The 72089-nt window shown below is 44.6% G+C and overlaps 1 protein-coding gene across 3 annotated transcripts; it reads right to left on the minus strand.

Annotated features, from left to right (window-relative positions):
- Positions 1-18916: 18916 nt before the first annotated feature.
- Positions 18917-45803, minus strand: TOB2 (transducer of ERBB2, 2). 3 transcript variants are annotated; one of them, XM_086963514.1, is made up of 2 exons: positions 45575-45803; positions 18917-25025 (listed from the first exon to the last, which is right to left on the minus strand). In XM_086963514.1, exon 2 carries the CDS (start codon positions 24965-24967, stop codon positions 24032-24034), a length of 936 nt encoding a protein of 311 aa, XP_086819640.1. In that variant the 5' UTR covers positions 24968-25025; positions 45575-45803; the 3' UTR covers positions 18917-24031. The 3 variants fall into 3 exon arrangements, with proteins under 3 accessions (XP_086819640.1, XP_086819643.1, XP_086819641.1); XM_086963517.1 differs by lacking the exon at positions 45575-45803 and adding an exon at positions 32263-32330; XM_086963515.1 differs by lacking the exon at positions 45575-45803 and adding an exon at positions 32216-32304.
- Positions 45804-72089: the final 26286 nt, after the last annotated feature.

The raw sequence follows: 72089 nt of genomic DNA on the forward strand, positions 1-72089 counted from the left end.
AGACGAGCTGCAAGAAGACAACAATGTGGAAAGTGTGGGAAATTCAGTTTTGAGGAGGAAAGCAGCACAAGAAAGAGCAACAAAACCAAAGCACACTTATAGAGGGCTGACATGTAAAGTAAAAGTCGCTCTATCAATGTAAGCAGTGAAAAATTACAAGTCACCCATTAAACATTATGGTCAGGAAGCTATACCCCTGGGGAGAAACAAGCAAGAGAAAAGAAAGCCATCAAATAAGTGAGAAGAAAGCCAACAAATGGTAAGCAAAGAGCTGGGTCCAATCTTACTTAGTTTGAAAACGGTCTGTAGGAAAGACCAACAAAAGTGACAATTTGGCGGTGGTGTGTGAATGTAAAGCAATAACCTGGGCTCCTTCAAACAACTGCACTTTAAACCACTCTATATAGTAATAGCTCAAGACTCTTATTGTAGTTTGCAGTCACCATTCAAACGAACAGTAAACTGCACATCAGGCATGTCCTCCAAGACTAGCAACAGTATCAAAGCATGTAAGGACAGAGGCTGTGAGAAATATGCCAGCCTCTTCTAAACTGCAGACGGCCAGCAAGTTGCACAGTTCACTTTTGCAAAGGGACCGTACTACACTGCATCATGTGTAGGTATTTTTTAAACATGCGTTTCACTAAAAAACATGTTGAAATATGCAAATTATGCAGCTGATTTTAGATTATGTAGCAAGTGTGGCAAACCCCTAATATTACGGTAAACACAGCAGAATTGTATAATTCTTGTGCCTGTAGATGAACCATTAATGTCAGTCAGAAGTAATTACTTGTCAGCCAAAAGGAGTGAAAAAATTAAGAAAAGCTTAGGCAGTAGTGAATGCTTGCAACTTGGTTGCTTTCCCTGCTATTGAAGGTCTTAACTGGATGAATAAAGGAAAAAAATGAATGAATGAAAAAGTTTATTGCAGTTACTTAAAACCATTTGCAATTATAATACATCAATGAGATTAAAAAGAAAAACACTATTCCTTAAAATCCTTCAGTGTATCTTACTTCTAAAATAGTTCACATAAAATTCTAACCAATTGCAGTTACGAGGAAAATACCATTGGTGTAAAAAAATAAGGCGGTACAAAAGGGGGTGGTGATGGACGGAGCATCTGAACCAATCAAACACTCACACCCAGTTAACAGATCTGGGTTTAATCCATCACCGTTCTTTAGCCCACTCTGCCACCCCAGTTCAGACATGGCCATATGCAAATCGGTCTGACCCTGTGCCTCTTGGGGTACAGTCCAGCCCGAACTGCCAAGCCATGCCTTCCCTGGACCGGAAACAAGCTTCCGAGGACCAGTTTCAGGCATTTCAGCGGTCTTCAGCCCGGCTTGATTGAATCCAGTGGCAAAGTGAGCAAGGGACTCACGTAGGAGCATACTCTGCCAACTTATGGCGAATAAAGTGGTACAAAAGGGGGTGGTGATGGACGGAGCATCTGAACCAATCAAACACTCACACCCAGTCAACAGATCTGGGCTTAATCCATCACCGTTCTTTAGCCCACTCTGCCACCCCAGTTCAGACATGGCCATATGCAAATCAGTCTGACCCTGTGCCTCATGGGAAATAAAGCGCTTTATAAGCATTACGACATAGTTCAATGTGTCGTTTTAAAATGTGCCTTATTCAATTTAGCAACAAGTCTGTTTTCTATTGAATGGCTTGCTGCAGTTTAAAACTCCTCCAGTTTTGTCAGGACCTTCTTCAACAAGTCTGGTGCGCAGCTCGTCCATATATCTCCCAAATCTGGCCAAGTCGGTCAGTACTGTGCAAGAGAATAGAACCAAAGCTGCTTTTTTCACTGTCCACACTCCTTTGCGTAGCCACATTTGCTTTAGAAACTTCTGACAACACTGTAATAGGCCGGCAGCACATCAAATGTAGCAGGAATTTTTTTATTAATTGCAAAATCAACAGTTGGTTCTAAGATCAAGGGATTTCCACCTGGGATTTAATTCTTTAATTGGAAGGGGCACTAGTCTGACCCACAGAATATTTTTGGGGACATTCCTCCCCAATGCTTGGTTTCGGTAGGGCTGGATTTTATGCTCCATGTCATGTATGTTGAAATCAGTCTGGAATGACCTCCTATTTCATAATGTGCTAGGTCAGTTTTAAGTGACAGTTGGTTGATTTGATTACTTATTGCATTTTTGATAGCGGGGAAGTTTATGTCCTCCTGACCCAAGTTCTGTATTGCCAGGTCCATTGTTTCCACCGCTTTCTGAGTGTAGATTTGCAATGGGTTGGTTGTCCCATCATAGATCGGTATTAGCATGCTCCTCATGTTTCCAGCAGGGGTCTTAAATACTTGGTAATAGTATTTCGCCTGCATACCCAGGCATGCTTCGTTTTGTTCGACCAGACCAAACTCCAGGGGAATCAGGCTTTTACGAGTGTATTTTGGTAGCTTGAATATACGTTTGATGCCGGACATTGTGCTTTTTCTACCATACTGTCCAATTGCCCTTATTTTGGATTGTAGTACCCTTTTGATTGGGAAGGTGGTTGGACTTCGCATTTTCTCGTGTAATTTGCACGGAGTGTAAATTGTCAACATTTTATGTAGATGTAAAGTCGCTTTTCCAGAATCGCTGAGCCAAGCACCAAGGAAAGTATAGGATTTTGTGGCTGAGATTATTTCTTTACCCACGTGCCATTTAAGCAGTACTTTTTTGCGCAGAGCCCAAAGATCATTACTTTGGTCTTTTGTGAATGTGTTAGTTCATTTATCTCGTAAGTATTTAAGGAATTTAGACCCCTTTGTAGTCCAATTTTAGTGTGGTCCATCACCACTAGATCATCCGCGTATTGGAAACTTGTTTGCTCCGATTTTAGGGGTGACAAGGATGGCATTTGCTTGCTGGCTCAGGTACAATATGGCTACGATATTATAAATTGTTGACCAGTCTTTACTAAACAGTTTGGTGAGGGGGATTTCATTGTCTTGGATCCACCTATTCAACTCAATCAATAAGGTGCCTGCATAAGCTTTCCCCTTGATGTCCAGAAGGGCAATCAATCTTTAGTTTTTTGGTTCTATACAGTCTCCTTTCTTGAATATTGGTTGTAAGAATGACCAGCGCCATGAATCTGGCACTTTGGCTTGTAATCGGCACTCAGTGAATAGGTTAGATAGAACTCTACCCCAGTATGCGACCTTCATTTTCCAAGTAGATTGTGGAAACATGTCTCAACCATGCAGCAGCATGGACAGAATTGCACCAGTGCACTATTGTTTTCCAAACGAGGTATAGATTGCCAAACTTGTCGGTGTTTATGGGGGCTTAGTTAGCTCATGGATCTTGATACATTCTTCCTCTAGTTTATTCTGTTCGAACATCCATAGCAGGCGTTTGCGCTTAGTATTTTTGTACTTGTCCCTTGTGGTTTGAGTGCCAACAATTCTGTAAGCTCTTTTTGCCTGTAGACTGTGTTAACTGTGACCAATACTTAAAACCCACAACAACATACGCAACACCATAACTTAAGAATTAGGGAAAAAATAAAGTAATACAAAATAAAGTCTTCGGAAGAGAGCAACAAAATAGATTGAAAATACTAAGAGTGCCTCACAATTAGGCGTCACCAAATAAGGTCAAAAATTGAAAGACAAAAGTTCTGGCTTGCTTACAGAGCCCTGACTAAGATCTATTTTTTAAAAAGCCTACTGCAGTGAAAGAAAACACAATTACTTTCTTGTTTGATTGATGCATCTAGGACGGTGTGTCCCAAAAACTGTTTGTCGTGACCCACTGGTAGGTCGCAAGATTACTTTTTTCCCCAATTATTTGTATTGCCATTAGGAAAGAAATTACAGAAATACAATAACACCATGAAGAATCGAAGTAAATAAATCAAAAAGAGCAGGGTGCAAAGGAAAGCAAGAGACAAGAGGAATAATAAGGAGATGGCAGAAAAACAAGGACAGCGAATGAGGTCATGACAGCATGGAATCAGTGTAGGCTATTCATTTACACAACTTGTGAAGGCAAATGAGAAAATATCAGACTGCATCAAATACAAGATAACAACCCACCAACAGTAGGCAATGAAGGGCTTGGGGGGTGGGCGTGACCGATGCGTGACTAAAGGATACATCAATCCAACACAGATTGCAGGTGAAAAAGTGTCAGTCGCCAGGAGGGCCTGGTGGTATAGGAAATGAGACCGCTGGTGGCAAGTATGCCGGGAAGTCTCTGGTGAACAGTTAAACAAAAAGGTTCCCATTTGTCTTTGGGTTGTGACTGCAAAGGCATTAATTTCCAGAAGTGGGAGAACTGTTCAGAGCAATATGTTGACCCCTGCAATCAGGCATCCACCAGACGCCTTCCCCAGTTTATGGCCACACTACGTTTAGCGAGGAGGAAAAGCATAGCTATAAGTCTGCAGTTTGTGGCTGAAATGTCTTTGACCTAACCCAATAATCTGATCAAGAGGGTACAATGAATTCGCTCTCCAGTTACTGCATGTATGGTTAAAAATACTTCCTCCCAGAATTCTGCTGCTGTAGGGCACAGCCACATCAGATGGCGGAAGGCTTGTGTCACAGCCCAACAGCGGCAGTTGGAGTCCGGGGCAAGACCCATCTTGAATAACTATGCTGGGGTTCTATACATACATTAGGTAAAAAATTGAAATGCATCAGCCGCAGTCTATTGTTAGGGGAAAGGAGCTCCAAATTCCCACAGCAAAAGGACCTCTGTGGATCTGAGTGGCGAGCCATAGACTATTTCCCACAGTGCGCAGGCTCTTGCAGTAACCGGTGTGCTGCATAATATTGTACAAACTGGTTTATTTGCATGGGGAAACTGTAGTTAGAATATGTTGCAGTGCCTGCGGTTGTGGGGTCGGGAAGGTGTCCTGAATGGTGCAGCAAGGTGCTTTGATGGAAAAGGTCCAGTGAGGAGGGTGTTAAGTATTAGCAGCACGGATTGCATGAAGTTGTGCTCTGGGTACAGATCAGAGAATGTGATGTTATGTCAGCGTGCTCACAATATAGCACCCATGTCTTTTAACGGCAGCAAAAGAGGTTTCTGGCTTAGGGGAATAGGAAAAGAGCTAGATTAACTTGCATTATGCACCTTCTAAGGCCGTTCCAATTCCAGTGAACACATGCCACGGTATCAAGCTCATCCCACAGTGCCCAATAAGGGGGCATATAATGCCATGGATCGGGGCAATGGAGCTGTGGTGGTCCGTTTTGACTTCGTGGTGGGGACACCGACTATCCAACCCACGGAGGCATAACAGACCAGGCGTTGCTGCACAAGGCGAATCGATCCACTTCTCGCCGCACCCGCTCCGCGGGTGCCGCTTCGCACAGGAGTGTGTGGGGCATCGTAACTTAAGGAGGAGGAACAGTAAGGCGGCCAGGGCGAGAGGCTCGGCAGGGCTGCGAGCGTGCGGGGACTCCAGCAACCAGGAGTCCCTGCGAGACCAGGTAAACCGGCATCCGGTCCGCTCTCCCTGCTGGCCCGCCCCCCCGCCCAGCTGAGGCTTGTAAAGGCACCCTCCACCTTCCCTTGCTGGGACACAGACTTTCCAACCCACGGAGGCATAACAGACCAGGCGTTGCTGCACAAGGCGAATCGATCCACTTCTCGCCGCACCCGCTCCGCGGGTGCCGCTTCGCACAGGAGTGTGTGGGGCATCGTAACTTAAGGAGGAGGAACAGTAAGGCGGCCAGGGCGAGAGGCTCGGCGGGGCTGCGAGCATGCGGGTACTCCAGCAACCAGGAGTCCCTGCGAAACCAGGTAAACCAGCATCCGGTCCGCTCTCCCTGCTGGCCCGCCCCCCACCCAGCTGAGGCTTGTAAAGGCACCCTCCACCTTCCCTTGCTGGGACACAGACTTTCCAACCCACGGAGGCATAACAGACCAGGCGTTGCTGCACAAGGCAAATCGATCCACTTCTCGCCGCACCCGCTCCGCGGTGGCCGCTTCGCACAGGAGTGTGTGGGGCATCGTAACTTAAGGAGGAGGAACAGTAAGGCGGCCAGGGCGAGAGGCTCGGCGGGGCTGCGAGCGTGCGGGGACTCCAGCAACCAGGAGTCCCTGCGAGACCAGGTAAACCAGCATCCGGTCCGCTCTCCCTGCTGGCCCGCCCCCTGCCCAACACGCCCCCTATATTACAGCCTCTAACTCCCGCAGCTCGGGGCGAAGACCGGGCTAAGAGCGGGCCGTTTGAGGCCATTAGAGGCTGGGAGAGACTGGGCTGGGCCACCCCTTTTTGGCCCTAACCTTCGGTCCATTTGACTACCCATTATGTCATCCCGTGAGTACAAAGAGAGGGCAGCCAAGTCCAAATTGAAAAATGGTACCCTAGATGATTTTATCACCAGGACCCACACAGCTATAGACACAGAGATTGCAAAAATGCAGCACCGAGTTTCTATAGAGCTAGATGCTGCAAGGAGACTGTCACAGGAGTTAGCAGCGGCCAAAAAATCTTCATTATGGTCCATAGCCTTTGCTAAAACCCCTGATCGTCTAATTGGCCCATCTCTTTCCCTGATTGAAACCAAGGCAGATATTCATCAGCCATCAGTACCCACTATATCCATATTAAAGGGGGGCTCACCATTAGTAGCCTCTAATTTTCTTCAATCCTCTATGGTCGGGTTAGATGGGAAAGAGAAGGAGGGTGAGGGTGGTCCCCCGGAAATGGCGCTAAGACCCAAACCCATAGAACCGAGCGAGGGAAATTTTGGCACAAAACAACGAGGGCCACATAACAAAAGGAAGCGTAATAACTTAACAACATACGCAAGGAAAAAGGCTAAGATTGCTAAGGCACAGTTATTTACCAATGTACCGTCTCCGCTACCACATGATCCACCCCCAATGATCAACACGCAGCCTTCTGATCTACCAGAAATTGACATAGAATCGCTGGTGGTAACTCATGAAAATAAGAATAAGAATCTCGTAATAGAGGATGAAACTAGTGGGGTGCCAACCTGTGTCATAAAAGGTGAAGACGTTGAATTCTTGACTGTGGTATGGGAAACACTCAAAAAGCTTTTAAATCCCTTTGAAGAGAGACTTTCACAGATAGGATCCCAGCTGTTAAACATGGAAAAAAGTATTTTAAACTTAGATAAAAAACCAACCCATAAACAAGATAAGGAGCTCATGGCCAGTCTTGAGAAGCTGACAAAAAGCCTGCTGAATCCCCTGATGGAAAAAACCAAAATCATTAATCTAAAACTAGATCAACTAGAGTTTTTAACATCTAAAAACACCGCTCTACTGGAGAGTCTTGCAGGTAATAGCAAACAACCCGTGGCTACCGGTGGTAATAATACTAGTTTAGCAAAAAAGGGTCCTAAGAATAATCAGACACAACCTCAGCAACCTAAAACTGCAGTGTCTGCAGATTCTAACGGTATTATCCCTTGTATAGCACCAGCTACTGCTACCTCATCCAAAACTAAGCCGGCGACTACTGCAGGCTCTAAGTCAAACAACTCTATGATGGTGGCTACACCAATAAACACAGCTGCCCCAACCCTGCCAAATATTGAAGGGAAAGAAACTCCAGTTAGCAAACATCTAGTCCCTAGTAAAAAAAACCCTTACATTGTAAACAGATCTATGTAAATATACCCCCTGAGTCTGCCCCGTACATGGCAATTTTGACAGGTGTTCCACCAATTGCAGAGAACAAATATGAGAAAATGGAGGACCTTTTAAATAAAACAAAATTTTGGCTAAATAATAACAGGCCCTTATCCGAAGGCACTGTCACAAAAATCTTAAGTGTGCGGAGGGTCCCTAGGGTTGGGCCAAGTAAAAAAGATCTGGAGGGAGACTGCATCCTGATTAACTTTAGAGACATCTGGGTGAAGGATATTATTTGCAGTAAAGCGAGGTTTGGTAGGATGCGGGATATTCAGTGTGTGGGACTTGAATATTTTTATCCCAACCTTTATCATACTGCCCCAAATCACAACCAACGTGGGTATAGAACAAATGGTAAAAATCATCTGGGTTGGGCACATAACCTGAACATGAATCAAGGCCCACAAAATTATCATGCCCCTTGGTATGAGACAAATGGCCCGTTTATGAGACCATCAAGTATGGGCCCTTTTACACAAGTTCCTTTTAACCCACGAAGACCAAGGTTTCAAGATGTAGACTACCCAGGATGGATCTCAAAAAATAATAGTATCCCATTGTTGAATCGTTTTGACCCATTAATGGGTATGGACGGGGTAGACTGACCATTAACTGGGTCTGAGGGCAATGTGCCTAACATTCAAAATTTGGGAAAGAAGGAAAACTTGGGGATACCTCGTAATGATGACCCAGCGTCGGTGATTGTTGACTGTGATATTGTGAGTATTGGCCCCCCTCACGTAGAGAATGTTGTCACGTTTGGGGGAAATACCTCCTTGGGTTGTGAGAAACCTACATCATTACTGCCTGAACAAATCTCCTTGGGTTGTGAGAAACATACATCATTACTGCCTGAACAAGATTCCTCCAGTATAAGAGATGCTTTGGGAAGCAACCATTGGATACAGGGGCCATCTTTAATATCCTTAATATCTTGGAATATTTCCGGACTAACAGGCAGACTGGAAGATGAGGCATGGCTGGATTTTGTGGGAGCCCAGGGAATCCTGTGCTTACAGGAGACTTGGTCTAGGACCACTTGCGACATAGAGGGTTTTCAATCATTCACTGTTTTGGCTGTACCATCCACATCTGGGAGGGCAAAGGGTGGTATAACGACAGCGTTGTCTATAAAATTACAGAAGTTGAAAACTTCGAAACTGGTGGATATAAACTGGTTCCAACTGCTGTTGTTAGAACATCTTTTCCCAGAACCTGTGTTGTTAATCAACTGGTATTATAACATCTTTAATGGACATGACACTTCGATAATTCAAAGCTTGGAGGATGCCGTGGGTAAAGCACGCAGCAGGCACCCTTCATCGTCTGTCATTTGGGTTGGCGATTTCAACTGCACTTTGTGCAGTTTTGGAGGATCAAATGTGTGTGGACTGGAGGACTCGAATGCTCAGCCCTTGACCCACTTTAAACACACACCCCAGGGGGATGCTCTGAACAATATTATCATCATGAATGATTTGTGTGTGGTAGATCCTTGGTCTCCCGCTGATACACCGCATTTACCAACCTTTCAGGGTACAAGGGGGGAAGATGAGCACAATTGATTTTGTCCTGGTATCCAGCAGCTTTCTCAAATATGTTGATAAGTTGGAGGTGGTGGCCAATCCCGCAAGTGACCATAATCCTCTAATGTTGTCATTGTGCGTACCAGTACAAGAATCACCAAAGATCTGGGAACAATCAATTAAGTATAGTAAGAATCAGGGTGTTACATTGAAATGGGGGAAGGTAAACGTGATAAAGTTGGAGGAAGATATTCTTGTTAATTGTAAAACGGCAATGGAATCATGCCTAGTCCCAGTATCTGACCCCCATCAGGTAATTGAAAGCTTTGAGAAATTGTGTGGCCATGTAGCAAAGCACCTTAGGAAACCCAAGGGGAAGGGAGAACAAAAGGCCTTTAGATGGTTTGATTCTGTGTGTTCCGCTACACACCGATCGCTAAAACTAGCTCTGCGTCAAAAACCAAGAAACAAAGAACTTGTAAGAACTAGCAGAAAGGCCTATAGGGATGCTATTGCAAAAAGAAAGCAGGACCTAAAAAACAATGCCTGGGAAGATCTTGAAAAGGCTGCAGAACTAAAAGATAGTAGACTCTTTTGGGAGGTCCTAAATCGACCCCTTTTTAGGAGCGACAATAAAGAATCTATAGTTATGCAGGTCACCGCTGAACAATGGGCTCAACACTTTACTAAGATTTTTAATCCCAATTCCATTTCAATAATGGCATGTACGGAAAGGACAGGGGTTTTTGTGGCACCTCCCTCGGCTTTGACCCTCAGCTCTTCACTCACATTGATAGAGATTGAGGAAGCCTTAGGGAAGGGATTATCATTAAAAGCTCCAGGCCCAGATGCTGTCCCCTTGGACCTTTTTAAATCTAATGTTAGTTTGTGGGCACCTATATTATTGAATGTCTTCAAGGCTGTTGTGGTCGGGCGCATCCCTGGTACATGGGAGGAAGCAATCGTGGTATCGATCTTTAAGAAGGGTGATAGGTGCGACCCACGTTGCTATCGCCCTATTTCCTTAATAGATGCCTCATGTAAAATTCTGGGTAGGGTAATCCTTGCGAGATTAGAAAGTTGGGCAGATTCTACGGGACTTATAGTTGACTCCCAATATGGTTTTAGGCGTTGGAAGGGGACCAACGAGCAGTGCCTCAATCTGGCATTAATTCTAGGCAAGTACATTTGACACTGTTTGTAGACATAAGTTGTGGAGAATGATGGATGACATGGGCTTTGAGGAACCTTTGGTCACATTGCTCCGTAGGTTACATGCAGCAACAACTGTATCAATCAGATTTGGCTCTGGAGGGGAAATGACAAAACCAATTCCCTCTACTGAGGGTGTGCGTCAAGGATGCATTTTGGCACCTTTTCTCTTTCTGGTTTACACAAATGGGCTGGAACAGTATCTATTAAACCAGGGTTGTGACTTTCCAAAAATTAAAGGTAAAAGTATTCCCATGCTTTCTTATGCAGACGATAGTGTCCTAATGACATTAACAGGAAATAGCATGCAAGTATGTCTAGATGCCTGAAATACATTCATGCTTGACCTTGATTTAAAGGTGAATTTTGATAAATCCTTTGTAATGTCTTGTGGCCCCAAAGGGTCAAACATTAGGAAGTTCGTGGTAAATAATCGCATAATTGGAAAAGTGGAAAATTTTAACTACCTTGGCAATTTGTTTAATAGCAAATTAAGCTGGACGCCCGTCATGAAGGTTCGAGCCCAGAATGCAACACGGGCCATAGAGGGCATCTTTCGTTTCTGTAGTAAATTGGGGCAAAAACATGTCATGCACCTTAAAACCCTCTACACTTCAAAATGTCTATCGGTGGCCACCTATGGGGCAGGGGTGTGGGGGACCGAAACACCATCTGTGATACAGGTGGTGGAAAACAATTTTATAAAAAGGGTTTTATCGGTTCCCAAAGGCTGCTCAAACATCTTCTGCCACAAAGAAATTGGTATGGTCAGTGTTTCTGATACAATTCGTCTGTCCCCCTTATTGTTATGGGGTAAAGTTTGGCAATCTGAAGACCTGCAACTCACTAAAGACATTATCACAGATTGCATGGCTTTAGAAAATTCAAAACAGATCCCCTGGTTGTCTTATGTTTGCAACATGCTAAACAAGATTGGACTGGGTTCCTATTATGACAATCACGAAAAAATAGAGGGAAACTATAAGGCGGATATAAAGGCAATGTATTGGAAATCATTGAATCAACCATCTTTGGACAATGCTAATGTCTATGCTCGTAAACCCCAACCCCAGTTTTACCTAACATTCACCCTCAATGTTCAATGGCGATTCTTATTAACAAGGTTTAAACTGGAAATTTTGCATTTTTTGCTTGCCTTCCCGAAACAAGGGGGTTGGTGTGAGAGGCTGCCCCCTTGTCCATGTAATAACAGGGATACCCAAAGCACTATACATGCAGTCCTTTTTTGCTCCTTATATCAAGAGCCAAGACTCCGGTTTATTAAACCCATCTTGAAGAGGAGGCAACCTTGTACCTATAAGGAAAGGTATGATTATCTGTTAGCACTATCCTCCATAGAAACTTGCTGTGCCATGCTAAATTTTGTTAAGAGTTTCGCTAAAGATCAGGAAGGCCTATGGGTAATATCACATTGCATAGAATATCCTTCTGTGAAAAATCATGTTTTATATATATTTTTTATAATGGCCACTAATATGTCTTTTACAAATTTTGGAAAACTGTGTTTCTTAAAAAAAAAATCTTATCTTATGAGGTATGATGAATTGTATGTTTAGTACTTTTATGATCCATTTTATGAATCGAATAAAGTTTTTGAAACTAAACGACTTCGTGGTGGGGCTGGTATGTGGCTGGGTGAATCCAATAATGTGATAGTTGCACCTGGGCTCATAATGCATATAACAACATTTGGGACACCTAGACCCCCCCCCCAGAGTGAGTACGTCCCAAGAAATGAGAGGCCGCTTGCCAGCCCAGACCAATGTAACCAGGTCTGACAGAAGACGATGCAGGAAATTAGTTCCGAGTGGTAGTAAAGGGAGGGGAGGGGGGGGGGGGGGAGGAGGAGAGAGAATAGAGGAAAACATAAAAGAAATTGGGAAGGATCACCATTTTGGCAGTGGCTATCCTGCCAGCTTGGAATTCTGTCCTCCAACCACTCAATAGCACAGCCATAATTAGCAGCCCAGATCTCCAGAGAATTGAGACTGAGCCCTATTCCCAGAAAGCAAACCGTGTCGGTGGCCCACCTCAAGGGATATTTTGTGTGGAAAGAGAGTGAGTCAAAGAGAATTACCTCCCATGCAATTGGTGCAAGATTTTGCAGGGGTTACAGGTGTACAGTGTAATGTCAAAGGTATACACTGAGCGCATCAACCCCCTCATAGGGGGAGCCTATGCCACGATTTATGTGATGTTGCCAGAGTCTAGCAGCCAGGGTCTCCATAGTCACCACATACAGCAATGGCGAGAGGAGGCGATCCGGTCGCATACATAGGGTGATTGAAAAAGGGTCTGAAATCAACCGGTTAAGACTGATACATTGAACTTTTATACACACTCCGCAAATCATGTATCAGATAAAAGTAGGACTGCGTCCCGATCGTGGCAGGAGTGGGAAAAGATAATTCCATTCTAGCGAGTCAAAAGCTTTAAAGTGTTGAGTAGGGCAGCAACAGCAGAGATCTGAGGATCAAGGTGGTGCATGACAGCAAAGATGGCACGTACATTATGTCAAGTAGATCAGCAGGAATAAATCCAGACTGGGCCGGTTGTACTATGTTGGGTGCAGAGGTTCTAGATAGTTTGCCCGGATTTTGTTACTTCCATTCATCATAGACAGCAGTCTACAGGAGTCGCACTTGGAAGCTGGCTTGTCTGGTTTAAGGAGTGATATTATAACAGCCCCTTTAAGCGTGTGAGGCAGACAACTTGTCCTCAGGGAGTCTTCATATATAGCTAAGAGAGGGGGAGGGGGGGGGGGGGGAAATGGGGGTAATAAATGCAAATTCTTTGTAAAAAAAAAAGTGGTCCTGAGGCTGTCCAGCTAGGGTGCTTTGTCCCATGGGAGCAAATTATTTATCCATTAATCAAAAATAGAATGGACACTAGTTTCTACAAAACCATTGGTTTGTATTCGAAAACCCTCATAGACATCCTGGTATTGTCGTTTGCGGTGCATCTTTTGTCCGCCCCATCAGGAGTCATGGCGTATTCATCGGGTGATCGATTGACTGAGAGTCAGCACAAGGGACACCTAGCTGTACCTCATGGTAAATTACCACATGAGACTCTGGTTCCCCTGTTGAAGTACTCACCTTGCGCAAAACAGCATGGGAAATCCCCACTCTACTAAATACTGAATCCCACACAAGTTGTGTGAAGCTCATGTCATAATTTCTTTTTGTTTGTCTGTATACACGTTTTCTTGTCCTGACGAAAGCTCCATAGACCCGACCGGGCCGAGCGAGCTGAAACATGTCAACACGTACCTTAAAAGATATGGTGATCCAGTAACCCGACCACCTTGTATCGCAACTCCTTTTTAACCATAGTGCCTAAACTACCCAGAATAAACAACCTTTTTTTGATTAGACACTATTTTTAGTCTACTCCTTCACGTACATAATTTTGATCTCTGGACACTTCTACTATCACCAGAGGTAGCCTCAGGTGAGGCAGGCACCCAGCACGTCAATCGATCACCCGATGAATACGCCATGACTCCTGATGGGGCGGACAAAAGATACACCGCAAACGACAATACCAGGATGTCTATGAGGGTTTTCGAATACAAACCAATGGTTTTGTAGAAACTAGTGTCCATTCTATTTTTGATTAATGAACATTTACTCAGGGGAAATGAATGGACTTCTAATCCTCTTCCCTCCTTTTTTGATATAAGCAAATTATTTATCTGCACAATTTCTTCCACGGTGATGGGGGAATCAAGGTATTCCCCGTGTGCTCAGTCGAGCCAGATCATCTGGATAGGATCTAAAGATTCAGCTAGTGTTGCCTGGTTGTGTACAGGTGTGGCAGTGTAGAAGTGCGTATAAAATGCTGACATTGTTTACAGGAGACCTGTGGGAGTGTCCAGGCGTGAAGCTTTCAAAATGTTCTACCACATATGTGGAAGCATGGGGTGGGCGAAGTAGGCCAGCCAATGTTAACATGGGCAGTTTCCCTCCCCCATAATGGCAGACTTCAACGTCTCGCCCCAAGCAGTTGGTTTAACAAACTGCCTTATTGGAATATTCTGCTATTGTTCCCTGTATAGCAGGCAGGATCACAAAATTTGAAAATATTCAAGCTCTAGGCCGCGCAATTCTTTCTCCAGCCTGGTCACATATAGCCCTCAACTAGACTTTCACGATACACATTGCGTATCACTGCATTAAATGCCTCACGAATCGTGGATGGCGAGTCCACGAGCCCTCTGAGTATGCGATTATCTGTGCACATACCTCCTCCTCGAAGTCTCCTTCCCATAGCTCCAGCGATGGAATAAGCCATAAGTGTGTGCAAAGGGAGGCCTGAGGAATTGTGAATTCTAAAAGTACTGGGCCATGATCTAACAGCGCTCAAGGTAGGTGTGTTACTTTCAACCCCTAGTTTTTAACATCCTTAAATACAAGCCAATAGTCAAGCCATGACCAGGTATTGTAGTGCGATTTGATGCATGTGCCCTCCTGAGTCTCCAAATGGGTCTTTCCCCTGACATCTAGCAAGTGATTGTCATGCATAAGTGTTTTGAGCGTCAGTGACGCGGGAGGGTGCAGAGGCCCCAAAACGATCTAGCTTGTCATCCAATGTCACATTTAAGTCCAGCCCCCCCCACAGCTCACCACCCTCCAGAGGATGGCCAAGGGATCGAGTACAGCCACCAACCTCCAAAGTTCAGTGAGGAATTCAGGCACGTCTGTATTACGACCATGGAGCTCAACTAAAAGTAAGGGCTGTCTGTTTAGTGGGTCAGCTAATATAGCAGACTTCTTTGTCTGCAACGCGGTTTATGAGATGCCATGGAAGGTCCTGGTGTATTAAAATGGCAACTTCTCTGGCACAATTTAAGTATAGGGAATCCAGTATCTCAGCACACCACCTAGCATGCAGACTTGGAGCGGTGTGTGAGGAGAGATGTAGCACTTGGAGGAAGAATATGTCTATTTGATGGTGGACTAAGTAGGCGTGAAATATGCAGGCTCTTCGGTGGTCATTAAGTCCGCAAATATTCCAAATGAGGCAAACTCAGTAGTTAGTGTGGTGCAAGAGAGTTGGTTGTGTAATAGCCAGAATGTGAGAAGATGCTATTATGTATTTGCCTAGGGGATCCAAAAGAGCTAAAGAAAAGCAAAGAGATGAATAAGAAATAACCTAATCCATCCACTCCAGCCCCCAAACTTGGTCAAGTCGTTAACCAGCCGCCCCCCCCCCCCCATCATAAATGAAATACATCCCTGGAGGGGAGGCGGGGCAGGGGCGAACATTCATCCCTGCCAAAGTGGCTAGGTGGCCAAATGAGACCCAATAGTAGGTCAGTTAACACAGCAGGCACAAATACAAGGCAAATTTCAGTGACGGTACATCATGTAAAAGAAGAATTGGGGGCGTACCGCTCTCGAAACTGACCCAAGAGAGGGTTAGTGACTGATAAAACGATCAATCTCATGCCATCCCAGACACTTCTCTTAAATGATGGTCATTTAAAGAGCTTCCACTAGAGTGATCTGGTGATCTATCAGGAGAGAGTTGCTCTCGTGTGACATGCTTTGCAAATTTGAGATCTAGTTTAGTATTGGTGAAGAAGTGGGAGTTACCGTCAGGGGAATTATGCAGTTTGGCTGGATATATTAAAGCATATGGGATTTTAGCCTTCTGTAGGAGTCTCTTAGCCAGCAGAAACGCTAGTCTGGCAGCTTGTACCAACATGGGGAAGTCTGGGTAGAAAGTTGCCCTTAAGGTATACGGACTGGTGCTTGTGTAGGGAAGCAGGACTGTATTGCGATCTATTTGAAGAGGCACGCTACAATGGGACGCACCCCAGGGAATGATGGGTCCTATCTACAATCAAGCCCAGTGACAGGGCCTCCCCAAAGAGCTCACAGAGTAGGGTTTCTACAAAGCCCTCCATTGTGGTGATAGCAGTGTATTCTGTAATTCAGAGATAGTTGTGCCGTGAGCGCGTCTCAAGATCCTAGTTTTTAGCCTTAATCAGTTCTAGAAAACGGTGCATACGCAGTATGTGTAAACTGGACCCTGCCTGGTGCAATTTTCAATATGTTCCAGGTGTGTATTGTGTTGATCAACCCATTGTTTCATATGGTCGAGGTGGTTGGCAATTGTGTATCATTTTGGGTTTAAGGCCCTTAAGCTTGTTAGGATATGGGAGCAGGGAGTATCCAAAATAGACCCCACTTTCAATATCAGCCTTGGGTGCAGACACACAAGGGTCAGAAGAGAAGCACCCTCGCGGCAACCAGCCAGAAGGTTGGGCGCAGCAGTGGGCAAGGTAGCACCACGCACACACAGGTCCAGGCGAGCAGAGAAGAAGCATAGTCATGGCTCCGTAGGCTGCGATCTCAGGCCACCACTACGAGCCAGGCAGCCGGCCATAGCTCACAGGTATGGCAATTGCGTCCTGATTGCAATAAGAATGTTTAGGAAGGTGAGTAACCCAATATACCCTTGCGGGCTCGGGCAGAGTTTAGTATAATATTAAGTGGCCAGCAAGGGATTTCATTTATATGAGGTTTCAGCACTAATTAGGACTTGTTGAAAAGCAATCAGAGTACCTAAATCTGAGTTCAATCAGCGGCTGTTCAGATAAGTTAAAAACTTACCTGAACAGCCGCTGATTGAACTCAGATTTAGGTACTCTGATTGCTTTTCAACAAGTCCTAATTAGTGCTGAAACCTCATATAAATGAAATCCCTTGCTGGCCACTTCATATTATACTGATTGCAATAAGGCAGGCGGCCTCGAGAGTGGGCAGTCCAACTGGGGTGCGAAGCTCTCCACCCGATGCCAGCCCAGCCACAACAACACCCAGGCAGCAGTCCGGTCCCAGAATGCAGCAAAGCTGGAGCAGGTGTCAATGTCCCTTATAGTTGCCAGCACTTGGTCGCTCTCCTGGCCACCGCAGCATAAACCAATTGTGTGTCACTCCCTTAGGCCACACTCAGGCGCACCTCTCCAGGCCAGTCATCTTCACTCCAGCTCACCTGCACAGCAAGGGTGCCCACATATGTCAATACAGCAATGGGGGGGGGGGGGGGGGGGGAGAGAGAACTGGGAGAATGGGTTTACTGCGTCGCAGATTACAGAAGATCATAAAAACCGTCCGGCACAGCCTCTCTAGAGGTCGACCATCTAGCAGCTCGACTAGGCTCCACCGAAATTAGATTTATTATGTATCGATTCTTGTGCTTTTAAGACCAAGGTGAAATGTCAGCTAATGTCTTCTGACTTTTTTTTTTTTTAAAACATTGCATTTGGTGTTCCCAGACGCCCCATTTTGCAGTCAGAGAGAAAAATAAAGTGAATGATGTGACAATGTAGCTAAGGTATATATATATATATATATATATATATATATATATATATATAATGGTAAAGCTGTTATCATTGTTTTAACAAAGTAAATACTTGTAAATGAAGCATTAAATCAGCAGTTACAAAAGCAAAAAAATGAGGCACCTTTAAAAAAAAATTGAAAAAAAAGCTCAAGTGTGATGGAAGCAACGATTTGAATAGGTGAAAAACAAATCAAAAACACTTTACTTACTGATGTACAAATGATAAATATTCACAGAGGGCAAGATTCACAATGGTAAACTTACACTGGAGTGTATTTTTATGTATTCACAAACTACAAGTTACTAGTAAGTATACATCTGAGCAGACTATAGTTGGGGCGGAGAACTACACATATAAAAAGATAGGCAGGTCTTCGCAGTCAAACTATTAACTTGCAGTTTGTGAATAAAAAAAATTGTAAACTTACACAAAAGTGTAAGTTTACCTTCGAGAATCAGTACCTACAACCTGATTTCCACACATCATTGGGGTGCTATTTTGTTTTATAAGTAAAACTTTGTCTCAGCAAATCTAGTGTCAAGTTCAACGGAAAACCTACTGTAACAGAGTGCGCTAAGTGGGTCCTGAAAGTCTGTCATTCTAAAAAGTGGGGTTAGGGAAGCACTGATCTATCGAATTAATTTGTTGATTTAGTGCATTTTTGATATGTAAACTAGTACCTTGTGAATTGAGATGCAAGTACTCCATAAGAGGGGCGATTATACACCAATCAGCTAATTGTATGAGGAGAGATGGTTATACTCCTGGGAGGCAAAGTCCTTACCTATTTACATAGCAGAATTTATACTAAATTCGTCACACAGTTGCTCTAGCAAGCCAAACCTAAAAAGACCAAAACCAACCTCATAGCAGATGGTAAGCAACCTGAAGGGAGAATGCAGTTTCACCTTCCTAACGCCAAGCCAGAGGTAAAATTTGAGATATTTTGGCTGAGGTTAGAGCTCTTGTAAGTACTTAAAACAATAGCTACTGTATAGGGCGAATAAACTAATGGGATCTCGAAGACTATTACCAGAACGGGTGGACTCAGCAAAAAGGAAGACAAGATAGCAGAGACAGTTTTGGAAAACTGACAAATTGCCAAAGGAAAATAAAATATAAATAATAAGGACAAACAAAGGCACAGCTTACATCATGCTTTTTTTAATACAAACTTAAAAAAATCTGCGACAATAGAAACTGTACAACTTGAATCAATCTTTAAACTTAACCAAAACACTCCCATTCCCCCATCAAAATATTGCACAATGTTTCAAATAAAAATAAAACTAAAACCTAAACTAGCTTTGTTTTCATTTCCTTTTCATCTCTGGTAAAGAAACTAATTTCCTTTCCCAACATAGCCCGCCCTTCGCAAAAAAAGATAGAAAAAAACCTAGGATACAGTCTTTAGAAAAACATTCATAATTCCAATGTTTTAACTATCAAATTTCCTTAGCTGTACAAGATTACACATTGTGTTGATTGAACTGAGAGACCAGAAGGAAGGAGGGGTGGGCACAGGGGAAACAGGGAATTTTCTTACTTAGCTTAAACTAAATTTTTTCAAGTTTATTTTATTGAAAAAATATTTTTTTTAGCTTTTCACTTTTTCTTATGAAAAATCTGGAAAGAAATTACAATGTACGTTAGAAATATATATACACATAATATATACCTCTTACATTTTTACCAATGTATCAAATAATTCATACAAACTGAAAGGAAGAAAGGAACAAGGAAAGGGCAGGACAGGCTGAGGAAACAGGTTGGACTTGGAGGGCGAAGGGGAAGCAAAATAAAAACTTAAGAACAAGGCAGTAGTTAGTGCCGATTTTTTGTTTTAAAAAAAAAGTAAAAATCAAGCAGGTGTCTTTATAGCTACTTGAAGAATCTCACTTCAATATATTACTTTTAACACCCTTGTGAAGTGCATTCTTGTAGTTTCATATAAAAAGGACTTTTTTAATATTTTTGGTGGCTATGTTTTTTTTTTCCAACTTGCTGATCACCTAATGTGCTAGTTCAATTCAATACTTCTTCAATCCCCCCACTCTTTGTGGCGGGTCGTCACAATGCTGATTAACCAGAAAGAAAACCTTTACACTTAAAGAGAACTGAAAAGTTGGAATGATGGGAGGAGTCTTGCGTTCCATCTCAGCGAACATTTAAATAACTGAATTCATTTCTCTAAATACTTTGACAGAATTTGCTTGCTTGGGGATATTCGAAAGTAACCGTACAGGTTGACCAGAAAAAACATTGGGCTGCAGGGCTTGAGCACAGAACATGTAGAATTTAACCTTTCCCATGAGTCTAACAGCCCCCGGCTGCCAGACGTCACGGTGGGTGTGTGCGCCGGAGGGCGGGGGCTGTCCGATCGGTGCACCATCAAATTCTGCCGCATCACAGCGGAATGTGCACCACGGATATTGAAAATTATCCAATACTGAAGCTCTGGTTACTCAAGGATCAGGCCAACTGCCACATAACTGGGCGTGGTTAGACTTTTCTTATATGCCACAAATCAAAAGTTGATCATATACAAATAGCTTCTTCACAGCAGTCTGCATCCCCTCCATAAGAATCAGGAAAACCTCAAAGCATTTTCAATCAGGATACCCTGGTCCTCAACCACAGGGCTCCCAGTTACAGAATAAATGTCAGGGAGTGCCTTGCAGCAGTCAACACTTGGGGCTACATAAATATTTTAGACTGCTTTTGGTTTTACCTCAGCCGAGCACCCCAGATGTACAATCATTACAAAATAGTTTTAAAAAAAACGAGTTTTCAAGAAGGCTGAAGGATTGGACACATGCACAGGCCTCCTTGGACACACATCGGTTGAGGGTGAACATGCAGGTTGCATAACTTTATGGACGCACACCAGAAGGGTGTATACTCTTTCTGTACGTTTATAACCAATTAGTTAAAATTATTTCTGTTTGCTCTGCAATAGTGACGACCTATTATCAGGTAGTTGCATGAAAGAACGTCAGCACAAAGCTTTAACCAAACTAGGTCATTGATTCCCCCTCCCAAAAAAATCTTGTGACACAAGCTGAGCTAAGCTGCCTTTCAAAAGCTTTGAGAATAGAGACTAGCTAACTCCAAGGTGGGTGTTTCTACGTTAGGCTTGGATGAGTTAAAGACAGGAATTGTATTGATAAATTTCCAAACTTGTGGAATTCTGTAGACCCAACCCCCATACCCACTTCTAGGAGCACTCAAACCTATAGCCAGCTAAAAATTAGAGTGCGCAGCAGTAGCATTTCAGTGGAATACGTATTTTGAACCTGCACAGGGCTTTACGGCTGGCAGAGTAGTTTCAAGGAGCAATATGGGTAAATTCTTCCCATTCTGTTGTTACGTTAGCACCAATTACGCTAGTTCATAGCTGGCAGAGTGTGTAGATGTAATAGCTATAGTCTGAGTCAGCAGAGCAGTGGCTCATGGTATGCAAGTCTTCCAGGCTCGCAATGAAACGAAATTTCAGAGTTAAAGAGGTTTCAAAAGCCCTGCTACGCAACAGAGCCACCAAGATCATGTAGGTTTCCGCTTCACACAACAGCATTCCTGAGGTTAGAGATTTTCAAGCCTCAAACAGTACAAATATCCCTTAGAACGCACCAGTCTAGACAGCAGTTATCTGTCAAGAGTATCATTAAGCAACATTTTGCCAGGAACTGGTATTGAGATGAGACTGCAGAGCCATCAAATGTGACATAAGCGAACACCCTTAGAGGTAACCATCATTTGTTTGTGTATCGTTTATATCCTTCTATAGGCCTACAAATCTATGCCCTACCTTTCATCAATGTGCAGTGTAATGTCACATTTCGCCTCACAGAAATACAAGTCAAAACTAGGCGTTTCAAAATGCACAGGCCACTGCAGCCAAAAGAGGGTGCCAAATACAAAACACGCACTATGGCTGTGACCTTCAATTAGCTTTTGTGCACAGTTTAAACATTGATCTCCCTCACTTCTGCACCCCTTCAGGGAGAGCTTAAGGCATCACTCAAGGGAGCCCAAGTAAGCAAGTCCAACAAGTGGAGATCGCTGGCAAGGGCAACTTTGCCAACAATGGCATCCAGGCTTCAAACCTTAAAACGTTTGTGCACCTATCTCACTGAAAGCCAGTGCGGAGGAAGAAGATAGATACTTAGGGGTGGGAGGGTGGCGAGGAAGGCTCGAGGTAAGAATGGGTCCATGGCTCGTTTAGGGCCTTTATCAGAACCAAGTAAACAAAAAAGTGCTTTTGTGGCAGGAATGAACATTGGCTGGCATTAGAGATGGCATATGTGGCACAGGTGTTTTAAGAAGGGGTGGGTGGGCACAATACTGTCATTTGGAAAGCGCCACATTCCATTCACTTCTTAGCCCTGCCAACATGCCACCCACCCCCTTCTTAATGGGAGAGCCCCACAGGAAACAGTACCATGGACCCTAGCCCGAGGCACGTAATGAGATTCAAAGTGCTGCATGCCCACCCCACCCCAAACAGTGAGACAGATAAGACAACACACACCGAGTACCTGGGGAGGAAGGATAAGGACAGTTAACAATACTGGGGACAGAATAAAAACACCTAACCCTGCATTAATTTGCACGCAATTCCACCAAGCTCTCTTAAATGTTACTATTTTAGACCATCCCAAACCCTCGCAGCCCCTTTCAACAAAAATGTAGGGCATTTACCGGGCCTGAAACGTGTTGTGATAGATAAGAGTAAAATGGAGCAGAGAGACCAAATAAGGCACCTGTGCAGTCTCAGTGTACCCAAGGCACCCAACTCCGCAGGGTCAATTTGCTTGCCAGAACTCTGTTCATTAATGTGCTCAAAGATTAACTTATTATTTTGCCATAAATATCATTTTGGCTTTCATCGCCCTCATTAAGCAGCTTGGCTCATCTTCACCAATACCTACACGAATCAGCTCAAAGCACACTAGCAAACAGCTTCGGAACGGGGACAAAACACGTAACCAGTCAGAGACTACATTGGCAATGCAGTCTCAAATTTCGCCCCACACCCATTATTCAAGCTTATACACTGAACCATGGAAAATAGGTTGAACATGAATTTCCTTATTTTGGAAACCGCATGGCCAAAGCATTCTGCACTACAACCAAAAAATACGGGATTATACCAAGCTGTTTAGAACAGAAAATACTGGTGGTTATGTGCCAATAACAATTTCACTACCCCAGAAGGCAGGAGGACTGAGGCGGGGAATTGACTGTATAGAGGAGAACTGCTCCTAGACATCAATAAATGCCTCCAAGAAAATAAATTGGTGTGGCAAACGACATCTAAGACCACTTCAAGGAACCTTTGGTGGCAAAATTATTTTAGCAAGTCAATGAGAGAGGTAATCAGAAAATAATTTTGGTATATCCCCAATAAAATAAATGGATAATTTTGTGAGCATGGTGGAGGTGAACTCTGGATATTCAAATAGAATAAAATATCAAAGAAGTTTGCATTTTGTTGTGCGCTTTAGGGTGCAATTGTCAGAAGTAATCCACCTGTGCAAAAACACATGAAAATAGAAACCAAGACCTTTCTAAGCAGCTGGAATGGCGACAATGACTTGTACTATTTCCCCAATCTGATTCCAAGAAGTCAAAAGTTGGGGTGGTGGTGGATCAGGGGTCACAAGAGGCAGCTCAGATAGGGAAATAGCGATATCTGTTCCAGGCCTTTCCCAGGTACACCAGTACACGCACGTTGTCCTAAACGCTTACATTTTTCTACACCCAATTTTCATTGTGGCCAACTACGGAAAACCTTTCCACATGCCTGCTGGGTCCAGTGGGGGTGGGGGGCAGATGGAACAAGGCAGTCACATAGTCCAGACGGGCACACTGGGCTTTCAGATTCCAGAAGCAGTTTAATTCTGGCTCACCGCCATGACAGACGGCCACCCAAGTCATAACAATGGGCTATGCCCCAGAGGTACAAAAAAAATATATATTTGTGTGTATAAAGGCAACACTAGTTTCAGTCTTCCCGTTCGGATCGCCGGGGAAGTGGCAGAAAAAAAAAAATACACAAACACTCGCCACCTGTTTTTCTTCTTTGCTCTGTTTAAATATTCTACTTAAAGATTCGCTTCACAGGTGATCTACAGCAAAGTAGAGTAAAAAAAATAATCTGGTTTGTAATAATTTTATCTTCCAGTAGCTATATTTATAGATTTGTTTTTCCTCTTCTTTTAATGTATCTTCACAAAAAAGGTATAAAAAGGATTTGTTTCTTAGTTAGCCAAAACCACAGGCTGGAAGGGCTGGCCAGGATACTGCATGGAGTTTAGGTTGAAATTAAGCCCTTCGACAAACTGGGACTTTTCCATGAATAGGGCGCCGCCAGTACCGCCAGCATTTCCTCCTGCCAGGACCTGTGCCATGTCGAAAGTGCTGCCAAAGGCGCCCTGCCCCGCCTCACCATCATAGAATAGGCCACCTGCCCCATTGTAGACAAACTCCTTGGCATTGGGTGACAGTTGGGACTGTGGTGGCGGGTTGGTGTTGCTGACGAAGTTCAGAGAGTGCATGGACAGAGAAAGGCCCTTGTGCTTGGGCAGGCTGCCAGTGGGGGAGCGGGCCACCCGCTGCCCACCCTTCTTCATCTTGGTGGAGCCAAACTTGGTGGCGGCAAAAGTGGCAGTGGTAAAAGTGATAGGTTGGGCTGAGCGAGGGATGAAAGTGGGGCTAGGTGACTGGCCAAAGGAGGGAGATGGCGAGTTGGACAAGGAGTTGTCCTGGCTGGTAATGGGGATGAAGGCCTGTGCCTCTGGGTTGAAGCTGCTTTTGATTTCCTTGTCCAGCTCCAGGCTGTTATCAAGCTCATCCAGGTACAGTACCTTCACGGCCCCCTTCTCACCAATCTGGTAGGACACTTCGAAGGGGTCGATCCACACGCTGAGCTCCTCTGGCACGTTAGCTCGCACGTCGTCAATGTCCAATCCGCTTCGGCGTGCTGCCTGCTCTACTACCGGGTCGACAGTCTCCCCAATATGCACACAACGGTAGCCAGAGCCTTTCAGGGGCTTCTCAGGGTACCAATGGCCGTCGTACTTTGTCTTCAGCAACCTTTCCAACTCCTCACCAAACAGGTCAGCGCGCCGGCGCGGCAGCTTGTTGTACAGGTACGAAATGATGAAGTTTAGAGCAACTTTTATCTCTAGATGCATACTCTCCTTCACAGCAACGAATCAGGGCAGTGTATAAAATATTTGGTTCCAAATAATCCTGCAATAAGAGAAAGAAAAAAAAATAGACAGCTTAGTGTTAACGCATCAAACTTTCGAACCCAAGCCCCCCCCTCCCAACCGCAGGGAGAACCAGACACATGTTATTAGTTTACAAGTACCCAAAACCATTCACAGTCTTGCTCTGTAAAACCTAAAGATAGCTAAACACGTTGGGGAACTTCACTGTTTACACTTAATTAAGTCCTCGCAAAGCAACCATTGCAATTTACAAAGCATCAGAGATAGTAGATTAGGTTCCTCCTGGAACATTATGGTCCAGCATAACCGGGAGACAGCAACCTCTGTAATACAGATGCTATCACAAATTAAGATATCAAAGTACAGCAGGTGCTTTCCTCCTAAACCATTAGGTCCAAGCCCTTTCTCCGCTAAGCCAGCTTGTAATGCTCTAATGGTCTACCTAGTGTCTCAGTAGATAGAGCAGAGTATGCCTGGGTCCGTGTGCCCCACCCTTTGCAATCTCAAAACCAGCAGCCTCTGCCTATAAAGGGTAGGTATCTATGGGGCCTACATTTAGCACCCTGCTTTAGTACAGTTATCTGTATTATTGTTTTCATATAACAGGTCTGTGGCGGGAGCAATTGGCCTCTTCGAACACCAGGGCCCTGAGACCAGCCCACAGACTGATCACAGCCTACGCATTACCTCTGGCTTCGCTATTTATAAATGCCTTGTTCATCCATCTAAATATAACACTCCCTGCACCCTCGCCATCTCGGGTTATGTTACAGTTCATGTCATTTTCTTCATCAGTTTTTATGTCCTGGTTACTTCGAGCCAACTCCCCCTGCACCAGTTTAGAGCACATAATGGGGCCAGCTTCAGCAGCCTATACCCCTCCTGCATCGAACAATCGGATTGAAACGCGAGAGATTAACAATTTGTCTCAGAGGCGCTGGCCAGTGCAGCTTGGTATCAATGTAAAACGGCTGGAACAGTTGGCCAGATACTCAAGACAGCCATGATTTAATACTGCTGTACAGCTTGTAAAAGTGCCTCCTGTGCTGCTCAAGTTCACCATGACTGTGCTGAACGTGGGGCGCACACTTTACACCCTTGGCCAGACAAAATGAATCTCAAAATAATCAAGCCAAGTAGCCCACAAGGTCATTGGCAAGCCCAATAGGTCTGGCTAGGCAAGTCGGTATGATGGTTATTTTTTTTTGCAAGCATGTGCCAACAGATTAACCCCTTCCACACTCATGACGAGCTGGGCTCGTCATGGTGTAGCCTCCTCGTACACTGATGACGAGCCCAGCTCGTCATAAAACAATGAAATATAGCAATTCCCAGCACAGGAGGGGAATTGCCTTAGCAGCCATGGGGTTAAGAGATAAAACATGCCACAATCTAAAATGTATGCGCTTGCAAAGGTAGCAATTAATTTCCATTTAAATTATTGGCTTTTTTTGTTTAATGCCAGTGCTTTTCCATCAGACAGATGAACATGCAACAGGAGTATAACGCCCTTTTTAGTTTCAATGCACATCACATAAAAATGTGCTTATTAGCAAAACGAAAGGGTTCTATTTGATTTAAATTACTGTAAGCTAAAGATACTTCAAACACATTAGACTATTAAAAAAAACAAAGGATAGAAAGAGAAAGGGCATTTTTCAAGTAAAGGGGTAACCCAACAGCGCTGAGTGCTTATTGTAATGTGGATGTGTGTCTGACCACCAGAAGCAAAAAGTGCATGAAAGCCAAAACAGTCCAATAGATGAATAAGGCTGAACTTACAGTCCCCAAGTAAGTACATATGCATTATTTATTTCATTGGGAAAGTAGCTAAATGTGTCCCTAGGTTAGACCGAATGACGATGCTTTGAAACGACTGAGGTGGGCTTTGGGTACAGAGCACAGTTAGGGCCTTCAGGAGCCAAAGGTAACAATGCTAGGTTCCTCCCAGAGCATGGACATTTATAAATGGCCTCTCATCTACGCTTGACTGAGGCCTGCAGTTTGGCCCTACAGTCGAAATGGCTCTTACATGCGTAGGCAGTTTAACTTCCTGCCAAAGTGCTCCATGGTCTTCCTTCAGAACATGTACCTTTCACCTGCTTTTTCTTAAACCTGTGCAATTTAGCGTCCTTTGAACTTTGTGGTGACTGTAGCGTACATTTAACATGCCTGTGAAAGACTTTACCCTGAGCTGTTGACATTTCAGACAAATGAGCGAAAAGGATCTGGTGAACTCCTGTTTACACACGGACTTCTGGACGGAATCCTACCACTCGTCAAGACTTTCCAGAATTGACAATGTACTCCAGGTAGGTACGGCGTGCCACCGAAGATTCTCAAGTCTTTCAAACAGAATGGCAGTGGAAGTAGACAATGGCCTGCCAAGCCACCAACCGTCATCCGTTTTTGCAGATTGCAACAGAAGTGAAAGCGCAATATCTGGTAACCAGCACTTTGGTCACTCCTGGTCTGCATGTGTCACCGAATCGGAGGACTGTTCTCACGTCAAGGACATTAGGCTGCGCAGGTCTAAGGTGGCAACAAACTTAAGAAGATTCAATGCACAGGGGATTGTTTACCCAAATGCCATCTGGTCACATTTTTGAACAACCGGTTTCTCCATAGAAATTCAGCACGACTTTGGGGAGACAAACATGCAGCCAGTCAGCTCTTCCAGTGGAGTACCTTAAGAGGTCACAATGGAAGAGTTCAGAAACCGGGCCTGAATGGTCCACTGAGATATAAAATAAATTATAAATATTAAAAACTAGATAGTGTGATGCATAATTAACAAATGAAATCCACTTAGTACAATTAGTCAATGCAGAGTGAATCACACTTTTGTAATGACCCCATGACCAAAGTGCATTTCGGATAACACCATTCCTCAGGGGGAAAAATACGCTGAAAATCAAATCTTCAGTGGCCTCCTGGCGGAACAGAAAAAACAGACAATGTCTTAAATTACAATCCACGCTCCATTTTATACAAATGAAATGACATCACTTTTCGCAGGCATATTCAACTAGCCAAACACCGAGACGTGTGGAAAGAAAAAAAGTATATGAACAGAAGTGCCCTGCACGTGGTGCCATGAGTTCAACACAGCTGCAGCCATGACGTGTGTAACAGTCTAAATTCTTGTAACCATGCACGTTATGTAAGTGTATTAACCCGTGCGACGGTGTGTGGCGCACAAATGCGCCGCATGAAGTACATGAAGAAGAATCATGGTGATATTTTGACCAGGCATGCTGCCCGCGCCACCCTTGCATGCACTAATTTACTAGTTGTTTACTCAGTCATTAAATGTCGCATACCTTGTGACTACGAGAACTGACGTAAGCCTAAGCAGGAGGCTTCCAGGTCTATCGGACTGCTCCGGTCCCCCTATCATGAAAATGACTTAAAATGATCCTCCGCAATGCGATAAACTCATAAAATTATAGCAGTAAAGTGACCGGGTATCTTACCTCAGTCATGTGTTGCAAGTGAGCAATTGAGAGTCTATCTGGCACAATCTGGATGGATAACAAAAGTGACAAAAACAAGAATGTACTACCGCCGCTGGCCCGAAAACCGGAAGTTTGGGAGCGTGAAGCCGGTCGTGGGGCGGTACTGCCGCCTTCTGCGTGAAGCCCGCGCCCACGGAGTGCCTGGCAGAGAGCAGCAGTGGTGACGCGGGGCTCCCATGAGTGAGGGAAGCCCCGTGTGTGCCAGGTGATGCGGCGGAGAAGACACCAGGGGAGTCCTGAGCATGACTGAGCCTGTAGCCCGGTGAGTGGGGCTTAGTTGTAGGGGGGGGGGGGCGCTCTTGATTGCAGGAAGCTGATTTAGCTGTACCATGGCGGGGGGGGGGGGGGGGTTGTTTGTGTGTGCGAGAGGGAGAGTTTGCAAGAGGCTGACTTGCCTTAGAAGTGGGACAGGAGATTTGCATGGCGCGTGGCTGTACGTGCGCGTACACCTGCTGAAATCGTTGAGGGCTCTGCGCGCGTGCCCATCCCCTGTCCCACTCCCAGAGCAAGTCGCTAACAATAGAGCTTGCTGGAGACGGCAGCGCTTCACGCTGCTTACGCCAGCTCGACCTAAAAAAAACTCCCAGAAATGTTTGTTGACCACTGACGTTAACCCCTTGCATGTTGCCGCGATTCTGCTCCTGTGCGGGAAAATCGCGAGTGGGCGGGTTTATGACGGCCCCCAGCCGTCATCAGCACACGAGCGCCGTAGTGCATGACGGATGTGGGCCATCATCAGCATGCAAGGGGTTAAAGGAACTGCTACTTGCATTCTGTATTGTAGCTTTGCACAAAAAAATTATCCAAGCACAGGACTCAAAAGTTCTACCTGAAATGCAGCTCGCATTTAAAAAAGTTACCCAAAAGCAACATTGTTTATTTACACATCTCCCTGAAATGATACTTGGTGGCATAATCGCTGTCATTTCACTAATTCAGTTATGTGAAATTGCCAAAATGATGTAATTACACTAGGATAATTAAAGTTTCGCCCAGACCGGTCCGTGCGAGAGCCACCAGTCATTTCAAATTGCCCTGCAGGTCTGGGAGGTCGGGTCTCAAGCTCCATTAACCATGCTGTTAAACAATCTCAAAACCAAAAACCATGGTGATGGGCTCCCAGAATAATGATCATCAAAGCAGTTTTAATGGCTGAGCGCAAACCTCTCTAAATGGCTTCTGTCCAGAAATATCACACGGCAATAAAGTAGATGTGTGAGAAATGGACTATCAACGCCGACTTTAGAGATGAGAACTTCACACACCGAGCAGGTGTCTGGTGAAAGGCCTCATGTTCAAGTCTACACACCAACGGCATCCTTTCAGTCGATGGTTACTAGAAACCAATCAAGACTAAATGTAAATGGCAAGCCATGAATGTATATTCAGGCTTCAGCCAACAGATTAGCTCCTTCTGTTTTAGGAGGAGACTCGCACACAAACATAGGTAAACTTGAGTCACTTGTAGTAAAATCGAACACGTGTGGCCAGAGCCAGTCCTGGTAAAGCATAGACTGCAGGCAGCAATTGCTGAGTGGGTCTGGCCCCTACTTGCACATGCATTTCCATCCTCTGGCAAACTAAAAAGGTTATTCGGAGCCTTCTGGTAGGGGGAGGGGGGGGAGAAATAAGGCCTCGTGGATTTTTGCAGTCATTCGTGGACTAAACTGGCATGAAACCTTTTCCGGATATCTTAAATCCCAATACATTATGTAAGTAATTAACTGCCATATTGTAAACCTTATTCCTTAGTCCTGGTGTGTGCATATACCAATAATAAAGGCAAAGACACTTGAGGGAATATTTGGGAGTCCGGTACACAAGCCGAGCGGGTTAAACGGACAATAACTTCCATTGTATAGCATATGTTACAGCGTGCTCGGGCAGGTTGTTCCTCGCTTCACAGTGCTTTGCTAAATAAAAGGACATTTAGCTGGACAGGTACTTGTTTCAATTTAAGGGGTTATACTAAAAAAGGTTTCAACAGGCAAGCCACGTGGGCAAATAACCTAATGTTAAAGTGTTGTGCACCCGCTAATTTAACTTCTGAAACAGGACGGATAAAGGAGCTGCATCAGATCTCCCGAGCGGCAGGATCCCCCCTGTACCCGGGAAGGTTAGCGCTTCCCACGCAGGCAATGTTTTAAGAAGCCCTGGAGGAGCCTCGAAGAGGAAGAGGAGGGGGCGGGGGGCGGCAGACCTCGAGGCTCATATCCCTCTATGGAGAGAGGGTCAGTGAAGTGCAAAGGTTCCTCATGAATACTTGCCGTGCATAAAAATAGACAAATCCATCTGCTAGAGGGTGGAGACCGTATCAGCCAATAAGCATAGGGGGAGGTTGCCAGGTGACCGACATTTTTTTTTTATCTCGGCGATTCAAGGTGATTTTACCAAGGATCCCAATCCCGTGGGCACAGAAGGGGGCTGTGGAACAATAGGGACGGGTATATTAATCCGAAACCCATTAAGGGGGCAGCGTCGAGAAGCGAAAGGTATCACCGGAGATTGTGAAACATCGGCACCCATCATTTTACGAAGGCCAATTCGCACTCCCTGCCAAAAATATTGACGAGTAAATATGCAGAGTTCTAATACAAAAATGACACCGGTTTCTCAACACTTGCAATTCGGGACCGAGGGTGCAATGCGCGCATTAACAAAATGACGAGAAGCAGAGATTAGAACTCAGAACAGACACTCACCGGCGGTCCGAGCCCCACACAGACTCATTCCGTGAATAGGCTTAACTGGCAGCACCCATGCGGCGACGGGCCTTTGAAGTCCAACCCGGATACAAGCGGACATTGCAAACTTGACGGAACTGGCAAGATCTGTGTAGGCCTGTCAAAACAGAATGTAGTGCCAATCGTCGTTCGCATGTTCACACTCTGTCCAGGTCATAACGTTGCATTCCACCTCTGTAAAGAACTATGGATAACGCCAAGCTTACACCCCATCGACAGCGCTTACTACTAGCCAGAGGAAAGACAACGCAAAAAGTAACCTGGATTGTCGAATCTGAAATCAAACAAGCATTCAGGCACTTCGATTAAATGAACCCAAGTCTCCAAGCACTCAAATGTGACACTTTGGCTGCCGCATCCCAACCCTCTAACTGTGCGAAACCTTACATTGCACGTCACGGTGTTTGCCATATGTCACCAGGGTCTCCTCGGAAAATAGAGATTTACTTTGAGACGCGTCCTTTCTGTTGCGGTGAGTGTACACGCGTACTTTGAGGATTTCATCGAATACTACATTCAACCCCAAATGAATGCGATTTTATGCAAGCCGCTCCGACGGAATGGCACCCAAATCTGTATCTACGAGATTCCAGGCTATTTATAATCAGGTGCCTGGTTTTAAACGGACTGGGGTGTAACAACATTTATTTTCCGTGTTTTGGTGCGCACATAACATGCCACACAGCCATCTTCTGAAAATACAAAACACGTAGCACATTTTTGGAGCAGAGAATTTACCACATCATGCCAGCCAGGGGGCACTTCGGAAGATCAGAGGAGACCTCTAGCCTGGACAAGACGCCCCCGCCCACCTTTGCGAAGGCCAGGTTTATACAATCCGTTGCAGAGTATTCCAATAAAACGTTGGTTTCTGCGAGGCACCCTTCTTGCCGTCAGGGAGTGCCCTTACCTACTTTAGACGGGGGGCGATGGATCGCACTTATTACCTTCACAATCTTCATTTTAAAACGAGTAGAAAGACACCGTGCATTACCGAGGGTGGAGTTCACGAAGCCGCTCCGGCTGTACACATAATGGCTCCTCGGCAAACTCGGCTCAAGGATTATCGCCCGCCCCTCCTAAAGCCGCTTTCTGCGCGTCGAGAGCATGCAGGGAAATGTAGTCCTGGCAGCCCACCGCACCCGCCCGCCTGCTGACCCACTTTCCCCTGGACTTCTTCTACCGGCATGCTTAGGGAGAAGAGGTGGTAAATTCCCAGTGAACGCTGCACACGTCACACATCCACCCTCCTCCTCCTCTAGGGCTATTGCTCAACCTGAAAGGGGGAGTCAGAATTAGGCCTTCACGTCCCTTGCTCGCACGACCCTGTAGCGGATTTGATCCCGTCTGCACCTGGAGTCGATCCAAAGAACCTTTTTTTTAAAAAAAAAAACAATACGGGGGGGGGTTTAAAAGCTATGTATTGGAATCTTTCAAGTCTCTACCCCATGATAAGAAAAGGCACAACAGCCACCCCCGGTTCCGGGCGGATCCCTTTAACTGACGAAAAGAGGGGGCGCAAATCTCTCCGACACCCTATCCGGGGCGCGTTCTGGATTATGGGCCGTGCACAGCCAGGCGACAGCTGGCTCCACAATAAGGACATTATCCGCCCCTTGTAGAGGCCCTCCACCCAGTAGCGTGAACCCTGGGCGTCGCCCGCACCCCCTTCCAGGACAGATACTACTCACCCGGCCAGACATCACAGACTACCGACCGCTTGTAGCTCGGGCGCGCTCATTTGCACCTCTGAAAAAAAAACACGGCTAACAAGAGACACGCATCCCCGGAGCTCTGACACAGCCGCGCCGCCCCCACAGCCCTACGACCTAGTACACCCCTTCTGCGACCTTCACGGTCCGTGGCCTGGTGCTTCGCCAAACCCAAAGGGGGAACAAGCCACTTACGCAAGCTCTGAACACAGCCAAGCGCAGCGTCAGCCACAGATAAGGCGGTCCAGTGGTGGCCATCTGACCCTAACAAAACCACCCCATATTACCCATACCCAACCAAGCCATCCCCCAACTAAGCTCTGCCAACTCTCCATATTCTACAAAACCAACCTCGCATCCGCCTCGAAAAAAAAAATGACTGACGACCCCTTCCAGCCAAATGTAATACTCATCCACACCCCCTCTCGACAGACCCAAACCAGCCTACCCACCCCCTCCTCCATCAAAACCAACCTCAAACTATTCCATTCCCCCACGCTCCGACCATAGGAAAGTCTCCACGCTCCAATAAAACAACCCCTCCCTAACTCCAACACACAGGCTAATCTCGGCCAAAACCCTCCCATAACACAGCCAACTCACTTCTCCCTAAACATAACTTTGCCTGCCCCCCTCCCCCCCCCAAACTCAAACCTCGCCCCAAAACAGGAGTATAAGAAAATCAACTCAGGTCAACGTCCCCTTGTCCCATCCCACAAAAAATGAACTGCGACCCCCCCCCCCCCCCCAGTAGTTGAATAGAGGTAATGATCCGCCCCAAGAGCCGGTGCATTACACCATTTTTCCTTGCGAGTGGAGGGACGCCAAGTCCACTGCTCAAGGACAACGCCGAGTCCAAAGGCTTGGAGGCGTTTGCTTGGCAGTACCTTTAACAAGGGCCTCACAAACACTTACACCAGAAGAGTACACTTGGGTCACGAGAGAGGGAGGGTCAGGGGTTTATTGCCCACAAGGGAGAGGAGAAGGACTTTATCCACCTCCGGGGGCAGAGGAATGGGGATACGCCTACCTTACACAGAGCGATGGGTCGCGAACAAAAACATTAATACATTTAAACCAGTGACCAAAAAAAGTCACCCGAACCTCAACACTAAAAACCGTACCGGCATCAAGTTTTTTTTGTATTTATTTTTTAGAAAACGTACAAGTAACATACATTTTAGCTACATGTGGTACTAAGAAGCACACCCTGAAAAAATACAAAATATACTGGCGCGTAGTTTATTACAGGCAGCGCGCAAACAGCACCTGGGAGCCAGTGAAAAGATTGAATCAATGAACCGTACGGGAATCACCAAAAGACAAAATGCGTCACAGTGGGTTGCTGCCGAAAACTACAGTAAAACACGCTGCACACAGTAAAGGACCAGAAAGCAAAACTGCCCGAATGACCCCGGGTTATAGAACATGCCTGAGCAGGTAACCACACTGCATTAAGAAACACCAGCATATGGTACAGAACTTGGCCAGCTCACAATAGGCAAAACGAACCGTGGCATATGGTGCAGTCTGCTATCCAAAATAATTAAGTCCACCACCTTCGAGACATAATCACAAGCTTACATAAGCGACCACTACAACAACCAAAACTAGATTACGAATCACAAGGCATATGGTAAAGGACTAGGCCTGCATCCACGACGACTCAATACAGTCAAACGCTCTTAAAAAAACAACAACAAAAAACAGGTGGCAACTAAAAGTACCACGCAGTAAAGGGGTCAACAAGCGAAATTACATAACCGTCCCAGATAGTACGGATCTGGACCAGCTATCAACCAAAGCTGTTTAACAAACCGCTCCATATGGTACCAGATTAGGCCGACATACATAGTAATTTATCAATATGAATAATTTCTTAACTAAAAGGAGACAACCATGAGACGTTGACACCTAAAATACCAAATCAAGAATGACAATGTAACAAAGCAACGGTCTGCATACCAAAATTACAAAAACAATAGAGGTCCATGCTAATAGACACTCCAAAATGCAAACAACTGCAAAACAATACAGGATGGTTTTCCTCACACAATTAACATACAAAACTCAATCCTATACTAAGATATAGAGCAGTTGCACATGCCACCCAAAACCCATAAAACATATGTATAGGTAGAACACAACAGTCCACTGTTTCCCACCAGACCTACGATACTACGCAACTGTACCCAGAGAACACGCCAACTTATAAACGGGTAAAAGCACTATAACACTAAAGAAAAATCCATAAGGATGGAGCAGGCACATCAAATTACACACACCATCATAGAAATGGTACAGGATCAGCACAAGAATACTACAAATCAGCCCATCACGCATAGGAAACGCAAATACCCTGAAATACATACTCCTACCCTGCATATATTGTACCCCAACCAGCTATACAACTGACCCCAGTACATGGGGAGGGGTTGACAACTACAGGAACAACCCTGGCATATGGTATTAAGAGGCTAGGGTTAGCACCTCCATGTGAAAACTGGTACATGTTAGGGCCGACACAGAAAGATATGTGAAAACAAAACATACCACACAACCGAGAGCACCTCAGAACATATCCATACTGGTTTGGCAGGGGCAAAATTGTATAAAAACAACATTTATCATACGTAGAGCAGTCTAGTCCGCAAGAATACAAACAAGCAAAATGAACGCTACAACTCAATATGGTACAGAACCACAGAGACACACACGCAGAATTCACGGGACGGATGGAAACATAACAAAATACACAAATAACAGAGAAAAAAAGTTGTACAAACCAACTCATGGTTGCAGAGAACGGTGGGTACAAGAGGAGTTATGTATGCGGTACAGCAAGATGAAGGGACATCTTGATCAACTGAGGCGTCCCATCTGCACCTTAATACTGAAACCGTGTACACACACACACACACTGCATCCATTACCCTGAAAGTATATATGTCAAAGATAAATGAAGCACACATGAGCCATTTACAGAGACAGGAGACCACGCAACTAACCTTTAAAAAATTTTTTTTTACACAAACTAAAACATTTGTTTCCGCCCAAGTTAAATGTCGCTCGCTTATCCTAAAAAATAAATATATGTTGGAGCGTATTTAGGCAAACAATGTCCAACTATCACAGTGCTGTTCGAAGGTCATCTGCAATTGATAACTACACCTGGAAAGTTACCACATATTTGCCTCAATGCCGTCTCCAAAGCCATATGGCAAGCTGCGTCCAGATACTCGAGGGGAGTAGCAGACCAAGTAACATCCCTTGTGTATTTTTTAACGACACTCCATATAAGACGGGCCGTCTTAAAACAGGGTCATAAGTTGACAACTCTAATTTAGGTATCTGGACCACAGGCGGATAGCTTAACACCAATACACTTCCTACCACTGTTAATGTGCCCTAAAACCCACCTGCAAATAACATGTAGGTATTTGTGTAAGCCCGAGGAAGAAAAATTGAGGCCTGCATAGGCACGGAACAGATAAGGGACAAAATGGGAGCCAGAGAAAAGTGAGAAACCTGAACACAGGAGAGCTGTAGTGGAGCCGGGGTTATTTACACAGGAACAAAGAAAAAGCCACATATGGACGACGACTCTAACTAACCTTTTTTTTCAAAACTGGGCAAAGGATGAGTAAGGCATAGGCGAGCAATATTACAGAGCGTGGATTCAGCAAGGGGCGAAAGAAATACAACGGAGTCCATACCTGAGTGAAATACAAGGGAGACAGACGTACACAGTAAGAACAGCTGCTGACTAGGTAGCGAAGAGAAAATAGTGCTAAGCTGTGGGACTCGAGAAAGCAACAGGTGCTGCTAGGAACAGGGTGCAATAAAAGAAAAGGTGTAGCGAAAGCAGCATAGGAGAAGACACCAATTAGATAGAGCAGATGTAAAGCTGGGGCCCAGAAAGTAGCCTCGTCGGTGGGTGCGAATAGTGCTAAGCTGTGGGACTTGAGAAAGCTGCTAGTCAAAAGTAAAAGGTGCTGCTAGGAACAGGGTGCAATAAAAGAAAAGGTGTAACGAGAGCAGCATAGGAGAAAGCACCAATTAGATCGAGCAGATGTAAAGCTGGGTCCCAGAAAGTAGCCTTGTCGGTGGGTGCGCCTGCCAACTGGCCCCCATGACAGACACGTTCGGCCAATAAACCCGGTTTTATTTCTTCAAACCAACTGCGCTTTGAACGCGGCTAAAAATGACAAGATTTATCTTCTTTGGTACCAGTGATCCCAATTTAAGCAAGCTTCAATACTGGAAAGGAGAGACCTGTTTCTTTTAAGGGGGGATTGGAGAGGTATATAACCCAAAAAGCCGAACACTAGTTGCAATGAAGAAATATAGGCTCAGATTCTCGCCACTAGTGACCTATTTCCTAAAGCTGGTTGTTGAAAAGGAATGATTATATTAACGTTAAAACAAGTACAGGGAGCAATAGCTGAAATGCAGGGAATATATCTGCTCCAATGCCGGTGGTAAGGGATATTTGTCACATACGGACTCCAGTACTTACCTTACAATGAAGGAGGAATATCTGCTATAACACCAGCTGGAACGGTAAAGATTTCAAATACTAAAAGGGTCACCCCCCCCCCTCTCACACAAAAAGAGACAGGACCAGGAATTACAACAAAAAATAGTAAGGCTGGACAAGGCTTTTGAAAATTGTCTGGCTCCTGTCTGGGTCCAAGACTCAATGGGACACCAGGACCCCCATCACATGAGTCATTTCCAATGCTAGGACACTGATAAAATTCTCAGGCGTGTCATGCCTCACATTTACTATTTTCATGATAAATATTGTCTCAGGCAGCCTATGTGGGGGGGGGGGGGGGGTCACACTGAGTCAGTCCTTAAAGGGGAGCAGCAAAGTATGCTTCTATACTAGCAGCCATGGTTGGGGACTTTATCCACTTTGGCAATAATGGGGAGAAGCTGTACCAGGACAGTTTATGAACTGCAACAGACACACAAGGGGGCTCTCAGCAGGTTGGTAGAGTTGGTCTATTGGCTGAAAACAACAACAGCACCTGGGGGTGTCCTACTGAGGCACAGGGTCAAGACTGATTTGCATATGACTGGGTCCAAACTGGGGTGGCGTAGTGGGCAAAAAAAAACAATCGATTTAACCGAGGTCTCTTGACTGGGGGAAAATGTTTGAATCATTCAGCATTCGGTCCAACATTTGTTGCAGTTACACTGACCACCGCATGAAAAGTTTGTGGAGGGGATGTTCTAATAATCCTTTTGGCTATGGCAGTCACAAAGCAGATCTGTCAGCTACCACAAACAATAAAAGGGTTCCTCAGCTCAGACAGCCATTTAAGAGGTATGGGGTAAAGAAGTCATCTACCAGTTCCATCAGCCCGAGGTACACTATAGGCTACTGCAAAACATCTGCTTTTGTAGCGGCAGCCAGTACAAGTCTATCGGCTTATACACCAGCAGCAAGGGGTGGGTGACTAACGGCTCCAGCAGCTGGGGCGGGAGTTTAAGTCTTATGAAGGAGCATAGTCAGTCTACTGCAGGGGTCTTCAAACTGGGTGGACTCAAGTGATCGAGGTGCCAGGCTCTGGCCAAAAGAAGCATTATGCTGATAACAGTCCTTTGTTTTAAGCAGCAAAAAAATGAGCAGCAGTAAGCCTTTCTACAATATGGCCATCGGTAATAACTTGTCATTTATATCCTAGCTGGGGAAGAGTCAAAAGGGAAGTGACTCCAAATATTCTTAAACCCCACCCCCATTTTGAATAGTCAAGATGCGGATACATTTACACGTTAGTAAGGACTGCCCGACCAAAATAGTATGTTTGCCAATCAAGTATTTGGTTGCATTTTTAAAAAGGAACAGAATTTAACTACAGTGTTCAAATAGGTTTTGGGGTTAAATAAGTTTAGAAATATCAAACAATTGTTATGTTATGGCTCGGCTACTCCGAAGAGTGTCCCGGCGCTTTCTAACCCACAACAGACTGCAGAGGTCAAGCACAAAGGAGAAAGAGCGAGCAAATTACTGACCAAAGAGCCACGTCTTCAGACCCTTTCTGAAGGCCAGCAGATTAGATGTACTGTGGAGCGGCAAAGGAAGGGCATTACAGGGGTGGGGCTCCAAGCGTTTAAAGGAACACTCCCCCCACCCTTGCTTTCCTAACAGCAGGGACAACAGCAAGAAAGAGATTCCTATCTTAAGGCTCTAGCCGGTTTATAGAAGGCCAGCCGTTTCTGGATATATTCAGCTCCCACAGCATGAAATGCCTTATGCGCCAGCGTAAGTGCTTTAAAAACAATCCGCTTCCGAATAGGCAGCCAGTGTAAAGAATGTAAAAGGTCCGAAGCTCTCGCTCGGCGATGTAGGCCAAAAATGGCACGTGCCGCCGAGTTCTGGACCACCTATAGTCTTTGGAGAAGGTATTCGGGCAGACCCAAATATAAAAGACGTTCGTATAGTCCAGCCTCGAACCAATAAGGGCCTGGACCGTGATCTTCCTATACGCCAGCGGGAGCAGGGGAAGGAACTTGCGGAGCATCTTAAGGAGGCCAAAACAGGTGCCGGCCAGTCCTAGGATCTGGGACTTTAGCTTCAAGCCATTGTCAATCTTGACCCCTAAGTTCTTGGCAATCAAAGAAGATGACGCGGGAGGGAACATATTCACCGGCCACCACTCCTGCCAGCTCGGGTCAGACTGACACCCGAAGAAGAGCACCTCAGATTTATCTGGGTTACACTTGAGGCTGTTTCGCTGAAACCATACGAAAACAGCCCCAAGACACCTGCTCTCTCCGTCAAACTCCACCCCCTTCCCACAAGGGAAAAGGAGCTGGGTGTCATCAGCGTATGACACGATCTGAGCCCCAAAAGACTCAGCCAGCACCGCCAGAGGGGTCATAAAGATATTAAAGAGTCGGGCTCAGCACCGAGCCCTGCGGGACTCCGACCTCCAAAGGCGGTACAATTGCCAATTTAATAGAATTAGGAAACATTCTGAAGGGGGCCCGTTTAATTTTATTTTTTCAAAAGGGGGGCGTGGCTTTAAAAAGTTTAAAGACCACTGGTCTGCCACAGGGAGAGTCTACTGAGTATGGTCCATCATGTCCAGCACCCCAGGGATGGTCCGTGGCTCTGGCAGCCATGGGTTCTATCATCTCCAAGAGCCAGCAGTGCCATAGTGTCTCCCCAAGTATCATGCTTAGGAGCATATATGGATTGGGAAAGGCTGAAGGATGTTGCCTCAAAAAAACAAACTATCAGGCATTCCTAAAAGTGCAATGGTCCAAGCTGTTGGGATGGAAGCACACTTAAAATCATGGAATTGCGAAATAAGCCCAAGTATTTGCTACGGGCATAAACTTATCCTTTGATTTTAAATGTTTTTAAATTACCTTGCAAGTTAAATTAAGGGGGTGTTAAAGATCATCCACGCCCGATCAAGTTATCTTAAACTTGAGAACTATATTTATCATTACAATCCAGGAAGGGACTAAAAGCCAGAGGCTGTGCACAAGCAAAGGTCAAATATGTTGCTTATTTGTCGCTTTATCTACAGTTCATCTGAGACTCATGGGAAAAATATAACCTCTTTCCTGTATTTGATATCATTACCCAATCCGGAATGCTTTATTTAAAGGGCAATTAGGGCTGAACCCATTGTATTTTTTTGACTGCAAGTCAGTTTCCGATCAAGGATGGAAAGTGCAGCCATAGCCTTAGGGCGCGTTGTTTGTCGGTTCATATGTTTTGATTGTTTATACTTTTTTGTCCCACGACCAAAGTTTCAATAGCAGCAGCCAAGGGAAAGTCAATCGCCGTATATACCAATAGCGGCCGATATACTGAATGGGGTGGGGGGTGGGGGGGGGGGGCGGGCGGGGGGAGTCTATTGCCTTGTACTGCCAGCTGGTTGGAGGCATTATGGTTTGGAAGTTGTGGAAAATGTCTATTGGATCCAGTAGAGAGTATCAGATGCCCCAGAACTAGGGTATGGGACGTAGCCCATTGAGTGGGCGGGGTCCATTAACCAAAGAAGCGTGGCACAGTGTGTCACGAAGACAAATTAGCTCCGACACTGCCAGCTGTGAGTGGATGCGGTCTATAAGCTACAGCAGCACAGGGGCTGTCTCTTGGCTAAGGCAGTCAATCTGGTGGGGGTATTCTCTCTGCTCCAGTAGCCATGGAGGCGTGGATACTATTAGTTCAAGCAGTGTAGATTGGGTTGATTACTGAAGCCATTTGGAGGAGGGGGGGCAGGGGGGGCGCTACCTGCTCCAACACCTGCAGATTGGAGGCGCGGGGGTCTATGAACTCCAATACCAGCAGCTAGAAGAAAGCTGCACCCAACGGCTCAAACACCAGTGGCAGCTGTCAGCACAGACACTGGCGGCCCCCATCAACACAAGCTACAGCAGCCATGGGGGGCACCCATTAGCTAAGACACCCGTGGCAACTATCTACTCAAGGCGTGTAGGGAGAGTCCATCGGCTCAAGGTGCTGGCACCCATCGGCTCAAGGTGCAGGGGCGTCCATCGCCTTAGGGCACTGGGGGGGGCACCCGCTCATCACCTCAAGTTGCCGGTGGGGGGCCCAACCCATCGTCTCAACGTTCTGGAGAGAGGGGGCACCCGCCCATTGTCTCAATGTTCTGTGGGGGGGGCACCCACCTATCTGCTCCAGCAGGGGGGGATGGGGGACCGGCACCCACCCATCAGCTCCAGGCAGGGGGTGGGCCCGGCACCCACCCATCAGCCCCAGGCAGGGTGGGGGCGGCACCCACCCATCAGCCCCAGGCAGGGGTGGGGGACCGGCACCCACCCATCAGCTCCAGGCAGGGGGGTGAGGGACCGGCACCCACCCATCAGCTCCAGGCAGGGGGGGTGGGGGACCGGCACCCACCCATCAGCTCCAGGCAGGGGGGGGGGGGTGGGGGACCGGCACCCACCCATCAGCTCCAGGCAGGGGGCGTGGGGGACCGGCACCCACCCATCAGCTCCAGGCAGGGGGGGTGGGGGACCGGCACCCACCCATCAGCTCCAGGCAGGGGGGGTGGGGAGACCGGCACCTACCCATCAGCTCCAGGCAAGGGGGGGTGGGGAGACCGGCACCCACCCATCAGCTCCAGGCAAGGGGGCAGGCAAGGGCGGGGGGGCCCGGCACCCACCCACCAGCTCCAGGCAGGGGGGGCGGGGGGACCGGCACCCACCAGCTCCAGGCAAGGGGGAGGGACCGGCACCCACCCATCAGCTCCAGGCAAGGGGGAGGGACCGGCACCCACCCATCAGCTCCAGGCAAGGGGGAGGGACCGGCACCCACCCATCAGCTCCAGGCAAGGGGGAGGGACCGGCACCCACCCATCAGCTCCAGGCAAGGGGGAGGGACCGGCACCCACCCATCAGCTCCGGGCAAGGGGGGGGGGGGGAGGGTCGGCACCCACTCATCAGCTACGGGGGGGTAACATGACGCCCGGCACCCACCTATTAGCTCCAGGCAGGGGGACCAGTATCCACCCATCGGCTTCAGGCGCCGGAGGGGTGACCAGCACCCACCCATCGGCTTAAGGTGCCGGAGGGGGGACCGGCACCCACCTAACGGCTCCGGGTCGGGACCCACCCATCAGCTTAAGGCGTCGGAGTGCACCCATTAAGAGGGGGGACCAGCACCCACCCATCGGCTTAAGGTGCCGGAGGGGGGACCAGCACCCACCAAACGGCTCCGGGTGGGGGGTTGGCACCCACCCATCAGCTCAAGGCGTCGGAGGTGTATACCCATCAGCTGACACACAGGCGGCCAGATGGAGCCATCGGCACCGACATCAGCAGCTGGGTCGTCCCTCAGATTGCATACCTGTGGCTAAGCAATGGCAGGATATCTGCTCAATCAGGGTTCCTAGAAAGCGCAACTACTCACCAGTTAGGGTCTCAACGCGGGATGTGCAGTTCAGTTAAAAGCCAAGTCTTGGGTCCTTCCTGTAATGAGGCAGTGATTGCCAAAGATGTAGAGACAGGGAGTTCCAGGTCTCCGCAATGAGGTAGGAGAAGGATCTTCCTCCAGCAGTTCTCTTGTTGATTTGTGGGATGGTGGCCAGGGCCAGTTGGTCTGAGCAGAGATGTCTGGTGGGAATGTAGAAGGAGAGGCAGTGGTTGAGGTCAGCAGGTTTGGCGTGTACGAGGATCTTAGAAATATTTTTTTTAATCAGGAGCCAGTGGAGGTCTCTCGGGTGACCGGTGATGTGGCTGTTCAGGATGAGTCTGGAGGAGGCATTTTGGATGTTCTGCGGTTTCTGTTTTTGGGTGCTGCCAGCTTAGAGTGCGTTGCCGTAGTAGTATGCTGCTGGCGAGCAAATGGGTGACCATTTTCCTGGACTTGGCGGGAATCCACTTGACGATCTTACAAATCAGACAAGAGCATGTGCGAGCAGGACGACAAGACTGCGTTGATTTAGCGGCCCATAGAGAGCGAGGAGTCCAGGATGATGGTGAGGTTGCGTGCGTGGGACGTAAGTGGTGTTGGGTTGTTCCAAGGGCTGCGGGCCACCAGGAGTTGTTCCATACCGAGGGGTGAAGCCCAGGACGAGGACTTCGGTCTTGTTTTGAGTTGAGCTTGAGGCAGCGGTCTTTCATCCAGGTGGCGACAGCCTTCATCCCATTGTGGAAGTTGCTCTTGGCAGCTGTGGGCTTGTCTGTTAGTGAGATAATCAGTTGGCAGCAAGGTAGTAGTAGCTGCTTTGAACCTCTTCCCTCGACACCTGAGACCAAACTACTTTGTCTGATGCCAGATGGAGCTACCTGGTTTAGCTATAAGGGAGATGGACCGTGGATTCCCTCCTTGGTCATCACCTACCCAGTCGATCTTTAGACAGACTTCCTCTCGTCTCTACTGTTGTCTCTTCCCTTATTCTCACCTCACCTACCCCCACTTCTTTTCTCTCTGCTTCCTCTCCTCATGTATTGATGGTTTAATGTAATGTGTAATTGTTTATCTTTTTCTGTTATACTGTGAAACCACATTGTTGCACTTCCTTTCGTCCCTCCTGTTAGTCTCCCACCGCATCCTGCCTCTATTTTTTATGTCTCTCCTTCTCCCCTCTCTCAATGTATGGAGACTGAACTTTTTTTGTCTGATGCCCGATGGAGCTACCTGGTTTAGCTATAGGTGAGATGGGCCGTGGACTCCCTCCTTGGTCTTCACCTACCTAGTCGGACTTCTTTTCGCCTCTCCTTATTGTCTCTTCCCTTATCCTCCTCTCACCTCCCCTACCCACTCCACTACTTTTCTCTCTCCTTTCCTAATTGTATTGCCTATTTTTGGGGATTTATTGTGTAATTGTTGAACTTTTTCTGCTACATTGTTGATTCTCATGTAAAGCACGCTGATACCTCCGGGTCTAGCCAGCGCTATATAAAACTCTTTAAATAAATAAACAAACACCGGAGGGGAGGGGGTGAATTCAAGCTTCAAAACTATCGGATAAGGGAAGGTATACGCTTATGCTTATATAAACTACAAAGAAAGTAGGATGTCTGCTCCATAACAGAAATGAAGTGAAAATATCAGTTCTAACGTCAATCTACTCTTGATTCGGGTTTATCTGCTGTGATAGATGCCACTCAGCAAGGGGAGTGTAAGATCCTGGCCTACTTACTGGACAGGTGTATAATCTCTTCCAATACTAGCAATTTGTCTGAAATTTGTAACGACCAAAATGCACAGTGCTGGCAGAAGTTTTGAAGGAGTGATTTAATCGGCCTGTCATATGTTTTCGGGGCCATGCGAAATAGATAAGAGTTGATGCCTGGTGGAAAGGTACATCGTAGGTGGACTATTTGGACATTGCTATTGTCAATAGTGAGCTTTATCACAACTCGTTTTTTTGGGTGGGGCAAGTTATCCAGGAGAAAAAGAAAAAAAAAGGCACACTTTATCGTTATGATCGATTGGAAGGGGGGGGGGTCATTAAATGCACCTGTTTTCAAGAGAGCCATGAAGTAAACCGGCAGCCAAGATCGCACGCACAAATCCAACATAAATTATAGAAAGATGAAAACAAAAAACGGCCTTATTTATGCGCGGAGCAAAAAATGAATATTTAAAACTCCGTTCTTAGGCCAGGCAACACTGTCCCATGACAAAAAGACTAAACTCGGAGACGGGCCCACTGGTACGGCCCGTCCCTTTAATAGCCAAACTCGCCTATCAATTTTTGGGCGGGGGGGGGGGGGACGACTAATTACGTCAGGGTCATTTCAAGTCCCCCTCCTATATTTCGGAAGGAGGATACTACATTTTACCCCACCCATCCCCCTTATTAGTTTTCCGGTTACTAAACGTAAAAACAATCACGGTATCCCACAGAGGTAAATAACACACGCAACAACGTATAATAGCCTCCATACAAACAGGATGGCGTAGTGTATACGTCACGATGCCCTCCAGCACCGACGACATGTTCGATCCGACCGACCGACTGACCGCCGGCAACCCCACCCCCTCCGTCCCTCAGCGACGTAGTTAAATGAAATAAAGAGCAGACGACGTCCCCCCATTTATAAAAAAAAAAAAAAGAAACATCCTCCCCACATACTCGAGAGAATACTTACTCGGTGGGCTCCGGGAGAAGATCTTGTTGCAGAGTGTTGTTTTTTTTTTTTTGCTGCGGCTGGCGGAGGAGTTTCCTTTTTCTGTTGCTTTATTTTTGTAGTCTGGTTTGGGGGGATTATAATGTTTCGGCCCCTTGCCGCCTCGAAACCTCCGCAGGGGAGCTGGAGCCTTCCTCTCCCTGGCCCAAAGTGAGCAAAGTCAATGAAAAAGTTTCACCCCGTAGCAACCTTCCCCTCCCCCGGCGGAAGGACACGGCGCTCCACCCTCTACCGTCAGCAACCAGGGGCGGCCGCTATCTTTGACGCCATCACAAGGACAGCGACTGGGCGGGGCTACGGCCGGCACTACTTTCTTCCCCAGGCCGCTACGATTCAGTGGGTTGGTAGAAACGGTGTAAAATGACGAAAACGGTGGCCCTGATGGATTGGGTAGACTCCTCCTTCGCCTTGGGTGTTACTTCTGGAAGGACATAAACGTAGTGGCCATTTTACTTTTTTTTTCCATACAAGTTTGTGGGAATTAAAGTTAAAGGCTTTCCCCGATTGTTGCCGTAACAGAACTGTTTCTCCCTTCACTTGAAATCGTCACGAGCTGAGACGAGAACCCCACAAATTGTCCAATCGCCTTTTTATTATTTACACGATGATTATTTTAGACCTACCTTATTCATAGCTGCCAAGGTTTCAGGTTTAAGAGTGACATTTGCATAATTTTAGTGTATTTGTGAGTGACATTCAACAACTACGAGTGACACCCCACGAGTAAAATCGAGCAATGAAGACGAGGGAAACATATACACATCAGCAATTACACCCATTTTAACAACGAGAAACTCTAAAAAGATCTTAAAACTGCTGCAAAGTACCAGAAATGGAAGGGTACTCACAGCTGCCAAGTTTTAAGATTGCTTCTGTGTGACATATCCATGATTTAGGGCACATATGAGTGGCATTAAGTGACCAAATGTGTGACACTTGAGAGTGACATTTTCTCGTGAGTAAAAAGCACACACCTTTAACTAACATTAAAGCTTAACTCTTAGGTACAAGTTGGATGTTAATTCAAGGGGGATAGAAGTGGTCCTTTAATCATCTTTCTGTTTTAGTAATACAGTTCTAAAATTATTTTTTTTACATGTAAGACAAGTGAAGTAATTCACTCAAACTCTTCATGAAGTTAAAATGATTTATTGATTTCTTCGTTCAGGAACTCAAGGAGGCTCTGTATCTTTCTCTGGTCAGGATGGATCTGACCCCTACTTTCCAAACTACTCTAGAATATAGAATCTAGTGACACTCTCTAGAATGCAGATAAGCTCCACTATCTAATGCATGTTAAAACCATCTAATAACATTAATGCTAATACAAACCCATACTAATACAAACCTACAAACCTATACTAATACAAACCCATTACTACACATCCCCTTTTTTCAATAAAAAATATATTAACATCCCCTCTTATAGAAGAAGAAACAAACAAAAAAATATATAAATAAACATAACAATGCATTCAAGTTTCTTTGGTTTGATAATGCTACTACCGAAACTACTGACTTTGGTATCAGTTCTATCATGTGAAACATTAGGTTGAACACGAACATCAGTATTGATGTCATTATTGACACATTCAGAAATTTCAGAAGGAATAGGTTCAAGAATTTGATCACCAACGACTTTAGATGTAATCCACCAATATCTGTTAGAATTACATTCCAAGATATTGTCATGTGCAATTTCACAAAAATTCATATTTTTTGCAATAGATAATTTACTTATATGATAAACAGAACCGTCAGACAATTTGGCTGTATTTTTATACACTTTAACCACTTTCTTAGGAGAACTAAATTTATCTCTCCTTTTTGCGATTTTCCTACTGGATTTAATGCATACCCATTGACCTTCATGTAAATTAACATCCTTAACTCCATGCTTTTTATTATAATAAGCCATATTTTTTTGTTGTGAGCTCAAGATACGTTCTTTGATGTCTTTAACATCCCAATCTGCTTTGTTACCTTTATTCATCCAACCAGGATTTACCTTTAAAAGAGGTGCTCTGCCTCTCATAACATGAAAAGGACTATGACCAGTAGTATCATGAGTGGTGACTCTATAACTCCACACCATTTTCATTATTTCAATATCTAAATTCATTTTGTTATGCAAGGCTTGTTGTAATGTGCCTTTAATCACTCTATTGACCCTCTCCACAATGGCATTTCCTCTAGGGTGTTAAAGTGCTGCAAATTTGTGTTCAATGCTAGCATGACATAAAAAACAGTTTAATCTCTAAAGATTTAAACTTGACACCATTGTCAGTGAGTAAAGATTTAGGAAACCCTTTTCTGACAAAAATATTTTCAAAGAATCTTATTGCAGAATGTGTATCAATCTTTGTTATAATTTCTAATTCCAGCCACTTTTAAAACATATCCATTAGAACACTAATGAATTTTTGAGAACCATCACTCCAAGTTATGGGACCCATAATGTCTAAAGCTACATCTCCCAAGGTAAATTAGGACAAGGAAGAGAACTTGAAGGAGGATTTAGCGTTTTTTGTGATTTATCAGCTGTTTCACATTCAATACAAGATCTGACAAAACGTTCTGTTTCAATATCAATTTTTGGCCTCCAATATAAGGATTGGACGATACGTTTGGTACGAGAGATCCCCGGATGTCCTTCATGACAAAGCAAAATCATTTTATTTCTTAAATTAGGAGGAATAATTTTCTCTCCTCTAAGTAAGAACAAACCTTCAGTTCCTAATTCTTTGCGTACTTTCCAAAATGCTTTCAACTCACCTGAAAATTCATTTTTATCAGAAACAAGCCAATCATTTTCAACTTTACACTTAACTGTTTGTAATACCTCATCACAAGATAGCGCATCCATCCATTCTTTTTCTTGTAATCCTTTGCAGTCTTCACTGACAAAAATCCCTGCAACACAAACATCATTCCAAGGATTTGTGTCAATTTCTGTTAATGGTAAGGACATCCTGCTCAAAAAATCTGCAGTGGTGTTCATTCTACCTGGTAAATACTGCACTGTGTAAATAAAATCTTGTAACCTCATTGACAACCTTGCTATACTAGCAGATGCTCTTGACAAACCCTCAGTAGTAAGGACCTTTGTCAAAGGTTTATGGTCGGTTCTTACTACAAATTCTCTCCCCCAAACAAACTTCCTAAAATGTTTAAGGCCCCAAACACAGGCCAGTGTGTTCCTTTCAATCACTGAATACTTTTCTTCAGCAGGAGCAAGTGACCTGGAAGCAAAGGCAGTTACACATTTTCACCACCATTGATAGCAACTTGTGAAAGGACTGCGCCAAAGCCTTTCCCACTAGCTTCAGTGGTAATAAATGTTTTCACTGAAGGGTCAAATCCTTTCAAAGTAGGAGACTTGGCTATAGCAGATTTTATATTCACAAATGATGACTGGCATGAATCTGACCAAAGAAAAGTGCTTTTATTCTTAAGTAGGGATCGCATTTCACATGTTTTTTCAGAAAATTTTTCTACAAACTTGGAGTAATACTCCGCAAGCCCTAAAAAGGAACGGAGCTCGTCCTTATTCTGATGTGAAGGTGCTTTGAGAATAGCCTCAATCAGTTTTTTCTTGGGTGTGATGCCATGACGACCAATTCCATGACCTAGATATGTGACTTTGGATTCTGCAAACTTACATTTACTGATCTCACCTGTTAACTCTTTCTTTTCTAGAACTTGCAACACCATTCTTAAAGTGTCATTGTGATGTTTTTTGCTTTTTCCCATGATAAGAATATCATCCTGGAAAAAAATAACATCACAATGTCTCCAAATAATTGAGTCATGAGTCTTTGAAAGACTGCAGCCGCTGACGCTAGTCCGAACGGCATGCAACGGAATTGAAAAAGTCCGAATGGTGTGCAGAACGCTGTCAAATATTTACACTTGGGATCAAGCATGATTTAATGGTATGCAGACGATAAGTCGAGCATGGAGAACCACTTCGCATCTCTTGTTAGGGACAGCATTTCATCAATACGGGGCAATGGAAATTGGTCTACAATAATGTTGTTGTTTAAACCCCTAAGGTCAACACATAGGCGGATCTTTCCATTGGAACGTCTTGCGACGACCAATGAAGAAATCCATTCTGAGGATTCTATAGGTTCTATTATATTAGCCTCAAGTGGAGAAGTGTGGCTCAATGATTAGAGCGGCAGACCCTGATGCAGAGGTCTAGCCCGGGACCAGGGTTCAATTCCCCGCCTCGGTGGGTCTTGGGCTCAAAAATTCCACGGACCTGATAATTCTCGCCTCGGTGCCTATTCCAATCATGGAGTCCCACTCTGCAACTCTGGGCAATAGCTTGCTTAATCTCCACAACGGCCCCCACAACGCTAAGGATGCCTGGCCTCCACCTTGGGGGTGCCCAGGAGTGGACGCCTCACAGGGAAAAGCCAGGAAGGGTTCCACAGCGGTATTCGTACAAGCGCCTTGAGACCCTTGCAGGTGAGTAGTGCGCTATACAAGTATCAATTTTAACCAGTTTGTCAAGCTCACATTTTACTTCATTCCTAACAATAATTGGAATGTTTCTTGTCTTATGAATCTTTGGAATGGCACTACTTTTCAGTCTAATAGAATGTAAAAATCCTTTAAGTTTTCCAATTTTCCCGCTAAATACATTCAGAAATTCATTTAAAACCCACTTTTTTGTGTCTTCCTCTTCACAAGCTACCAAGACTTGTTCTGGGCTATTTGGATCGAGAAATATGTTAAGTTTGCGTTGATCTTTCCATCCGAGTACGGGTGGTCCATCTTTGGCAACGTATAACTTGCACAAAGCATGTCGACCTTTAAACCTGAAAAACAATTCTCTAAATCCAATAACATCAATCTTTTCCCCAGTGTAACTCTCTGTATTGATATCAGGTGCTTCTAAATGGCATCCAATGGTGGAATTGAAATGTTTCAACCAAGGGTTTTCTGCAATTATTGTGTAGGGTGAGCCTGAGTCCGCCGCAACCTGAACATTTACACCATCAAAAGAAATCCAACATAAAGGTTTGTTACCACCTTCTCAAGAAATTTTCAAAACAACTTTCTTTTTTCCTTGCTTACCAATATTTTCATACTCACTATCATCAGATGAATCATCATCAATATCACTTTCCTTAACATAGGCAACATTGCTTTTTTTTAAAAAAAATCTTGCGTCTGCATGCTTTAGCAAAATGTCCAACTAACCCACACTCTAGACATTTAGCATTTTTAGCTGGACATCTATCATACCAAGCGGCATGAGAGTAACTGCCACAACGATAACAAATGTACTTATTCTGTTGCTTCTTTTTGACGTAACGGTCTCCTTTTTTTACTTCCTTTTTGTCATTTTTGGATTCTGTGGCATGAGGAGACTTATTCTTAGTGTCGGAAACTTTGTTGACAGAATCAGAAGAGTCCTTCTTCTCTGAAGATAGCGTAGCTTTAGCACAACGTTCAGACAACTTAGCTTTTTTTACAATTGCCATGATGTCTTTTAAGGTTGAGTCCCCTTCTACCCACAATCTATCTTGAATAGATTTGTTGTTGGCATACATGGCAATTTGATCTATAATTAATTCTTCATGCAAGTTGCCGAATTTTCAATTAATTGATAGTTTCTTAAGAGCCGACACGTAATCTTCAATGGATTCTTGTATCTCTTGCTTTCTTTGAAAGAAAGCATGGCGCATAACTCCTACGCAGACTGCAGGAGAAAAATGTTCATCTAAATGCAGCAATGCTGCTTTGAAAACGTCAATATCTCCTGATCTGTCATGTTTATGTAATTGACCATACACACGTAATCCTTCAGGACCAAGACAGTACATTACGATTCTGTTCTTTCTCTCAGGACTGTATGAGCTACTACAATCTTCTAGATTGGCAATATAATTTAAAAAATATTCTTTCCATTCACTCCATTGGACAATAGGTTCTCCAGGAGAAGATAAGAATTCCTTTGGAGTGCTTAAATGAAGAACAGGATCACCTCTTGGGGGTGCTTCACTACGAGTAGCTGAATCAGTAGACATAGTGATGACAGTCAAAACACAAAGGTATTGAAATTGTATTAAATAAATGAAAGAAAAAAAAATGCTTCCACTTTCAAGAAAGTCAATCCAAAGTAGGCTCTGTTACAATTTGTTTCTAAAATAGACAAATTGCACATATGTCTAAGAAAATACTCGAAATGTACTTACTTGTGTTACATTCTGGTGTAAAACAACACAAAATCAGACTTTTTATTGTATGAGAATCAGATTGAAATGAGCTGCGAGCCTCCGATGCAATAAATACCGGTGTATCCTTGGTAACAGTGACTTAAAATGGCACCACGCAAGGTTACGACCTACGTGATGATGTCATCAAGTGTCCGTTCGCGTAGTGACATAGGCGAGTATGGATGTATTGTTCATCAAAGGGGTCACACAGAGAACTCACAAAGAAAGTTGCTCAAGTCTCCGAACTCTAGCCCTTCAAAGATGCAGGTAGGAGAAACCGTTGAGCAATTGACAGTTTGCCAATGCCATTGTTCAATGCTCAATAATAAATAGATTTCACTTACCGGAGCAAGACCGTTGAAATACAGAGTCCATCTAAAAAAAAAAAATATTCTTCTTGACTTCTCTCCTCCTCATTTTTTAAAAAAGAGTGTTTGAAAAACGTTACATAGTTGTTCCAACTTGAAACGATAATAAATAAGAAGTCTGTGGATTCGCTGTAAAGCTTCTTCATGCTCGTCGCCAATTTCTGAAGTAACTCACACAAACTCTTCATGAAGTTAAAATGATTTATGGATTTCTTCGATCAGAAACTCAAGGAGGCTCTGTATCTTTCTCTGGTCAGGATGGATTTGACCCCTACTTTCTAAACTACTCTAAAATACAGCATCTAGTGACACTCTCTAGAATGCAGATAAGCTCTACTATCTAATGCATGTTAAACCATCTAATAACATTGATGCTAATACAAACCCATACTAAAGATCTTCAGAAACGAATTGTTTCCGGCAACCGGACTGACTGACTGGTGCCGCTCTCTTGAAACTCAAAACAACCCGATAAGGACCGGGTTGGAATTATCACCGGTTCCCCGACCACGCGCCTTGATCATTAAGATCAGCCCGGAAGAGTCACAGCCACATGCTGTGATAAAACACGTGTAGGCTTGAGTGACAGGTACAGTGATTCCCAAGTGGTGAACACTGCTGATGAATAAAACTTTTGAAAATTTACGTTTGGTTTGATCTATCCCGAATGAACGATTACTTTAACATGGAAATATCATATAAATACATATAGTGTGCTCTGGATCCTTGCCCAAACAGAATAAGAGGGAGGTCTCTGTACCCCTTTTCTTTACAGAGGTTAAGGTTTTCCTCTGGCCAAGAAGCACCTACCTAGATACCAGGACAAACTAATACTTTACCGTGAGGAGTTGAGCGGCAAAATTTCTGAACACTTAAAAACCGATTCGTAGACTATTCACAAACCCATACTAATACAAATCTACAAACCTATACTAATACAAACCCATTACTACAACAAGCATTGGCATAGCCAATAGGTCTCGCTTTTGGGACCTTATAAGTATTGAGTTATGCAGTACAATATCCTGAGTGCAACAACATCAACTGTTGCATGGCTAAACACTTATAAGGTCCCAAAGGCGAAACCTATTGGTTATACCAATGCTTGTTCTACCTGGAGTAAGGCGACCTCATCCAAGGAAAGTAGTAGGATTTAAGGTGATTTATTTCTTAAAAGTAAATCAGTTGCATGTTCAAAATAAAGATACAGCATCCCACCAAGAGCTGTGCAGTTCTTCAGTCTGTCTACTATTCACTGATGCTCTCAACGTACTGGTATTCTGACTGAATCGTACTCTAAAGACATGACATACTACTAAATACCCTTACACCCAGACTGTGTGACCTACCGGAAAACCATATTAGAGTAAATAGATGACAGAAAGCCCTTTCTCTACCTCCTTGCCCAATTCTGAGGGGAGTATCTTTTGCACCCTTGATACTGAATTACTTCCTATAACTGCAATAAAATTGCTAAACATTTCTAAGGTTCAAATGCGTCAGAATATGCATTGTGATAACCAACACACATTTGCGCTTGTGAGAATGTGCAAACCTCTAGAGAATTCCTGCCTAGGAATTCCCACTCCCCAGGAATATTAAGTGAATAAATCCATGTATAAGTGTGAAGCCAGGTTTTCTGAATTGCAAAGGTGGACTTGTGCTTGCAAATCAAGCTGTTTGTCGGGGTAAGTCTGGCTTAGTTAGGTGTTCGAACAGTTTTAAGTATTCAGCCCTGTATGGTATGTAAGTTTCACTACCTGACCAGGCCTACGGCTTAAAAGAGAGACTATATTTTTGGTTTCTCTTTCAAGCAGCAGAATAACAGAAACAAATCTCTCTAGACATTTGTAATTTGAATAGCCGAACAGAAATAACGGATGCACACTTGTTTCCCTCCCCGGCTGTATTTCCTGGTGAGATCTTGAACATTCGAGTTTTTTTGCATGCCAACTAGCAAATTATATTGCGACTACCAAGGCAGCCAGTGATAAAGAAATAAATTAACACCTGAGAAATTAGATACATTCTGGAATGTTATAAATGCAGGAGGTGGGGCACAGACATAAATAGTGCATCCACTTCCACCAGCATTTAGGAAATTCAATAGCTTAAAAAAATCTGAAGGGCCAAAGAGGAACAAAAAGACACAGTCTGTGTAAGTTGTAGGTTTGCAACAATGGTTTCTGCTCCTGCAGTACAAATTCAGAACATTCGTAAGTTGCATACTAAAGCAAAGTATTTTTCTCTTACTCTACACATATATCTTCATGATTATATCCCGGACGAAGCATTAAAAAGCCTTCATAACATTTGCTGTACTTGGCTTCAGTACAGGCACTGTCAAAACAGATTTATTTCCCACTGACGTGTTCTGAAGGTGTCAAAAGCATAACACAAATTACTTAATAGGTTATTTTGTGACAAAGCACCCTAATATATTTGCCCTTGGCCCCATATATATGCCTTCTTCGCATTATAATAAACACGGAAAGAACAGGCATAGAGTAGAGCACGTACTGTCCGCCTGGGCAGGGTTACAAATCCCACACAGAAGAACAGACAGAGCCAACAAACACGGACAGAACAGGCAAATAGCAGAGCAGGCACGGTCCACCTGAGCAGGGCTGCAAATTGCACACAGTAGAATAGACAGAGCTAACAAACACGGGCAAAACAGGCAAATAACAGAGCAGGCACGGTCCACCTGAGCAAGGCTGCAAATCGCACACAGAAGAACAGCAGAGCTAACAAGCCCGGACAGAACAGGCATAAAGCGGATCAGGCACGAACCACCTGAGTGGGGCTGCACATCACACACAGAAGAACAGACAGAGCTAACAAACAAGGACTGAACAGGCATAAAGCGGAGAAGGCACAAACCACCTGAGTGGGGCTGCAAATCACACACAGAAGCAGACTAATAGCGAAGCGGACACTGTTCACCCGAACAATGCTAACACAAACACACAGATAGAGCAAGCACAGCTCACCGAGCAGTTCTAACAAACACACAGGAACAGACAGAGGTAACAAACAGAAAAAGAACAGACATATAGAGCAAGCATACTTCACCCGAGAAGTTCTAACAAACACATACAAGAACAGACAAAGTTAACAAACACTTAAAGAAGAACAGACTGATAACAGAGCAAGCACTGTTCCCTCAAGCACTGCGAGTTGAGCTAACAAACACACACAGAACAGACAGCGTGCAGTATCTGGTTGGATTGAAGCGCCATACCTGCCTTTTACTGTGGCGTTTGCTGCTCTCAGTGGCTGTGTGTGTTGCAGGTGCTGAGAGGCGATGCTCGCACTCTTCTGGACGCCGGAGCTCTGATGCTGCTTTCCTGCCTCCTGTGTGCCCTCAGCACACACAGCATCCACTAGGACTCCTCCTCTCTGCAGCACGGGCTGCAGGCACTTATATTGCCTATCGAACGATTATGCAAATGTTTGTGATGCAATTTAAGTGATGCGTTGCTTTCGCCTTTCGTTGAGTGTGTGTGTGTTTTTAGACTACTGACGTCAGAGACGTGAGTTTGCAATGCACAACCAAGTACTGCCTAGTTTCATGACTTGGTTTGGGGGGCACGTGCTCTTGGGGTGGCAGTGGTCACCCGTGAGTGGTTGTGTTATTGGCGTGGGTGGTAGTTTGTCATACTAGGGTGTTTTGACTCCCCTGGTGTCTCCATTGATATGCATCTGTGCCTCTGTGTGGCACTACCTGTGAACATCTGTGGGAAATGGTGCCCATGTGTCACTTTGGTGTTTATGTGTTGAAGTACCAGAAAAATATATCATAGAGCTATACTTACCAATAGCCCATGTATTTCATTTACCATACATAAATCAGTCGGCAATGGAAAAGGTTCAATTGTTTATTTTGCAAAACGCCCTTTACAGGGGAGCCTCCCTCTGGTCACAGCTCGTAAAGGTGTGCAGAGGAGACTGCTGGATCACGTTCAAAATAGTGCATATATACTTTCGACATACCTCATAGAAAACCCGTACATGGAAAAAGTACCAGTGCAAGAGAGACCAATAGGAACACCCATATAAGGCACAATAGATTGGTTCGAAACTCTGCTAAAGCTATTCCGGGGGTAGGTCAGTAAAGGTGCCTCCCTTTCGTTCTGGTGCATGGGAGTACAAGCATGGTGCCTGCAGGAATGTGCTCATCCTACAAGAAAAAACAGATGTGACCTTGGGTTTCCTAAGTTAGAAGCAATGCTCTGTTCATAGCCTAGGCCGACCTTTCAGACTCTTCTCTTAGCAACATGTCACGTGTTTTCCTTACTAACGAAAGAGGCCTTGGGAAACGAAACCAAGATGGCGTTTGCTCAATTCGAGCCCGATTCTTAAGATGTACATGGGTCGAGTGTATTTACAAAGGGCCTTTTGAGAATTGTCAGATATATATTGGATATGTTATGACAACATTATATAGTATCGATTTTATATTCCTTCAGACCTCCCTTTTGGCATAACATAGCCAATATATAAAGGCTGGTCTTTTAATCTAAGAACACACCCTCATCTATCTGCATGAGGTCGGCCACCTCCTTCTGCACTAACTGCTTTTCAACTTTAGTCTGTCGGGAAACTGTCAAGGAGGAAGTAAGTTTGGCTGCACAATAGGAGCAACATGCCGGGCCACAATGAAGGCACAGGCAACAAACAAATACCACTCCCAATGCTTCAGCCAGAATCATAAAAATCTTCCAGCCCCAAGTAGAGAGGAGATCCCAAAACCACCTGGTAAAAGACCAAGTGCCAGTGTAAGAATTGGCTTCTGTAGTTTGGTTTGTCCTGTTCCCATCATGCACTGGGACAGGAACAGACTAATTTGCATACAGCCAGGTTCTGAAACTGGGATGGTGCAGTGAGCTAAAAAACGGTGTTGGATCTAGCCCTGATCTTTTGACTGGGTGAGAGCTTTCTGCTTAATTCAGAGACTCTGTCCCTCACCACCCCTTTTTGTAAATAAGTGCCAGTATCAGCATGAACTTCTGCAGCCAAGCAATGCAATTTTTGAATAGCTAAATGTATAGTGGGAGCAGAATCTGGAATATATACACAGCAGGAGCTGCCGATCATGCGACATGCTCCTCCTCGATGAGCTAGGATGACGTCAAGCACCATCAGATTTTGGAGTGAGACAAGCCTCGTAGCCTGAAGCTCCATGGTGAGGTTAGTCAAAATTCCAGTAGTAGTTTGTACTACATTTTCTACTACTCTAGAGAGACGCCCAACAGCTCTACTAGTGAAAATGGGACCCCATATTGGAAAGTGACCCTTTGCTATGTCCATAAACTGCTGAGCAGCAGTATCAGTCTGATCAGTGCCTTCAGTATTAATACTTCTATATACCCGATAAAGACCTGAACTCTGTTTAGTCAGCTGGTGTGTTTTGTGGTAGTTAGAAGGAGCTATATAAACTGTAGGATACAAGGACAGGTAACATTTTCCGGCCCACCCTCTCGGAAGCCAAGTATAGGCGTTCTCTCCACATACAAAATATACATTGGGAGAAGTAATTAGAGGTGGTGTACTGGTAGTATGCAAAATGTAAGTATAGTTACATCTACTGTTCCCTACTTTACCATGACCTTTCCCTTGTACACAAAAGGAAGCAGTACTATTCAGAATAGGAACTGGCATTGCCTTATCATCAGTGACATTTCGATCCTGGAAATGTTGAAAATATTGGGTAGAATTGAATTGTTCGAAGTCCAACATTTCCTTTTTTAACCAAGTAGCATTTTCATAAGTGGTGTACATATTCATACAAGCATCCGGGTCTAAAGATCCCTCTCCTTGGTTCCCCTGTGCATCAAATCCCTGATGTTGTTCTATATATTTTAGAACGGCATCATAATCCTTTTCAGTATATCTTTTAGGGTCAGCTACATAATGCAAATACATGAGTGATAGTAACTGAAACCTGGTTTCACAACTTGCCAAGTGTGATAACGGTAAGGAAATGAACAAATCATGGCGATGCATTACAGAGGGCAAGAGACCACATACCCAGCAGTTTGTCTTATTCGTTGTGCTATGAGCCTCATGCAACATTTCTATAAATGCATTTCTAACATAGGTTTCTCAATGACGTTCTTTCTGGGAAGGCAAAGTATAAAAGAAATGCTCCGGTGGGGTTGCGGTGGTGCCTAAAACATGGTGCAGTGGATATTGAAATTCTAAATATATAAACACGCTCATTAAGATTATCATAATTACTGCAATAGTTATTACAAAGGCTACCTTCACTCTGGTAGCCCAACCAGAAAACAAAGGACCATTCTCAATAAAAGGTCTGGGTGCAAGAGGTCTCTCATCTTCAAGAGCAAATCGAGCAAAGGGATACATCCTAACTAAAAGTTCAAACTAAACTCGGGAAAGGATGCAAGCCAACTGCCAGAGGGTTTCTTCTCCCTATGTCCGTTTAGAGCCTCACAGGCAGGCTCTTACTATCCATCCACAAAATGATCTTCTCAGTGATTTCACCGTTGCAATTTAGGCCCTTTGGATTACACAGTCTTTCTTTCTGAACAGAGCAATGTGTCAGTTCCAAGCTCTCAACGGGTTCAGTCCAGTGTCTCGCCTAGTACCCCAGACAAACTTATCTTTTACCCTACAACTCAAGTCTTTCCCTTTCTCCTATAATCCGAACCTGGAGTATTGCGTGGTTTTCGGGGCCGTAAATTGTAATGCAGATGGCCAGGTTGTTCCTGATCATAGAACAACACAGCAGCAGGGACATTTGGTGCAACACAATTTTCAGAAGCCTCAGGGGGATCAGCTCTATTACAAATTTCAGAAACCAAGGCTGAATCACCTCCTTGCGGTATCAACAATCCTTCCTCTTGCCCAATTTCAACGACATCCGAGAAAGGCACAAACCGTACCCTTTGTTCTCCCTCTTGTGTTAGAACCCCGTCTCAGTTCTGTTGATCAGAGGGAAGTGGTAACAGTAGCCTCTTCACATGTGATGGATGGATCCAGTTTTTCTTCCCATCCACTTTCACTGCTGTCCGAGTGGCCAAGAGGATTTGGTAGGGGCGACTCCACCTCGTTTCCAGACTCGATTTTCATTGGTAATTCCGTACTAGGACCCACTGGCCTGGTTCCAGGCGATGTACGGGACCCTCCGGCAGCGGCTGCAATACTGCTGAGACCTGTTGATGAATAGAACGCAGATCTTTAGTTAAAGCGTACAGGTAGTCTGTCATCATAGGGTAATCAAGATCACAGAAGGATTTGGGTCTTGGGACACCCCACACATTGGCGGGTTGTCCAAAAACAACCTCATAAGGTGACAGCCCAGCCCGAGAATGGGGGGTTACTCGTATTGACATTAGTGCTAGGGGCAATGCATCAAGCGAGCTTAAACCCCTACTCTCCAGTATCTTTGCTATTTTCAATTTCAATATGCCATTATGTTTTTCGACCAATCCTGCAGATTGTGGGTGTTGTGCTACATGAGATTTTTGTTTTATCTGCAACCCTGCACAAACATGCTTAACGATCTCTGCATTAAAATGTACCCCATTATCTGTCCATATAATTCGGGGTAAACTGAATTGGGGCAGGAATTCCTTAATTAGGGCCTTTGCAGTAGCTAGGGCAGTGTTTTCCTTGGTGGGGTAGGCTTCAACCCATTTACTAAATGCACAAACCACCACCAGTACATATTTGAGATTGCTCACTCTGTCAAATTGAATATAATCCATCTGTAATACTTCGAATGGTCAAGAAGGGGGAGCAAAATTTCCACTAAGGACTGTCTCTCTTCCTCCAGGATTATGCTGCAAACAAACCATGCAATATTTAACAACATGGGCGGCAGTTTTAGGAATATTCAGGTTATTCCACACTTGGTCCAATAGTGAACAAATTCCTTTTGCTCCAATGTGAGCATTGCCATGGGCCATCACTACTACTGCATATACCAGGGCATTAGGCAATAGCCATCTCTGTCTGTCCGTCAAATCAACCCAACAATCATTTTTGTCTAACCGCCCTATTTCCTGTTCCCATCTTAATAATTCATCAGACGTGGCCTCTTTCTGCAATTCCTTAACACTTTCAATAGTGTTATCAAATACTGTAGTCTCCGCCACCCATCGAGTTGCTACACTGTGGAACATTGTGGACGTTTTAGTTTGTGCTGTTTCTTTCGCTACTTGATCAGCAAAAGCATTTCCTTCTCCTGTGGTATCAATGATCTTCTTATGGGCACTACACTCGATGATAGCCACCTTTTCCGGTAAAGTTAAAGCATATAACAGTCTTTCAATCAACTGGCCATGTTGTATTCTTTGACCGTGAGAAGTAAGGAATCCCCGTTCCCTCCACAGCTGCCCAAAACTATGGACCACGCCAAAGGCGTATTGGCTGTCAGTAAAGATATTTACTCTTAACCCTTCACTCAGCTCACAGGCCCTCAATAATGCTATTAGTTCAGCTGCTTCCTCTGCATGCTGAGAAACCTGAGCGGTCTACACTACTGTTCTAAGAGTAGTTATAGCATAAGCAGCTGTGGTCGTGCCATCTGGTAACTTGAAACAAGAGCCATCCACATACAATTCCCCTTGTGGGTCAGATAAAGGGGAATCAGTGAGGTCCACACGTCCCTTTGTTTCTTCTTCCGTCCGAAATATACAATCATGGACATCGTCCTTTTGATCACTCGAAGGGAGGGGTAGTAACGTGGCTGGGTTCAGAGTGGCACATCGTTTCATTTTAATGTGGGGTGCGAATAAAGTTAATTCATAACCAGTCAATCGTGCACTTGTGAGGTGCTGACTTTTTGTTCTGTTCAATAATATGTCCACAGCATGCGGTACCATCACTGTGAGGTCAGTATTCAAAACAATCCCCTCCGCCTGTCGAATGGCCACTGCCACAGCAGCAGTAGCCCTTAGACAGCTAGGAAGAGCTCGGGCAATATTATCCAATACTGCCAAGAAATATGCACACAGTCGTTGTTTTCTGCCAAAATCCTGGGTTAACACTGAAAGAGAACAGCCGTCCACCTCATGCACATAAAGTACAAAAGGTTTTCGGTAGTCCGGAATACCCAGAACGGGTGCAGAGCAAAGAGAAGATTTTAGAGAATTAAAAGCATCTTGACATTCATCCGTCCAGGGTAAGGGTTCATGGACATCTTTTGTAACCAAGTGCAACAGAGGTTTAGTCAGAAGAGAAAAATTAGGAATCCATTGGCGACAGTAAGAGTTTATTCCTAGAAAAGCACGAACATCAGGTTGAGTACGAGGCACAGACATGCTAATAATAACAGTTATTCGTTCTGGAGTTAATCGTCTCCCCGCTTTCGACAGTAAGTGACCAAGGTAGGTCACTTCCTGTCAACAATATTGAAACTTGGACAGGGATACCTTATTTCCATGAGTAGCCAGATGATACAACAATTTAACAGTGGCCTCCTTACAACCTTCCGCCGTATCAGATGCCAAGATATCATCCATATATTGGATGAGGACATTTCCAGATGGGAGGACTAACTCATCCAGTACCGCTTTTAGAGCCTAGCTATAAATGCTAGGACTTTCAGTGTAGCCTTGAGGTGCGCGACAAAATCTAAAACTGCGGCCAGATAATGAGAATCCAAAAATGTGACGAATATCTGGATGTATAGGGATACTAAAGAAAGCATTTTTGAGATCGATCACTGAAAAATACTGTGCGGTCGGGGGGATCATAGTCAAGATGGCAGTGATATTAGGGACCACAGGATACTGAGGAACCACTATTTTATTAACCTCTCTAAGGTCAATTACAAAACGATAAGTATCTTTATAATCAGGGTCACCATCTAAAGGGGCCTTTTTCAAAATTGGTAAAATGGGACTATTACAAATATTTGATGCTGTTTCCTCTACAGCTCCTTTCTTAATCAAATCACGAATAACATGCACTAAAGCCTGTTCACCTTCAGGCGAAATTCGATATTGGGGAATACGTGGTAAATGCACATATTTGGTTTTAAGGTTATGGATACAGACTGTATTTTCAATAATCCAACATCCGTGTCCCTTTTGCCCAAAGAGTGGGTGGTATATCTGAGAACTCAGGAGGGAGAGGTGCATTTTTGACTAAAAATTGAGATACACGTTCAATAGGAGGCTGCAATGTTAGGTACACACCATCAGGAGAACAATAAATACGAGCATGCAACTTTTTCAATATGTCCAAGCCTAGCAAATTCTCGCCGCATCTAGAGGTAAGCAAAAACTGTGATGCTACAGTAACGGGTCCAATGGTAAAGGGAAGTGGTTTTGAAACGGGGCTGACCACGGGGATTCCTGAAAATCCCACTGATACGTTATTTTGCCCAGACAGAGCAGCCCCTGGGACCAAAGTAGGAGCCACAGAGCTATTCATAGCTCCAGTGTCCACTAAAAACTTCTCAGATGTCCTCATCAATTTCCCCTGGACGTAAGGCCCCTGCTGGTCAACTGGTACTGATATATGGTCCCTGCTCTGTCCGTGGCTGTCTCATGCATAATTGTTTCCACAAAAGCTGTCATCTCGATAATCTTCATTATAGTACTGACTTCCTTGAAAATCATCAAAATAGTTTTTACCTGCCTCATCGCCGGACCGGTCACCACGTTTCATACTACTTCGATCAGTACCTCCTCTTACTCGTCCCCTGCTGTAACCACCCCGTTCATACAATAATGGACACTGGGCTTGCCAGTGTCCCTCCTGTCTGCAATTGGAGCACTGATCATACCTTAAAGGGGGTCCCTGTCCTCCGCCTCCTCTCATCATTGAGCCCCTAGGAAAAGGGCCCCTGCCTGCTCGTCTTCCATTTTGTTGCCCTCTGCTAACTTGCTGCAGCAGTACATGAGTTTTCAAGTCCGTAACCTTCTTGTCTGACTTATCCTTACTCTCATTTTCCCGATGCTCATAATACTGAGCCATACTAAGGATACCTGAAGGGTTTGATGTAGTCAAAGTACTTTCGGCAACCTGTAAACGTGTCTTTATTTCCGGTAACAAATTAGTGACAAATCTATTAACAAATAGCTGTATGCCACCTTCGGTGGACTAATCCTGTCCACTGAAGTCAATAAATACTTTCTCAAACCGAGTAAAGAAATCTGACACATTCTCATCCTTCTTTTTGATGCAGGCTGTTAAGTTATCCCAGTCTACCTTTCTCGTGGGAATAAGGGTTTGCATAAATGCAATAATTCGAGCCTGTACAGCTAGAATCTCATCTTTAGGTTTATTGCCAGGCTTTTGATCTTTGTCCCATGCCTTAATTTGATCCCAGGTCCCTCCAAGTTCGGCGGCATGATCTGAATCATGTACCTGTCTCCATATATCCACTGGGACTAAAAGACCGAAAAATAACTTGATATCAGCTAGAGTCATAACGGCCGAATTCGTGGCTTCAGTCAATTCTTTATAATAAGCCGTATGATTTTTCCGAGGGTCGGGAGCTGAGCTTTTAAAGGACTTCACTCCGTTTCCAATGGGTATAAACCCACTGATCTTGGAAATGTGCCTCTACACGTGCTCTAATGACCTGACCTCCTCCATCCAATACTTCGGGAACCTCAGGGTGAAAGAGGGGGTACACTTCTCTCATAGGGTACTGTGTCCCTGCATCTAGGCATCTCCTAACCATTTGGTCCCGGTAATTTATCAGAGTTTTAACATTCTGGAACATCTCTTTGACCTGTAATTCAAACTTAAACGCTCGATCTCTGATGTCGCACAATATTTGAGGGGCCAGACCTTCATGAAAGAATTGTTCCCATAAAGAAATCAATCTTTTTGCCATGTGTTCTAATGCTAGTTGTTGAGTAACAGGTTAAAAATCTTTCATTGTACTCCAAATGTCCTCTAGAGTATAAATTGGATTCCGCATCCATTGGGACGCCTGAATCACTACAGCCCGTCTTTCTTCATCACCCGAAGACCTTCCATCCCTCCCGTAGGGCGTCGCAGGGTGTCATCTGAAGAGGCAGCGGTCATCCCGCTAGGGGTAACCGTCATTCCTCTAGCCTGGGGTGTTAAAATTACTGGAGAGGTAGGGGAAGCGACCGCTGTCCCGGGTAGCAAGGTGATTAATTCTGAGGTAGTGGGACAGAGGGTAGGAGGGACAGACGGCGGGGCAGGAGGGTGCACAGCTACCGGAGCAGTCACAACCGCTGCCCCTAGCCCTCCCTTTCGATCTACTGGAACTGCTGGGTACAAACCCTGGGGCGCATATGGTGGCGGAGAGCGAGTCTCCAACAGTTCCTCTATTTCATCTTCCGCTTCGGTTCGGGTCACATAGCTTTTATCAGTCTGCAATCTAAACTGTCTATCTAATTGTTCGATATTCTTCTCTACTTTTTCCTTCTCATACGCCACTGCTTTTTGGGTTACAGTCTGTCCTGCTTTAATTTTCTCCATTTCTCTCCTCGTATTCGCCGTCGCTTCACCTCCTTGAACCATAAGGTCAAGGAGTCGAACATACTGTGACGGCTCCTTCTTAAAAATAATTTGTTTTGTAATTTATTTTCCTTTCATCAAAAGGCCCTGTTAAAGGTCACTGTAATTCTACATTGTCTTTAGTATATTTGTTCCACAATGTATTAAACAAAATAGGAGTAAGACCATGTTTAACATACATATCAAAACTAGGACTGCCTTCCGGAGAGGCTTTCCAGCCGCCCATTTTTCCGTCTGCAGCACCCAAAACATAGTTTACTAAAACAAGACATTTTAATAAGATTCAACAAATCATATCATTCCCACTGCAGTCACACTTATAGATGCGTCCACTCACCATACACTCTCTCACTTTTTCCACTTACGACAAGTCAATATACATAATATACTTAAAGTGCATACATTTCGATTGAGAAAGAAAATGCTCCGGTCATGACTTTACAATTCCTTACGACATGTCTCATACGCGAACAGAGCCCATCGACTCCTGTTTGGGGAATCGATCACCCTGGATTCCAGACCACCAAAAGATTTACAAAAAAAAGAGACAGTCTAGAGACTGCCCTGGGATCATCAGACAGGCGAACCACGGACCCTCTTACAGACTATCCCCCAGTCCTGTGCTGGTTGGGCCAGGCGGTATGGGTGCCACCCCAGACCCTGCGCTTACCCAGTTGCTCCTGGGGGCCTTTCCAAAGAGGATCCGGCAGAGTGAGCACCCACCGTGCAACACAAAGGCGTCCGACGTTCTCCCAATTATTCACCAAACAAGTCTGTGGAGCATCTGCCCGTGCAGTCGCACCTCTACCACGTCAGACCCCAAGATTCCCTTGTGGTTCACCAACCACCATACCATACGCCAACCACCATACCATACGCAGTTAACTGTTCTTCTGATCCACTTCTCAAAAGTGCTCATTTCATACCATACAATTCACTCACCTGGTGCACGCAGGTCTGATTGAACGTTCTTCACCGCCAACTTCCTTTATAGACCAACACGGTCAGCTGTTCCCGGGTTAAGCCCGAAGGACTCCGGCGAAGGGTTATTTAGCAGCTGGGAAGGTCTCTGGGTCGAAGAGTGGAATTTTCCGCTTCTACCACAAACTGGTTTCTCAATTAGGATCCTTTTTCAATCCACCCCCTCGACCAGAACCCTTCCCCATCCCTCTTCTCCCGTTTACGGGAGGAGACAACCCTATCGCGGAGTCCCGGCGGAGTCGCCAACTGAAGTACTAGAAAAATATACCATCGAGCTATACTTACCAATAGCCCATATATCTCATTTACCATACATAAATCAGTCGGCAATGGAAAAGGTTCAATCGTTTATTTTGTAAAACGCCCTGTACAGGGGAGCCTCCCTCTGGTCACAGCTCGCACAGGTGTGCAGAGGAGACTGCTGGATCACGTTCAAAACAGTGCATATATACTTTTGATATACCTCATAGAAACCCCGTACATGGAAAAGTACCAGTGCAAGAGAGACCAACAGGAACACCCATATAAGGCACAATAGATTGGTTCGAAACTCTGCTAAAGCTATTCCGGGGGTAGGTCAGTAAAGGTGCCTCCCTTTCGTTCTGGTGCATGGGAGTACAAGCATGGCACCTATCTCGAGAAAAGATTTCCCTCGACCTCTGTGCACCAGAGGTCAAGGGAAATCTTTTCTCAAGATAGGTGCTTCAAATACAGGCACGGTTGTGGACAAACGTGCCACCTCTGTAGCACGCTTGAATAAAAATTAAACAAAGTGAAAATTGGTTTAAAACAGGAGTGCTTCTCCAATCCACAGCAGATCTTTGAAGTACAAGCATGGCGCCTGCAAGAAAAAAGAGATGTGACCTTGGGTTTCCTAAGTTAGAAGCAATGCTCTGTTCATAGCCTAGGCCGACCTTTCAGACTCTCCTCCTAGCAACATGTCACATGTTTTTCTTACTAACGAAAGAGGCCTTGGGAAACGAAACCAAGATGGCGTTTGCTCAATTCGGGCCCGATTCTTAAGATGTACATGGGTCGAGTGTATTTACAAAGGGCCTTTTGAGAATTGTCAGATATACAATGGATATGTTATGACAACATTATATAGTATCGATTTTATATTCCTTCAGCGTGCACTTATGTCTTTATTTCAGTTTGTGCAGATTTGATTTGTCTATCTGAGTGCTCTTCATATCATTATTTGGTTTAACAAAACCTTACTGCACAGTAATAATAATACAAAAAACACCATTAAATAAGCATTCGAACATTCACAATTCCACCATTCATGTTTTTAAAAACACAATAACATGCATTAAAATGTCCCAAATGCAGCGTTGAAGAACACGTTACACTTCCACATACTTCACCTTTTAGGGAAAGAAGGCAGTACAGATACACTGGTTTGCGAAGGATCACACAGTATGGTCTAGCATGAATGCAGGGATTCTATTTTAAGTTTACTGGTGCCATCCTCATAATTAAGCTAGGCTGTACGTGTGTGGACTTCATGGGAGATTGTTAGTGTATGTGCATGTCTTTGCTCTCTGTGAACGTGCCTGCCTGCCTATTTACATTACCAGGCACAGCTAAATAAATGTGTGTCTTAAAAAACACATACTGTGCATGCGTCTAAGGGACCTTACCAATTTGCCCCCTTTCCCCTGACCTATGCTGCACAGGTAAGTTGCGTCTTGTCAGCCCCCACTGTTCACACCCAAGCCTCACGCCCACAACAGACATTTCAATGTGAAAAAACCGAGGTAAAAGTGAGCTGGGATCCGTAAGAACAGAGGCACGAAGTGGTGAAAAGACCATTACCAACAAATACCCCGATGTAAGCAAAGTTGCACAGTTTTTACTGAATTATTTGAACACATCGAGTTACTGTGCATTCTTATTTTATGGTTGTGTGAATTGTAGTGCTTCATGCTGCCTTTTAGCTCTAGAAGCATAGTAGAGGCACACACAACAATAAAGAAAATATTTTTAACCACAGGAAGGGCTGCTGATTGCGTGAAGGCTAGAGGTAGGAGCCAATGTAATGAACGAAAACAGGATTATTAATATTTTATCGGTAGTAAATTGAAAGTGACCGGACGGAGGCAGAGGGGAAAGCACGGGAAATAAAAACAAGCAACTTAATGACCTGTGACGGAGGAGAAAGATGGCGGCTGCGCGCGTGCACGGGCACCTGCTCCCAAGCTTGAGGCCAGCAAAAGCCTCGGGTAGCACTTTTTTTTACCCCTTTACTAAAATGCAAGCAAGCAGCGCATGCGCTGCTCTAGGCTCGACCTAAAAAAAAGATGTTTTCTGGTTGCAAGCCTGGCAACTTTTCTGTGTGTGCCACACAGTTATTCTCTGTGGAATTGTGCATCTGAAATATAAAGAAAAAAACATGCCTCTGGCTATCACTGTAACTAATTGATAGGGTGGCCTAGTAGATTAATGCACATGCTGCATAGATCAGACAAGGAAACTTCTGTTCAAAAAGAGTGTGTGACTCACTTGACTACACAGCGCTTAATTTGAGCCTGTGGTTTCCGGAGCACCGCACCTGCACTTAATTGTCATCACCACACTTCTGACACTTTGCCTCATGGTGGTGCTGCCTCCCCAGCCATACCTTTAGGTTTGGGGACCAGGAATAATCTAAACTGCGGCACTTGCAAGTGAGAGAGAGGATTAGCAGTTGTTTTGGTACTGTCATTAGCACCAATGACGTGGCAATGGGTGGTGCAAGCTGCAGTGGCCCTCTATTCAGGGCCTTGGCACTTATTATTTTACAAATTAAGCACTTTGACTACACTAGCAATCAGTAAGTACCTGGGCAGTGTGTGTGCCAGGCTACTCACTTGGCTTGAGAGTGTCTTACAATTACTTTGGACGGTCTAGACAGGGGGCCACTAGATTGCTAGAGCAGCAGACAAGCTGATGTTATAAAGTGCTTTCCATTGAAGTGCTTTCTTCTTACACTGCAGTTTCAAGTACGTACTAATAATAAATAAATCAGCTTACATTGATTTTTATATTTGTAATCCTGTCTGGGCCATTAAAATGCCATTCATGTCGACCATGTGGCAACCCTAACAGCAGTAAGGCTCCCCAACACTAAAAAAAAGAAATTCAAAATGACCCGGAGAACGATGAGAATAAACAAGACAGCTTGCAGAAGAGTTACACAGCTGCTCGCTTTCAGGACAGTAAATCACCTATCACAATCATGCTAGTTTGTGCCAACAATGCTCTGCTTACCTTCCAATTCTGTGTTTTACCCTCTAGCTATTCTGCCGCTTTCCGCTCCACTTTCACCAGGAGCTGCTGCTGCCCCTTTCCCTACAATCTCTACTTGCCCCCCCCACCCCCCACCCCCACCCTCTGCCTTAGTTACTGCTACTGGAGCAAGGGAAGAACTAAGTTGTTGCTCTCACATGGTGCTACAAAACACAGTACACTGTGTCTGGGGTCATACCACCTTGTCTAGGTGGCTGTGGGCAGGGCAGAAAGGAACTGTCCACCTGAGCCCTTCAACTGCGGCATGTGTCAGGGAAAATAATAGAAGGCGCCAGATTCACGTGAGGCTGGGTCCGGCGCATGTTGCCTATCAGTGATGCTGTCGCCGGATACATGTTTTTAAAAGGAACATAAGCCACACTGCACAGGGGCAAACTAAACGGTTTTATTCTAGCTAATGTTAACTAGCCCAGGCTCGGTCAGTGGCAGGCAGCAGAACAACAAGCTGATAAGAGTGCAGGTTGTTTTTGTTTATAATTGCAGCACCTCATAGTAAGTTGCAGCAGCTGTAGTTATGCATGAATTATGCATTTTAGTGCGGTAATGAGGGCACAAGCAGGAAAATGCGTTAGTCTAACCGCTGATGCGTGGTACTTGGCAGGGCTGCTTATTTTCAGGAAAGCAAGCTTACACTTATCATCAGTGAACTCTGACTACTTAAAGTTAAATAAGGGGATACCTTAATAGGAAATGGAGATATGTTTTATGAGAGTTTGAAACAAAAAAAAGTGTTACTTTTCCAGACACTGCTCCTGCTGCTAAGGAAGGCTGTGTCTTTTCTGGAATGGCAGCAGAGTAGAAGACGTAGGCGTCATGCGTTCTAGTCTGCTTTGTATACTCAATCTCTTAAACAGCCATCTTGGGGCTGTCAGCACCATCTACACTAAATTTGCTATAAAATCAATGTTATCTTCAACATAGATTAAGCAACAGTGCTTTACTTTTTTCTCCTACTAATGTTATTAGGTGCATTAAATATCTGAACAAAATTCGCAGGCTGGTTGGTAGTGAGGTGTTTTTTCAGATTACTGAAAATTCGTGTTTTTGAACACAATTTTCCAAATTAAATTTCCTGTGTTGCTACAAAGGCATTTCAATACAAATTGACTTCTTCTTTGATGAGTGACTTGAATGGATTCAAGGACCATCAATCTGAGTAACTTGCCGTCAGGCAACCCATTCACCTTGAGGCTTCACATACGTTATGTAGGCGAGATTGGCAAGGGACCAACATTAATACAATACTTTATTAATGAGACAGAATACTTGTGAGCTAAACAAGTTTATCGGTTGCAACAACCCCTGTTAAGGAATAATAACAACAACTTTCATACCGGTCAGTTTAGTCTGTCAGAGCGAGTGGTAAGTTCGGCATGTCAAGCTAAAGTCTAGTAGTCCTGCAATCCTGGACACGCATACGTAGATCTGTTGAGTCTGGAAGCTAAAACCAGGTCACAGCTGTAAAGAAAGCAAACTAAACACTGCATAAGCCACATTATGATACCATAACCATATGCAATTTACACTTGCCTCCAGAGTAACTGGACAACCAAACTTCACAAAATATTCTCCAACCTCTATTCAAAAACCCATTGACTCATGTATAATTTTCTGGGACTGGGCAGTCTGAGATTATCCCTATTATGATCATGCTCTCAAAATGTTTACCCAGACTAGATACCGATAGCAGTGATCTTAACCAAGACATATGTATTGTACGTATTGCCCTATCAGCCATCCAAATCTAAACCAAAAACTCTTGTATCTTCTTACCAAGTTACAGGCATAGGCAATAAACTTTCTGTCAGCTATAATGGCGCACAGCTGGCTTATCTAAGAAAAGAGCAGGCTACCTACACTCACACCATAACTTGACAGATCCTAATTGGCCCAACTCACATATAGTCACAGCCTCACCTCACTTTTTCACTCCCCCACATCTTCTATGGGTACTACAACCACTCTAACCATCTTTGACATAGCAACCTACCAATCATTTCATAGACCTTTTTGTAGCCATCCCTTTACTTCTCATCTCAATGCACGGTAATGTTCCTGCTCTGCTTGCTCCTAACAAAGTTTTACAACATGCCAAGGTTTGAAAATCTGAAATAATTATTTAACTGGGGAGTGGTTAGTGGGTTGGGCGAAAAAAGTACACAGACCCCCTCGAGCATCTGAGCAATAATGATATGGTGGGATATATAGACTATGCAACCGTCATAAACTTAAGTTAGCGAAGGAATCTGATTTTCAATATCTCGAATGTCTCTCCAATGATCATAGCCCTTTTTTTTCTCTTTATACTGGCTACCCTCTTCCCCGTGCATGAACTCCTTCTTTGATGTAGAAGCCTTTGCATCCTATTTTGCAACCAAAAGGAGTAACACTAAGGTGCCTTTGATTCTGTACTGAAAAACACACAGGACAAACACCCTTTATGCCTGCAAATGGAACCAGGGTACAATACAGAACATGAACAATGGTTCAGTGGGTCTTATTTAAACAATAGTACAGGCCAAATGCAATCAAAGAACTACTGTGGTCAATGGACTCATTTAGGGCAGAAAAACAAGCACAACCTTTCAGAATGAAAATATTATATTCCTTTAGATTCCTTTGGTTAGTATTAACATTTATAATAGCGCAAACAGCACTGTGTTCATAGATGCAGTTGTATGAACAATAAAATATGATACAAACGTGGAGTGTAATAAGACATCCCCTATTTATCAAGCATCCACAGTTCAATATCAGTTTCTTGTGCTCGTGTTTGGATTCAATCATGGACGATCCCTGAACCGATGTCGATGTTTCGACCCACACACTAAGTTCAATGGGTCTTGTTAGGACAACAAGTGTCATCCGACACAACTACCTTAGTTCTGCAGTCTTTCTAATGCATGTTGAGGTAGTCAGGATACAATCGCACAGCAATGGATCATTACAAGCAACGCAATGCTAACAATCCTTCCATTCGCAGTTCGCTACAAACTGTAGCAAACTGCAGGTGGATGGATTGTTAGCACCTTTGTGCTTCATGAGCCAGTAAATAAGAAATACTGGACGTTTATTTTACAATTCATTTCAAGATTTATCAGATTTTTTAAAGAATCATTT

This window comes from Lissotriton vulgaris, chromosome 1_1, assembly GCF_964263255.1.
Source record: "Lissotriton vulgaris chromosome 1_1, aLisVul1.2, whole genome shotgun sequence".
Lineage (NCBI taxonomy): Eukaryota > Metazoa > Chordata > Amphibia > Caudata > Salamandridae > Lissotriton > Lissotriton vulgaris.

Bases quoted from the DNA above. Each gene is read 5' to 3' on its own strand.
- TOB2 (XM_086963514.1), bottom strand. From the start codon at position 24,967: ATGCATCTAGAGATAAAAGTTGCTCTAAACTTCATCATTTCGTACCTG.